The sequence below is a fragment of the Microtus oregoni genome, unplaced genomic scaffold, assembly GCF_018167655.1.
Source record: "Microtus oregoni isolate MIOR12 unplaced genomic scaffold, Mior012 000015F_ref0000493, whole genome shotgun sequence".
Lineage (NCBI taxonomy): Eukaryota > Metazoa > Chordata > Mammalia > Rodentia > Cricetidae > Microtus > Microtus oregoni.
The window spans coordinates 2,805,909-2,871,409 of NW_024543074.1; the positions used below are offsets into that span (position 1 = coordinate 2,805,909).

The 65,501-nt window shown below is 48.6% G+C and overlaps 1 protein-coding gene across 7 annotated transcripts; it reads right to left on the minus strand.

Annotated features, from left to right (window-relative positions):
* Nucleotides 1-14,112: 14,112 nt before the first annotated feature.
* Nucleotides 14,113-46,146, minus strand: Ttll6 (tubulin tyrosine ligase like 6). 7 transcript variants are annotated; one of them, XM_041665435.1, is made up of 16 exons: nucleotides 46,054-46,146; nucleotides 45,648-45,872; nucleotides 44,654-44,691; nucleotides 43,941-44,059; nucleotides 43,690-43,820; nucleotides 40,061-40,217; nucleotides 39,006-39,149; nucleotides 38,373-38,458; nucleotides 34,008-34,233; nucleotides 31,734-31,909; nucleotides 29,109-29,375; nucleotides 28,005-28,179; nucleotides 26,400-26,678; nucleotides 24,874-25,204; nucleotides 22,139-22,529; nucleotides 14,113-15,686 (listed from the first exon to the last, which is right to left on the minus strand). In XM_041665435.1, the coding sequence occupies exons 2-15, from the start codon at nucleotides 45,827-45,829 to the stop codon at nucleotides 22,168-22,170; spliced, it is 2,673 nt and encodes an 890-aa protein (XP_041521369.1). In that variant the 5' UTR covers nucleotides 45,830-45,872; nucleotides 46,054-46,146; the 3' UTR covers nucleotides 14,113-15,686; nucleotides 22,139-22,167. The 7 variants fall into 7 exon arrangements, with proteins under 7 accessions (XP_041521369.1, XP_041521370.1, XP_041521371.1 ...); XM_041665436.1 differs by lacking the exon at nucleotides 14,113-15,686 and having other exon boundaries at nucleotides 20,897-22,256; nucleotides 22,293-22,529; XM_041665437.1 differs by lacking the exon at nucleotides 14,113-15,686 and having other exon boundaries at nucleotides 20,897-22,220; nucleotides 22,257-22,529.
* Nucleotides 46,147-65,501: the final 19,355 nt, after the last annotated feature.

Consider the following 65,501-nt stretch of genomic DNA (forward strand, 5'->3'; position numbering starts at 1 on the left):
CAGTTGCCTGTTCCTCTGGATTAAGTAAAGCAAAGTCAGCTAAAGAAGAGGGGACAGTTTCAACACTGCATCTGGATTTCTGCAGAGCAAAGCAGTTTCCCCCTCCCTGGTTTTCTTTTCTCTTTTGTCTCTTTTAAGACCTGGAAGCTAGACATCTTTCTTTCTTTCTTTCTTTCTTTCTTTTTTGAACTCAGAGAGATCCACCTGCCTCTGCCTCCAAGTGCTGGTATTAAAGATCTGTGTCACCACCGTCCGGCTGGAAGTTAGATTTTTTTTTAAGTTTTATTTTTAAGTTAAAAAGAGACTGGATTCCAATCATCATCCCTCAGTTCCCTCGGAACCCTAGGATTTTGTACTGAATATCGGAAGTTCCCTGGAGGCTTCTAAATAAATGGGTGAAGTCTCTGCTTAGAAGAAGCTTTGTCCTAAAATCCTGACCCCACTCCCTTGCTCATGGCTAGGAATTGTCCCACCCCTGACTCCCTCGTTCATTTGTGAGAAGAAGAAACCCCCAAACGAAGGAAAACAAAATCCTTCCTCTTCCAGCCCCTAGGCTGCTTGAATTTCCAGCTTTAGTGGGAAATAAATTATAAATTTCAAAACGCGCAAGAATTTAATAAATGCAAAGGCTGGAGAGTCTCCCTCCAAGTGTGCCTGCTCCAAAAGTCATTCCAGACTGCGCCAACACCACAAACCCAAAAATGACGGTGGACACACAGATGGGGGGTGAGATGCTTTGGAAGCCTTCTTGAGGCAGATATAAATCGTTGGGCTCAGCATCCAATATCGTGACTGCCAAGATAATCAGCCAGCTCTGCCAAATTCAGGAGACCTCAGCCAGAGCCATTGTTTGGCCTTCCACAAAACAATAGTTGACCAGCTGGAATTTTCTCTGAGCAGTTAGTTCTGGGAGCGGATCAGGGACCTGGAGCCTTATCTAGGATAGATGCCCCTTCAGCTCACAAGTCCCTCTGAGGGAGAATATTGGATATTGACAAGAAGTCTTTTCATTTCTTGTCTATAAACAGCACAACTTAGAGCGACCCTAGAATTTTATCAATTCTGATGTTATCTCTTTTACCAGGTTAAGCCTAGAAGCAATGCCAGAGAGCTATCCACGTTTTTTTCTTTGTTTGGTTTGGGTTTTGCCCTTGCAGTTCTTGGGATGAGCTCAGGACCTCATCCTTGGCACTGAGCTAAATCATTAGCGGTGACCCACAAGCTTAAAGTCCTAAAATTCCATTTTCATTTTTTGTTTTCATGTGGCATGGTGTTGCAAAGCCACAACCAACCACAAAGAAAAACTGGTGCATTTGGGGGAAATAACTGAGATTTTCTCCTTCCCTGTTTACCCACATCAGTACTGTGGGGTGGTTCGGGATGGGTAGAAGGAACTAGATTCCAAGGGTCTGCCTGAGTGACTAGGATCGTCCACCTTTCTTAGTTTGTTTGAGGGGAATCAAAAGGAGGGGAGCAGAACCTCTCGGGAGGGAGTGGGGGAGATGGAGGTCTGCCCTCTGCCCCAAGGAGAAAGGAGAGAAGGGAAGTTGCTCATTAGGAGATAAACTCGTTCTGTCTGCAATCCCCAAAAGTCTGCTCTTTGAGGGAACGAATACCGTGGATCCTGGGGGTAGGTTAGCTGGCTCCTGAATTGAAGCAACAGTACGTCCTTCCAGGGCTCCTTCAGGCCGGATCTCCGCCAAGCCCTCCCCTGGCCCAACGCCTCACGGCACAGCCTAGCCCCCGCCCCACTCCCACCCCACCCCTGCCCCCTGGGATTCATCCCTCAGAGTTTCTGAGGCCCTTGTGTCCACAAAACCGTCTCCAGGATGCCCTTTCCACTGTGTCTCTTCATCTTTCTGTGCCTCAGTTTCCCTGCTCCCCCCACCCTCCAAAAGGGGAACCTTATAGACCGCTGAGACAACAATCCAGTCGGAAAAGGGAAGATTCCAGTAAACTTAAAGGAGAGGGTTAGACTTCAGACTCGTGTTTGATCTGCCTGCAATGGGGGCAGAAAGCGTGTACGGACACGGAGAGCAAGCCGAGTCACGATTCCCAGACTGGACCCACAGCCTGCGTTTATCTGGAGCTCCCAGTTCAGTAAAGGGCTAGAGAATCCCAGGCCTCTGGCTGACTTCTCACCAGACCCTCGGGTGCCCTGGACAAAGGGCCGCCTTGCTTTTGAATAGGGCTCGGGAGCTGTCAAGCCGGGTACTACGCGGGCTGCAGCAGTCAGGGGAGGGAGGGGAGACGAGCAAGGGACTCCCGGCCTTCTACCTCTCCCCAACGACTCTGATTTCTTACTGGGCCCGGCCGTTGGAAGGGAGCTCAGAGTCCCGAAAGGGCAACAATGCATTTTCTTCCCAGTGGGAACTTGGTGAGCATGCATAGCCGCGTCTCCATTCCAGGACATTCCCTGGTGCCAAACCCGTGGCATCCCTAGCGTCCCCTTGAATCTTTGGATAGATCAAGCCCTCCCACACCCAAGTGTCTTCACCAGTGGGCTCTGGAGCCTCAGGACGCAAAGTTCAGAAGAGATGCCCTGTCAAGACATCCTAGAACTAGGGAAGCCCCGCAGGAAGAAACAAATTTAAACCTAAAACATGACTATCAGAACCTGGAGGAATTTTTGGTCTAAACGGTACAAGTAATTTGTGGTTCGTCCCTTCAGTTGTACACACCTGGTCTGGGGTAAACAAGAATTGGTATTTATGCCTCCCGAAAAAATATTTTTACCCAGTCTCTCTGTTCAGGCATTGTTCTCATTGACTTAATCTCGGCAAACTCACTTTCCGAAAAAGAACGTGTTTTTATTTTAAGAAACGACTGATCAGGTCAACGATCAAAGAAAATCAGATTTTCTTCTTATTCTAATTACCCGAGAAAAGATGGTGTAGATGCGCTCTTAACAAACAGGTAGTTAGTTAAACATTTTACGTTTTGAGCTTGTTCACTTTTACCACCTATGTATTAGAAATAAAACCACTGGAAACAACAATTCGCCCATTTTTATCTATCGTTTAAAATAGACAGTGTATGCTAAAGCGCTCCAAAGTTAAAAATGGTTCGTGTATGTGGCTAAGAAAAGATGGGAATGGTTGAGCCTTCTGTGACTGACAGCCAGGATTGTCACAAATTAGAGACCAGCCTGAGCTACACAGCGGTGTGTGTGAGTGTGTGCGTGTGTAAAAGCCACTGTTCTCAGAGTCACCCTTAGCGCAGAGGGCAGTTTATCAGATACAAAGCATTATGCTTTTGTTTCAAAAACCTAATGCGGTTGCAACTTAACGCTTCTTTCCTTTAAAAGGCTGAATTTTATTCTGTGGCTATGCCTTAATTTATTTGACTATCGGGAGGTAATTAGATTGCTTCTGATTTTTTTCCCCCTTACATAACTTTATATTCTTAGGAATTAATAAAATTGAAGGACTTACACAAAAAAATTTTTCGTTGAGGTTGAATATACAGTCTTTTCATAGGCTTCAAGGCATCCTGTAGCTTGCCTTGCTATAATCCTAGCACTGAAGAGACTAAGGAAGAATCACAAATAGGAACTCCACGTGGTGTGTGGACATGTGACAAGACCCTGTCTCAAAGCAAAGCAAAACAAAACCACAAAAACAAAGCGACCTATTTTTATTTTATAAAAAGTACATTATTTGCTGACGCGTATGGCATGCCAAGCGGTGTGAAGGTCAGAAGACAGCTCTCTGAAGTCAGTTCTTCCCTTCCACTGTGGGGACTGGGGTTGAACTCAAGTCTTCAAGACTGACAAAACCATCTTTACTGGCTAAACCATTTCACTAGCCTGGCATGTTCTTTTTAGAAGAATGATCCTATTTTTTTCTATTTTAAAATACAATTTGTTAATAATTTTGTTTGTATAATATTTTGCTGAAATGCGAGGTCTGGTTCGGTCTACAAAGACTGTGTTCATGATAGATTGAAATTTTTCTGACAATTCTTCCTAGGAGGTGGAGGAGAGGCTGGAGGGAGGACAAAGAGCTAACTAGTGCTCATTTGGACACTCCCCCCCAGGAGATGGCTTTTTGGAAAATGAGGAAAGAGGTCTGATTTTTCCTAACAATTTTCTTAACAAATTTCTTAACAATTTTCGCTGTCTCTGACCCTTTAAAATTAAAAGACGCGGGGGGGGGGGGTGGAGTCCCTCAGGGGACTGTGATGGCTAAAGCTTGTGGGGCAGAAACCTTTCCTCGATTCTTCCGAATTCAACTTCAGCTCTTGGGCAAATTATGGGTCACTAGCTCCTCTGAAGGAGCTTCCTGTGGGGAAAAATTATTGGAAGGAGAAGTAGCTAGGGTTCTCAGGATTGTCCTTCCATGTACCAGACAGAAGGTCATTTGAGATCCTTCCATCAAAGTTGTGCGTATCCTCCCAGACTCCAATTCTCAATGAAGGGACAGGCATTCAGCACATTTAGGTTCTCTGAGGATGGGGAATCTGAGGATGGGGCTCATGGGAACGGGACATCAGGAACCAGGCTTGGGGTTCACGAGGTTGAAGTTGGGGTGTAGTAGGAAAAGTGAAGTTTTTCTGCTTTCCCAGGCTCTGTCCCCATAGGCAGCCCTTTCGGATCACACTAGGGGACCTGCCCCTGAGGAGACCAGGGTGGCCAGAATGGGGTGGGGCTTTAGGCTCCAGCTTGGCATTCCCCTTACTTTCAGGGAATCTCTGGAAGATGAAACGCTTTTTGACTTTTCCTCTCTTGGGCAGAAAAAAAGATGGCAGATGTTTAGAGAAAAGACAAAGAGACAATTCTCGCCTTGCAGAACCCCTCAGTTCTGAGCAGGGGTTACCCATACAAGAAGAGGTGCCAGGAGCTCATTGGTTTGGCTAGACAGGCTGGCAAGCCCCAGGGTCCCCCTTACCCAGTGCTGTGGAAACAGTCTCCGTGTGCACACCTAGCTTTTTACAGCATAGGGTGCTAGGGATCTACAGCCAGGTCCCCATCTACCCAGAGCTCACCATTATTACTTTTAAAAAGGTCTCTCCAGGAAGCGGCCCTGAGGGTGAAGGCGCTAATTTATAACCAAAATGATATTCACCTTTCTAGTTAGGTTATTTCAAAAGGGAAAAAAAAAAGTTGCATTCTAGCCAAATAACTGTTTGAATGAAAATAAATTAGTTCAATTGCTAGAACTGATATAAACTTCATATTTGAGACAGCTCAGAGAGTAAAGGGATCCTTGCATAAAACTAGTAAGCTCAATTAGACCCCTAGAACCCATGTGGTTGAAGAAGAGAACACCCCCAAGTTGCCCTTTGGCCACCACATGGGGACTGTAGCATGCAGGAGCCCACATGAATCAATAAGTGTTTTAAAAATGTTATTTATGTATGATTTTTTTTTTCAAAGCAAAATTTCTCTGGGTAACTTTGGGTCTCCTGGAATATTCTCTGTAGACCAGGCTGGCCTCGAGCTCACAGAGATCTGCCTGCCTCTGTCTCCCAAGTGCTGGGATTAAAGATGAGTTCCAACACCACTTAAAAATAAACTTTTGCCGGGCCATGGTGGTGCACAACTTTAATCCCAGCACTTGGGAGGCAGAGGCAGGCAGATCTCTGTGAGTTCAAAAAAAAAAAAAAACAAAACCTTTTAGCTGGGAGTGTGGTTCATGCCTTTAATACCAGCACTCCAGAAGCAGACGGCTTGAGGCCAGCCTGGACTACATAGTGAGTTTCAGGATAACCAGGCTACACAGAGTAACCATGTCTCAAAAAACAAAAACAAAATTACAACAAGAACAACAACAACAAAATCAAACTTTTAAAATGGGACTGGGGAAGCACATACCTGGGCTAAGGCCATCTGCCCTGTCTAGGAAAGGAAGTGGCCTTCCTAAGAGAGAAGAGCTCATCTTCCCCACACTAGGAATTCACCAACTCCGCCTTGTGGGTGCTACCTCCCCATCTCTCTGGGCAGAACCTGTCTTCCAGGGTCTCCCCAGAAGCCTCCTCCCTCTTTGGTGGGAGGCTCAGGGGAAGGGGAGATTGGGAAAGATCTCCCTGAGGGGAGGGCAGTGTACAGGTCTGGCAGGGGCTTGACTGCCAGAAGAGAGCTGAAGGGAAAGGCTGGCTGTCTTTCTTTTTAAAAGACTTGCTTTGATTTTTACTTATTTGATTTGAATGTCCTGTGTGGGTGTGGCCTGTGAGTGCAAGGGCCCTTGAAGACTTGAAGACAGTCAAATCCCTTGGGTGGTCTGCTGCGTGGGCTGACCCGCTGCGTGGGCTGACCCACTGCGTGGGTGCTGAGAATAGAACTCCATCCTCTGGAAAAGCAGCAAGTGTTCTTAACCTCTGAGGCATTTCTCGAGCCCCAAGACTAGTTTTCTAATGGCAGCTCCCTCCATTCTGACTAATGGTCTTTGAACGCGAGGCCTTGACCAAGATGGATTTTGCCTACACTCCAGTATACCATGAGAAATCACGGTCATGTTTCTCAGCGATCAGTTGGCTCAGTGTAGACACTATGTATCCTTTCCGTCAAAGCCCTACTTAGTTGTGCACACGGTCAAAGAACAAAAACAAAGGAAAAAAATTCAGGATATTGAAGATAGAATTTGGTTGTTCATCTTGTGTGGACAGCCCAGTTCCTTGCCGGACTCAGGGATGGGCTGAGATTTTTTTTAAAGTTCATTTCTGAAATCATTGTTGACATTCTCTGACATCAATTTCCCCTTTCTCTCTTTTAGCTTTTACTATTTCCTGGAGCTCTCCTGAGTTTGCACCCACATGGGCAAAGCCGGTTGTGGCGGAGAGGAGGCGAGGGGACGTGGGATGATGACACAGAAGGTTTATTCCGAGACAGGAGCCTGAGGTGCTGTGCTTGAGTCCCGCAGACTAGGGAGGCAGACGCATCCCATTTGGCCCCCTCGGCCCAGGGGTCGGAGAAAGGACAGGCAGTGCAGCCTAGAAAGGCAAAGAAATTAACGATGTTTGGCCGTCTGAGGGCTTATCAGCGTCGCTGGGGTCAGGCGGCGGCCGAGGCGACGCGCGCAGAGGCAGCCGCCTGCCAGGGTTAGGACTGTACAGGTGAGGAGGGGCTGCTCCGTCACCCCCACTGACCCTGTCGGCGACAAGCTTGAGACTTGGGATGTGTCTTTTTGGAGCTCGCAGGTGAAAGGAAAAGGAAGAGGTGGCTGGTGAATGATTAACACTTTCCCGGTCCTGAAGATGGGGGAGGGCCCGCAGAACTACACAGGAAGCAGGGCCGAGCCTCTCCTTGCCGCCACCCGCAGGTTCACTTCTAAATAGCCCAGAAGTACCCAATCTCGGCCTTGGACAGTTAGTTCTCCGGATCGCTTCCGTCTCACGCTCCTCCTTGGAGTGAAGGAAAAGTGGCGCAGGTTGGGAGGGCTGAAGAGATGGGTGAGGGAACTCTCTTCTCTTTGGGCAAGGAATGCTCTCGGTAGTTTCATACAAGCCGGAAAGAAAACTAACTGTGGGGTGGAGTACATTCTGGGACATCTCTCCTATCAAGTCAGTCTGAGCCTCAACCCTGGACACCGGGTGACAGGGACCCAGTGGAGTATGAGGAAAGCTCGGGGTCCCCCTAGAGTCCTCCCACTGTATCGTGGCGGGCGCCTTTGGGAGGAAAGGCGCGTGTCTGTAAGCTGGCTGGAGTGGGGAGAAGGGCCACACAGGACATTTCTTGGCCCAGCAGGGTGGGGTTTCCAGACCTCCATCCCCACCCTCCACCATAGAGCTGGATGCGGGCTAGGCTCGGGAGTCTCCCGGCCCTGAATCAGGATTCTGACCTCAGCCATTCTGGCTTCGTTCTACAGGGTAAACATCCTCTACACTTTGGAAACTGGAGGGACAAGAAAGTCCGGGGGGGGGGGGGGATGACAAGGAGAAGGAGGGAAGGCTTAGAGAAAGAGGGAGGACTGGAAATTCTCTAATATTCTCAGTGGCTTTTCAGGGAGACAATACTGCTGCCACTTGAAGTAGAAGATGGTGGTTGCCTGTCCCCAGCTACAGAAGGGCTCACAGGAACCTCACAAATTAGACAAAGACCGGTCAGGAGGTCGAGTGAATGAGATAAACAGGAAGGTCAGATTCCCAGTCTTATTTGTTGAGAATCACCGCAGGGGCTTCTGTGGAGGGTTAAGGGCAGGAATAGTCAACTTTCCTCAGAACAAGGGTGGAGAGCCTTACTCTTAGAAAGGGACCCAGGAAATTCAAAGACAAGAGTGACTATTGGCTACTCCCGATGTTGGAGATGGTGCGGAGGCCTATATGACTCCTATTTGCTCTCCAGTCTTGGTCCAGGACCTGGGAGACGCTGTGAGGCCAAATAAACCCAGCCTAGGGCAGAGCTGACTTCGTCCCCAGGTCCAGGCCCCACAGCATCCTCCTCTCCCTCAGCATAGCTTCTTTTGTTCACACAATTTCGGTGTCGATGCTGGAACCAGATCAGTTTGGTGATGTTCTTAAGCACAAAGACCAGTCCCAGCACTCACAGGCTCAAAAAAAGAATGTCACTGTGCCTGGGCTTTTTTTTTTTTTTTCCTGACTTTGCCAAGATTAAACTGCACGCGATCCCCAGAAGCCATGGCTGCTTGTTCTCCACCCAATTCCAAACAATTGACAGGAAAGAATGAAAAGGAAGCGGATTAGAGGGTCTGAGGAGTCTCTTTTCCACAGTCCCTAAGCAAAAGAAGGAGCGAAAGGGCTCCATTCCCTTTCCTTTGCCTTTCCCGCTGTAGCTGCCTACAATGGGAGGTTCAGCTGCAGTAGATTGAAGCACAGCGCAATTAAGCCGACAGAAACCCGTCTACAAGCAGCCTGGCTTCACGACCCTCATTTACCCTGTAGATGAACAATTCAAAAGAGCAACGTAGAAGAAAACTTGGGCCTTTTGGGGTTTGGGGCATCAGAAGACTTGGAGCTCTTGGCTGGATTGGTTGGGAAATTATCTACACTGTACAATTGGAGTAACTGTGTCAAGACAACAACGGGAACCGTGGCAGTTGAGGTGACCCGCGCTGGAACGTCCAGCCTGCTCCCTGAACGAAAGCAATTTCGTGCGTGCAGGGCAACTTAAACAACCCATTTGGGGTTGGGGCAGGTCCCACTGGGACCTGGAGTCACCGCCAAATTCATTCTTGCCGCCGCAGACAGACACTGGTTTATTTCAGTGCTGCATCCCAGGTTCAATTAGATGCTTGAAGGGAGCGGGAGATTGGGGGGGGGGGGTAGTGCTTGAAGGCGGCCTATTCGTACTCTGGGTGGCTTTGCCAAGAGTGAATCAGGCAGAGATGGGAGAGAAAAGAGTTTGGAAACCGGCGACTCGGCCCAGCCCTGAGTATTTCCACCCGAATCCAAGCTCTACTCCTTCCCATCTGGGGAGGATTCTCCTCCCACCCCGCTGGGGCGAAGGCCTGGCTTTGCTGGGAGCCTTCAGGCCTGCGCGGCGCTGGGCCGGAAGAGCGGAGTCAGAGGGCCGCCAGGGACTCACCGAGGGACCCTGAGCACAGAGTCCGGGTACAGCTGCTACCCAGATCTAGGCCCTGCGTCGTCGTTAGCAGCAGCAGTCCCGGCTTAGGTGAGGACGAAACGACGTGGACTAAAATTCCAACTGAGCAAATTGGTCTGAAGGAGCCTTCCCTTAGCGATTCTTCTCTACAGGACGTCCAGCCCCTCACAGGCCTCCCTCTCCCTAACAGGGGCCCCGGCAAACTATCTTCTAATCCTCCCGTGCAGAAACGGGGAAAAGGAATCCACCCACATGGTCCTCGGTCCAGAGCTCCTTATGAGAAGGAAATTTTCTGGCCCTTTCTCTGGAAGCAAATAATTAGAAGGTCTACTAAGAGCCGGGCGGCAGTGGTGCACTCCTTAAATCCCAGCACTCCGGAGACAAAAGCTGTCGGATCTCTGTGAGTTCAAGGCCAACTTGGTTTACAGAGCGAGTTCCAGGACAACAGGGTCCAAAGCTACACAGAGAGACCCTGTCTAGGGGGAAAAAAGAAAAGAAAAATAAATAAATAAACAAACAAACAAAGAAAATCTACTAAGAAAATGAAGACCCAGAAGGAGCAATACCTCTTCCTTCTATAGGAAGCAGCCTTTCACTGGATATGAATATAGCTACTATATAAAAATTTCCAACCAACAGCTTATCATGGGCACATTGGACTCTAGAGATGTCGAAGGGGCTGCAGGCCATAAGGGACCCATTCAGACTCTGCCCAAACCGAAACAAATGATGCTCAGGCTCCAATGGTCCTGAGATCTTTCACATTTAAATGCAGGAAAACACTGAAGAAATATCCAAATAAATAAATATACATACGAAAGCATATTTTTCCTCCCCGGGATTCCATTTGTGTTGATGGGTGTGGGAGACAAAATGGGGGGATTATCAATTGGCTGTTTGCTGTAGAAAGCTAAGTAACTGCCCCTGTTCTGTGCTTTTGCTTCTGAGCTACTAAATGGGAAGAGAGAAAAAAAAAAAGAATGCGACTTGCCTCTTAGAATGTGGGGGGCTCTGCCTGTGAAGGGACTCTGGGATACGGAATTTGGGGTAGGGGAGAAAGGAAAAGCGGTGCACACTGGGTCAGAACCTGACTGAAGACTCTGCTCTTGCTGTCCCCAGCCTCAGTTTCCACCTCTGTAGCATGGGAAGAATACTAAGCTCCTAGGACTGCTGGGAAGAGCACACCAAGACAATCTGAACCACTTTCATCTTCAGTAGCCTTTCTTCCATCTGGGGCTGAGCCGAAAGGAGGGTGTGGGAACCTAGCCTGGATGCCAGGGCCTGGGGAATGGATGCCAGCAAGCACCCTATGGCTACTGGATGTTCTGACACGTGAGCTTAGCTGGCTCATCCTCTCCCTCTGCCACATCCAAGGGGAAATGAGAGTCCGTTGCAGCAAGCCTGTCTCAGCCTCTGTTTGCTTTGGCCGCATTGTAATGGTCTTACTGGCTCTGCCAACAGGATTTTGGTGTTTGCTGTCCCCCTGGCATGGCTGCTGAGGCAGCTGGTGCTCTGCTTCTGATAACCGTGCTGGCTAACATTGCTCCAGGCAAGTGAAATCTGTCTCCAGACCGCTGCCCATTTTCTCAAGCATCTGCCCCTTTCTCAGATGGATGGGTCCCACTGGGTCATCACCACCGCAAGGCTGCTGGGTTTTTCGAAAGAAGGGTGTGTGCTGTGCCCACAGCCCTTCGAAACAGCTGGCCCTGAGGTACAAACCCGAGGACTAAAAGGAAATAAACTCGGAAAAGGAATGAGCCAAAAAGATGTGGGGAGGCTTTGCTTCTCAATGTGCTTTTATGTTTTCTGGGAGCAGCAGTCAATGCTGGAGGCATAGCGAGGGGCAAGGAAGCAAGAAAGACTTGCACTGAAGGCTGTGCTGGACCAGTCCAGATGCATGGTTTTGTGGCAGGGTGGAGGGAGCGTGATTAGCAGGTGCCTGACCAGATGGGAAGAACTTTTACTCACGACAATCTCATCCCCTCCCAGTCCAAGGCCACTGCTAGAGCCTCCAGCCACCTCGGGAGCACATGGTGGGTGGGTGTGCTCACTGGAGAGATGAAGTGCCTGCCACATGACAATGCTGCCTCTGGCTTCCCCAGGCTGCTTGGTAGTGACTTGAAAGTCATGGCGGGAGAAGGCAAAATAATTGAAAGCAATGCTTAGTGGATTGCAGTTTCAAGGTCGTCATTGCCTTCCCAACAATCTGCAAAACTCACTTTATTGCTTTTTTCGATTCCTCGGGTTGAAATGCCACTGGGTGCTGTAATTTAGTTAAGTGACGTGCCAGCTGTACGGACAAGGGTTGTGAATGATTGCATTTGGCTCATGTGATCACCCAGTTTGGCTGGGAGGGGGGCCTGGAACAGCTGCCTATCTGCCTGACTTACACTCCCTACCCGGGTGGAGGGAAGAGGGAGTCATCAGCCAGCCTTTTAAGGTCAGCAAGGGCCACCCAGCCTGCAGCGAATAGGGCCATCCAGGGCTGGGGCGGACCAAATCATTCCTAAAACTGGTCATGCATTTATCCAAACGATGGTCATGTATCAGAACCTTCGGGGAAGGTTTATTATTGATGGGCTTGGGAATGAGCCCAGGGCTCCACTCACACCAAGCACCCATTACTACCAGAGAGCAATGTTTAGTATATGTGAGTGTCTGTGGATCTCTCTTTCGTGTGTGTGGTGTGTATGTATGTGTGTGTGTGTGTGTGTGTGATACATGTGAGCTCATGATCGGTCAGGTCTTGGGATCTGTACAACTCTACCCTCTGAGAGTTGGGATTACAGATACGAACAGCCATGCCTGGTTTCTTGTGTGGGTTTGGGGAATCTTCATTCTTGAACAGCAGGCACTTTTACCCTCCGTCTCCCCAGCTCCTAGTTCAGACAAACATCTCTCTCAGCCAAAGGGACTCATTCAGTCTAGGGAGAAGCACATATACATGAACTGTCCAGGTCCTTTCCATGTGAGACGCTCAGGACTGAACCCAGGGCCTCAGCATGCTAAGGAGGCGCTCTAACTCGGAGTCAAGACAACGCCAGCCTGATCCAGAGAATGTTTGGCTTTTATTAGTGTTTTGCCTATGTTGTGCCTGAGGAGGACAGAAGAGGGCGCTGAATATCCTGGAACCGGATTCATAGATGGTTGTGAACTGTGCTGGGGACCTAATCCAGGTGTTCTCCAGGACCGGTAAGGGCTCTCAACCATTGGGCCATCTCTCAAGACTCTTATCTGCATTGTGTCTGTGTGAAGATGTGTGTGGGCATGCAAGCTACAGCATCAGAGGACGTGACCATCAGAGGACGTGACCATCAGAGGACGTGACCATCAGAGGACGATTTACAGGCGTGAGTTGTCTCTTTCTACCATATGGATTCAGGGGCTTGAACTCCGATTGTCAGCTTGTTGGTAAGTGCCCTTTCCCACTGAGCCATCCCTCTAGTCCCCAAGATGGATTTATATATATACACACACACAACTTAGCTGTTAGGGACATCACGTCTGTGCTTGGACCTTCTCTATGGGGGTTGCTCTTTGAGGTCTGCCAGAAGGCAGAGATGCATTTAGATGCCTTCTGAAGCAGATGAGGTGATCTATGTCCTCCCACGTCACCCTAGCTTTTTTCAGGGGACTCGCAATTCCTTTCTTTTTGCTTCCATGCCCCCAGCCGCTGTGTGCCTGCTCTCTGGTGTGTCTGTCATTTGCTACTTTCTTTTTTGTCTACTTCTCTGAGGTACAACTGTCCTTTCCCTACTTCCCCACAATCTCTCATCTTTTTAGGTGTTGTGAAGGTTTGAAGGCAGGAGCACCCTATGAGGCTTCCAGCTTCCTTCCTCTGTGGGCCTCTTCCTTCTAATCCATCATTCCACCGTCACTACAGAGACATCTTCTAACACTGAATAAAATCTCTCTCCCATCCAAACCCTTCGAAGGTCTCCACTACACTCTGGCTTAAACAGTTCCCAGGATAACATTTTAGATCCTCTTCATAATCCATTGAACAAACATTTATTGAATTCCTCCATGAAGTCCTTGTTACTTTGGTTTAAGCTCAAGGAGTAAGGGGCTGGAGAGATGGGTCAGTGGCTAAAAGCACTGGCTTTTCTTCCAGAGAACCTCAGTTAGAGTCCTACTACCCACGTGGTGGTTCACAACCATCTGTAAATCCAATTCCAGGGGATCACAGCCCTCTTTTGGCTGCAACAGGCACTAAGAACACAGATAGACATACATGCAGGTAAAACATGTAAAAACATACAATTCAGTCACAGACAACTCACTATCATGAGGGAAGCAGTTAGGTAGAAGGAGCAAAGGGCCCCTGGGGTCCGCAGTGCGGTCTCTCAAGCTGTCTCCATCTTCATCTCCCAACATCCCTTGCTAATGCAGCCGAATGGCACCAGACCTTCCATAGTTATCATCTCCTAGGCTTCTATACTGCAATCTACATCCCATACAGGTTTAAAATTTTCTTTATCCTTTTCTGACCCCTTGGCTAGAAGTGGACTTGGCCACCAGGTGGACATGTTTCCTTCTCATCCACAGATACTGGCGTTTAACTCGGGCTCCATCTGTGAACTTGCGTTGTTCTACTGCACACTCCACAGAGCAAGGCCTCCTCTGCCCCCATTCCCCCCGCCCCCATATCCTCCCTTGACCCATTAGCATTCAGCAGATAACCACCCTCCACAGCCTATGGATGGGCAGAGTCAGGAAGACAGCCTGCTGTTTCCCCTTCTCACTGGAGAACCCAGAGGTTTTTAGCACTTTAGGCAGAACAGCACATGCTAAATAACAAGGACGGCCAAGCGCAAGATGCCAGCACAAGACTCGCTGTCCAGAATTCACTGCACATTTCAAGATGGAGCCCGCAGAGAGCTGCACCACGGGCAGAGTCCCTCTGTGCACGGGGCGCTGAGTGACTACACCGATTCCAGACAGCAGCCGTGAAGCTGGCCGTGGCTCCGGAAGCAAGAAGCAAGGGTACTGGAACCAAAATGTCTGTTAGGGAAAACAAACCTGGCTTTACCTTATTAACAGACTTCAATACCTTGGATAATTCAGGTCCTTTCCTTGGAGAGGACTGTGGGGTTAAATGCCTCAGACCTTGCTGAGGTGGGAAATCCATTCCCACAAACATCCAACACAGTGAGGTGGTGCTCACTCTTAGACTCCCCATACTTCCCTACAAAACCCTTCCCCCCACCCCTAAATCCAACCCCAGAAGGAGCAAAGGAGACAAAGGCCTCATGCCACATTCTAGAGAACACAGCGAGAGCTGGCAGGTAGAACGAGCTGTTACACCTGGAAACTAGCTTTCTCTGCTTGATGAAAGGAAAGGGGGGGGGGGGCTCCATTCTGCGGCAGACAAGGTCATTCCAGGCTCTTGGATCCTAACAAAAGGACAGGGCTTCCCGTGGATCATCCATCCCAAAGTCTTCCAAAGCACCTGGCATATTTCAGTAGATCAGTGAGCGGTGCCCAGGGGAACTACCATCCCGCCTCCCATTCTGGACCAGGCTCCTTCCTAGTATCGAGCATGGCAATTTATTTTATTAATGTAAACATGAGGGAAGATATATAATTTCTGCAGGTCAATGGAAGCATCCCCTGCAGGCTAGGTACTCTCACGCTACCGTCTTTGCCAGCAAGACTGAAGGGGAAGTGGCAGCAAGTGGCAGCCTGGGGCCCGAGGTGGCAGGCCTTTGGGCCGGCTGGAAGGAAATGACCGCTTTTGCTGGTGAATTTGCAACTGTCCTGATTCTTTCCATCAAGACTCAGAATTCCACCACACTCGGTCCTAGTTCTGCCTTCTTTTCTTTAGAGGGAAGGGCAGACTAACACAGGCCAGCAGGTAGAATGAGGGCTCCGGACTCCTGGAGACTGGGAGTCCTCCCCTCACTCCTCCCTCGAGCTGCTTAGCCTGGGGGAATGTTCTGGATGACGGTGGCCATCATGTGAGGGACCCAGAGGCGCTCCACAGCTGAGGCAACCGTTCTAGGGGAGCAGCACTCGATCCCTAGAAGTCCTGGTCCCATAGGCAGCACTGTGAACTAAGGGACAGCACGAAAGGCCGCTGTCCTCAAAGGTGCCAATGAGACCTAGTTATCAGACCAGAATTTCTAGATGAGGGAATGAATCTTCCAGTCCATTCTGAAGATACTGGCTGGAGACAAATCATTTCCTGGAGTAAGAGGTAGGAAAGGAAAAACAGCAAAGACTCACTCTGATTCTAGAAAGGAGAAAAAAAAAACAAAGATTTTTCTTAGGTTATCTTTTACAAAGGCCTCTGGAATGGTAAAGCTAATTAGTCCTCCCTTTTCCCTCTTTGTGAAGTTGAGGATGAAGCAGGGCAAGTGCTCTGCCACTTAGGCCATATTCAGCCCTAAAGTCATTGTCATCACTTCTACCTAGTGAATCAGGAAGTGCTCAGGAGTCACATCCCAGTGCACCAGGAGCTACCACCCGCGTCACCTACAGCCTGACCACCTGGACATTTGATACGGATCGTCAAAAGTGGTAAGACGGCCGACTGCAGACAGCGTACAGTACTGGTTAAAAGCTGCACACCTAATAGGGACAAGGGCACACAGGGCCCCTCCCTAACCAAGAAGCTGCCTGCAGTTTGTGCCTGCTGGAAAAGGGGAAATCGGTTTTCTCCAATGCAGTCTCACTGGATTTATCAGCCATATGCCAGGGCAGGCCCAATGCTCAGAGGCAGTTTGGTCAATATAAAACAAACTCAGTGGTGTTTTTTGGATTTTTTGTTTCATTTTGTTTTGTTTTGGCACTCTTGTCTTATTGGTCTTTTCCCTGTTTTGATTTTCATTTTTGTAGGGTTTGTTTGTTTGTTTGTTTGTTTTGGTGCTTTTTGTTGTTGTTGGTTTGGTTTGGTTTTTTGAGACAGGGTTTCTCTGTAGCTTTGGAGCCTGTCCTGGAACTCACTCTGTAAACCAGGCTGACCTCGAACTCACAGAGATTCCCCCCTGCCTCTGCCTCCTGAGTGCTGGGATTAAAGGAATGCACCACTACCACCTGGCTGGTTGGTTTTTTGGGTTTTTTTGGGGGGGCGGTGAGAAAGAGAAAGAACAAAATTGGGTGGCAAGAGAGGTTCAGAAGATGAGGAAGGAGTTGAGGGAGGAGAAACATGATCAAAATATATTGTATGAAAAAATGTTTTAATAAAAAAACATGGCAGGGTGGTAGTAACTCACACCTTTAATCCCAGCACTCGGGAGGCAGAGGCATGCAGATCTCTGTGAGTTTGAGGCCAGCCTGGTTTACAGAGGTAGTTCTAGAACAACCGGAACTATACAAAGAAATCCTGTCTTGAAAACCCGAAAAGAAGGGGTTGGAGAGATAGCTCAGTGGCTAAGAGTACTAGTTGGTCTTTCAGAGGATCCGGATCCAATTCCCAGCACCCACATGCCAGCTCACAACTGTCTGTAACCCCAAGATCTGACACCTTCTCACAAACATACATACAAACAAAACACCAATGCACATAAAGTAAAAAGAAATAAATTTAAAAAGAAAAACCAAAAAGAAAAGAAAACTAAAAACAAAGAAGCTGTGTGCCAAGAACTGGATGTCAGGGCACAGATTTGTAACCCCAGCATTTGAAGAACAGAGATAGGAGGACGGGGAGCTTGAAACTAGTGTGACTTTGTCCCAAACAATTTCTTGAAATAATAATGCTTTTTTTAAAAGGGGAGGAAAAAGGAGGCAGTGGCAGCATGCTTTCGGACAGTAGTTACTTAGCCTCTCTGCCTCAGTCTCCCCATTTGACAAAGACACATCTGAGAGGACTGAGCGCAGCGTTTCCAACAGCAAAAATAACGCCTTTGTCCAAGCCGAGCAAGAGCAGATAACCACAGTCACGATGATCACCACCGCCGAGGCCACCTCAATCATCCTTGCGACCTTATTAACTGGGCTCTCTAACCCCGTGATCATAATCTCTACCCAGATCCACATCTGGCTCAGTGACCAACCCATTCCTTCTATCTGTGCATCCAGGGAAGGACGATGGGCCTGTGGTGACGTCTGCAGACAGGCTTTAAGCTCACAGCGGCACAGTAAAGGGGAAGAGATGCTGTCTATCTGTCCTGAGTCCATTGCTCGAGTAAAGTTGGGCAAACCTTGACTTTCTTTACCTACAAACTCTGGCTCAAATAACACCTGCCTTGCCAACCTCAGTACTGCCATGGGGATTCCAGGAGCTATAGTTTGCGAATCTGCTATTTGGAAAGTAAACTGTTATTACATTTACGGAACAAAGCCCTGATCCACCACGTGGCCCCCTGCGCTGCTCCTCCCCTCACCCAACCACCGTTTATCACACGAAAGCCCTTTTCTTACAGGGCTCTCGGGTTTCTTAGTCCACACCTGAGAGTTAGGCATTCTGCTGAATACAGCTCATCTTTTGTGAGCTTGCTTACTTATCTATCAGTTGTCGTGGTCTGCTGACTTCAGGGACAATTGTTAGAATCCATTATTTGTCCTGAAAGCAGAGGGCCAGATCTGCCATCTGGTCACCCCTAATATTCTCAGAGCCCTCTCAACCTGTGCTCTCCCAGCCTCCTGCAGAAATGCCTTCACTGGAGAGCCATTGGTTACACCCTCAGTTCTGACTCAAGAATAATAACGGAACAGATATTTGAAAGGTGGGTGGTAGAGATCTTGGGACTTGGGCATCAGAAATATTTGACTCAAAGCAGGAAGTGTGGCTCACACGATAATCCAGGCACGTGAAAGGCTGAGGCAGGAGGCTCCCAAGAACTAGGCTAGACTGAGGAGAGGAGGAGGAGAGAAGAAAAAGAGGAAAGGAAGGAATAGGGAATAGATGGGTTGTTCAGCAGCCAGCAGCCAAGACCAAGTGCTGCTCTTTGGGAGGCCGTGAGTTTGGTTCCCAGCACCCACACTGTACCTGTAACGCTAGCTACAGGGCACCGGAAATGGTCCCCGGGGCCCTGAGAGTACTGCCCTCACGTGCGCAGACCCCACCCAGATACATACATACATACATAGGTAAAAATAAAGACAGGGGGCTGAAGAGATGCTCAGAGGTTGCGAGCGCTCACCTCTGTTGTTCTTGTTCCATTCCCAGCATCAGGGCAGCTCACAACCATCTGTAACTCCAGTTCCAGGGGATCTGATGCCTCCATGAGTACCAGACATCCACATGGTACACATACATAAATGCAGGCAAAACACTCATACACATTAAAAGAATACATAAATCTTTACATAGCCCTAGGTAGCCTGGAACTCACAGCGATCCACCGGCCTCCGCCTTTCCGAGGGCTGGGATTAAAGGAGCACACCACCACATCTGGCTTAAATACATAAATCTTTAAAGAGAATCAGAATAAAATCTTTAGATAGGCAGAAAGAAGAGCTGACGAAAGGACCACTCTGGTCAAATGTGGAGACAGTTTGTGCTCTGAGGGGATCAACAGTCTGGTTAGGGGAAGAAAGAGCAAAGCTATGTTTAGCCTTTTCTGTGGGTTCAGTTCTATCCAAGAGTCAGTGCAGGAAGTACTCTGCCACACCCTCTCTCCATGATTTTTCTTGTATTGTTCTTAATTGTCTTGTTTGTTTGAGAAAAAGCTTCACTCTGTATCCTAGACCATCTTACCCCGGAGATGATTTGTCTGCCCCAGCCTCCACACCACACCTCAGGCTGTCCCTATACAAACCCTCTCTTTCTCTCTGTCTATGTGTGTGTTCTGATTTTTACTATTGTTTTTGTCATTATTTTCTGTGGCACTGGGGACAGAACTTGAGTCGTTGTGCATTCTAGGCAAGTATTCTACATCAGAGCTACATCTCCAACCCCTATTAATTCACATTGACAGACTTATTAAATAAAACTTTTCTTTGGCTAGAAAGATAACTTAGTGGTTAAGAGTACTCATTGCTTTTCCAGAGGACTGAAGCTTGGTTTCCAGTACCCACATAACTTTAGCTCCAACCCAGGGGATGCAATGCCGCTGGCCATTCTGGGCACAAGTACTCACATGTACAAATCCACATGCCGACACATACACATAATTAAAATTAATAAAAAGGGACTGCAAGAGATGGTTTACCAGTTAAGAGCCCTGGCTATTCTTTCTGCAGACCCGAGTTCAGTTCCCAGCATCCACACAGTGACTCAAGGGTGCTGCATGAACATGGTGTATAGACATATATGCAGGCAAAACACACCCACACATAAAATAAAAATAAAGACTAGAAGATTTTTTTTAAAGATTTATTTATTCATTCAGTTTTTAAATTTATTATGTATGTGTGTATCCCTGCTCACCAGAAGAGGACACCAGATCTTATTATCAATGGTTGTGAGCCACCACCATGTGGTTGCGGGGAGTTGAACTCAGGGCCTCTGGAAGAGCAGCAGCCAGGGTTCTTAACCTTCCACTCAATGCTCTTTTCTCTTTCTTTCTTTCTTTTCTCTCTTTCTTTCTTTCTTTCTTTCTTCCTTTCTCCTTTGGTTTTTCAAGACAGGGTTTTTCTGTGTAGCTTTGAAGCCTGTCATGGAATTTGCTCTGTAAAACAGGCTGTCCTCAAACTTACAAGAGATCCTCCTGCCTCTGCCACCTGAGTGCTGGGATTAAAGGCGTGTGCCACCACCAACTGGCCTAGCCAGTGCTCTTAACCACTGAGCTATCTCTCTAGCCCTAAAAGTTGTAAATAACAAAAATAAACTTTTAAAAAAAATTTTGGGGGGCCAGGTAGTGGTGGCACACGTCTTTAATCCCAGCACTCAGGAGGCGGAGGCAGGTGGATCTCTGTGAGTTTGAGGCGAGCCTGGTCTACAGAATAAGTTCAAGACATCCAGGGTTGTCTCAAAACACCAATTTTTTTTAAACTTGTATTTATTTTGTGCGTGTGTTTATGTGTGTTCATGCCATGGCACATATGTAGAGGTCAAAGGACAGCTTCCTGAAGCCATTCTCCTGTCAGCTTGTGGGATCTGGTGATTCAACTGGAGCCTCAGGCCTGTGGGCAAGAACCTGTACCCAGAGGCCCCCTTCCTGGGCCTGAATATGGATAAAAGCTTTTAGTGGAGCCGGGCGGTGGTGGCGCATGCCTTTAATCCCAGCACTTGGGAGGCAGAGGCAGGCGGATCTCTGTGAGTTCGAGACCAGCCTGGTCTACAGAGCTAGTTCCAGGACAGGCTCCAAAGCCACAGAGAAACCCTGTCTTGAAAAACCAAAAAAAAAAAAAAAAAAAAAAGAGCTTTTAGTGGAATCTGTGACTTCCCGTTTTCCTCTTCTTCTTCTTCTTTTTTTTTTTTTGTTTTTTTTTTGTTTGTTTGTTTGTTTTTTTTTTTTTGTTTTTCGAGACAGGGTTTCTCTGTGGCTTTGGAGCCTTGCTGGAATCTTCTTTTTTTTTTTTTTTGAGTCAGGGTCTACCACAGCCTAGACTGGTCTTAATATCCTTAGATTTCTTTTTTTTTTTTTAATTTATTTATTATGTACACTGTGTTCAGCCTCTATGCCTGCAGGCCAGAAGAGGGCACCAGATCTCATTATAGATGGCTGTGAGCCACCATGTGGTTGCTGGGAATTGAACTCAGGACCCCTGGAAGAGCAGTCAGTGCTCTTAACCTCTGAGCCATCTCTCCAGCCCCTGTCCTTGGATTTCTTTAACTCCCCATCTTCGGTGCTTCCCTGGAGCGTGGATCACACTGTGAACCACTAGGCCTGGTTTTCTTTGGAACAGGGTCTCACTCTGTAGCCCTGGCTGGTCTGAAATTTGTTCTGTAAACCAAGCTAGCTTTGAACTTGTGGTGATCCTCCTGCCTCTTGCTTTCCAAGTGCTGGGATTACAAGCCTATACACTCAACTCCTGGTTCCCTCGCTGCGTTTTAAAATTCATTTTACGGGGTCTTGTGGCGTCTATCCCTTGCTTGCTCATAGAGCTGCTGCTCCCCATGCCTCAGCACCACGAGGCAGGGAGCACAGGCACAAGCCGTTATCTGAGCTGAAATATGCACTAAAAATTTCATTACATCACTGTGGGGGGGGTCACATTTGTGGAGGGCAGAGGATAACTGGCAGGAACCAGTGCTCGCCTTCTGCTATGTGAGTACCAGGGATCGAACTCGGGCCTTCAGACTTGGCAGCAGATGCTTTATGGGCTGAGCCAGCTCATTGGCTCTAGAACATGTGTTTTCACAAACACCCAGGCGACGCCCAGGGGGTCAGGGCAGCATATCTGGTAACAATTTCATTTCCGCGGCAGGAATGAGGGTGACTGAGCAGTGCTAGCCTCTTCTCATGGATTTTTGTATATGACGTTCCTTCAGAGACACCTAGGCTTTGAAAGAGCACTCCTTACGGTCTCCCTGACCCTTCCACACAGTGGAAACACCAGGTTCCTGTCATTCTGTCCCTTCCCTTCTCATTATGGGGCCAGCCTTATCTGACAACAGCGATCTAAAGTGCACTTCGTGGTGGGGGCGGTCAGCACTATAGAAATAGGCCAAGCCAGGGTCATCTTTTGAGGAGAATCTACAGGTCTCCATCAATCCATCCACCCTCCTGCATACTCAACACTCCAGAAAGATCAAGAGAAGAGCGGACAGCGTGCCAACCTATCCAGGGAAGAAGGGGAGGCACCTACCTGAGCTCTCACATCCTTTCTGACCAGAGTCAGGCAGTGGCAGTGTGCTGCGGGCCCTGTGTGCGCGGGTCCCTTGTAGTACCTGGGTCCCTTGTAGTACCTGGGTCCCTTGTCGTACCTGGGTCCCTTGTAGTACCTGGGTCCCTTGTCGTACCTGGGTCCCTTGTCGTACCTGGGTCCCTTGTCGTACCTGGGTCCCTTGTAGTACCTGAATGGCTTCTGCTAGGCCGAGGGTCCAGCCGGGCCTGAGTGGCAACTACCAGAAGGTCATTCAGAGATTTGGCATGGCTGTGAGAACCCTGCAGGAGGAGGACGGAGGGCACATCCATCTCTCTCTTCCTGCCAGAGCTGTGGCTGTGGGAGCACCACTCCTTGGGCAAGGACAGGTTTTCTGGAAAGGTAAAGTCATTGGCATCATCAGCTTGTGCTGCTATAGTTAGCACAATCTCCTGGCGAAGGCTCCCAATGGAATCATAGTCAGCCATTGCTCCTTCCTTCACATAGTTTCTGTGGCCCAAGATTGGCACAGACCATGGGTCTCATGTGAACAAGAGCTGGGAATATTGACTATCAGCCAGCACTCTATTAACTCTTTGGTTCAATGGGGATAGAGACTCTTTAATAAAGTGAATGGGTCAGGGGCTGGAGGGATGGCTCAGTGGTTAAGAGCACTGGCTGCTCTTCCAGGGGACCCATATGGCAATTCAGAATTGTCTATAACTCCAGTTCCAGAGGATCTGACACCCTCACCCAGACATATATGCAGGCAAAACACCAGTGCACATTAAATAAATAATTTTAAAAAATATTTATTTATTATATATACAATATTCTGTCTGTGTGTATGTCTGCAGGCCAGAAGAGGGCACCAGACCTCATTACAGATGGTTGTGAGCCACCATGTGGTTGCCGGGAACTGAACTCAGGACCTTTGGAAGGGTGGGCAATGCTCTTAACCACTGAGCCATCTCTCCAGCCCCCAATAAATAATTTTTTAAAATATTTATTTATTTATTATGTATACAATATTCTGTCTGTGTGTATGCCTGAAGGCCAGAAGAGGGCACCAGACCTCTTTACAGATGGTTGTGAACCACCATGTGGTTGCTGGGAATTGAACTCAGGACCTTTGGAAGAGCAGGCAATGCTCTTAACCACTGAGCCATCTCTCCAGCCCCCCAATAAATAATTTTTAAAAAATTATAAAAGAAAGAGTATGGGCCATGTCTCCATCATCAGGAAGGATCTAACCCTTCTCTTGCTCCGGGAATCCCCAAACCTGGGGCTTCTTTCAACAGGTTCCTTTCTCTCTAATGTTGCACTAGTTTGAATTTGCCATTGCTAGTTTTGTGATTGTTTTTAGTAATTTTTTTATATTTTATGTATATGGGTGTTTTGCCTGTATGTCTGTCTGTGCACCTGATGTGTGCCTGATGCCCACAGAGGCCAAAAGAGGGCATCAGATGCCCTAGGATGGAGTTATAGACAGTTGTGAGCAGCCTTGTGGGTGTGTCAAAAATAGCCAGTGATCTTCACTGTTAAGCCATTTCTCTAACCTTTAGTTTTATAATTGAAAATACTTTATTATTGTTGTGTATGTGGACATATGCACGGGTTAGCATGCTACAATATACAAGTGGGGGTCAGAGAATAATTTTGTGGAACCAGTTCTTCCCACCCACCTTTATGTAGGTTCCAGTGATCAAATTCGGGTCACCAGGGTGGTGTGGCAAGCACCCTTTCATCTGCTGAGCCATCTCACCAATCCTGCTAATTTTTATTTATTTTTCTAAAAATTTTAATGTCAGGCAGTGGTAGCACAGGCCTTTAATCCCAGCACTAGAGAGGCAGAGGCAGGAGGATCTCTGTGAGTTTGAAGTCAACCTGTTCTACAGACAGGACAGCCAAGGCTACACAGAAAAACCCTGTCATCCCCGCCAAAAAAAAAAAAATTAAAAAATTAAAAATTGTTGAGGCTAGAGCTATAGCCTAACAGGTGAGACACTGGCTACTCTTCCAGAGAACCCAGGTTCAAATCCTAGCACCCATAGAGTGGCTTGTAATTGTCTGTCAGGCCAATCCCAGGGAATCCAACTCCCTCTTCTGGTCCCCACTGGCCCCCAAAGGCATCTGGTACAAACGTGGTATGCAGATATATATGTAGACAAAACACCCATACACATAAAACCAAAGAATAAAATTAATTAAAATAAATTTTATTTGTTTTTATGATGTGTATATACCCACACGTCTATATGAGAACCACTTGGGTACAGGTACTCAAGGAGGCCAGAAGAGGGCTTTGGCTATCCTGGCGCTGGAGCTACACAGACAGTTCTAAGCCGTCCAGCACGGGTGCTGGCCATTATTTATCTCTTTGAGAAAGTGTCTTGTGTAGCTCAGGCTGGCTGCAGACTCATGGTCCTCTTGTCTCAACCCCGATTCTGATTCTGATATTTCAGGCATGCCCCACCAGACCTGGCCCTGATGCTAGAGTTAAGGTTTAGTCACCCGATGTTCCTAAGGGAAAACGGAACCTACAGTGGCTAGCCATAGGTGAGCTTCATTCCCCTTCCGCTCCCCACCATTGCTGTCCAAACACTCTCACATCCAAGACCCTAAAGCAATGTCTGCCCCATCACCAACGCAGACCTCAAAAGCCATGAGCCTACAAACTATATTCTCTCCAGAAGCTAATGACAGGAGTCGTTTTGTCAGCACGCTCCAGCACTCACGTGACTTGGGGGCCGGGAACAAGGAGCGCCTCTTCTTCATCTGAACCTTCTGCAGAATCTCCGACATCAGGTGCTGCCGCCTCACTTCGTTCTTGATCAGGGTCAAACTCATGTCCAAACTCCTGAGTTTGGAAGACATGGGAGGTTTGGATTTTTTCTCCTGGACCAGCTTCTGGGGGGCCCTCTGCTGCTTGCCCTTCCAGGAGACCGTTTGGACACTCTCCGAACTGCTGCACTCAGGGCTGGAGGTCAAGCTCAGGCTGGCCAGGGATTCCAGAGAGGTTGAGAGCTGGGCTGTGGGTTCTGGGGAAGTTTCTACAGGTGTTAAAGGCTGAAAGAGAAAACAGCCTGGAATGAGATTACAGGAGGCGGAGGACTCCCTTCTAGCTCCTCTAGAAAGAAAGGGCGGAAATGGTCCCGGGTGGTGACAGGAGAGGAGGCCCAGTGGTTAAGAGCACTGGCTGCTCCAGTTCCACAAGATCTGATAACCTCTTCTGGTCACTGTGAACACCTGGCACACATGTGGTGGCACACATGATGCACATGCAAACACACACATACACATATCCACACAATTTTTAAAAATTAATCCTAAAGTTGGCTCTGGGCAGGGTATGGTGGCACATGCCTTTAATCCCAACACTCAGGAGGCAGAGGCAGCCAGATCTCTATAAATTCAAGCTGGTCTGCATAGTGAGTTCCAGGACAGCAAGAGCTATATAGAGTGTCTCAAAAAAAAAAAAAAGTTGGTTCTAGGATAACCCAAGCATTGTTCCATTAGCATACAATAACTTTATCATTTATTTTTATTTTGTGTCCATTGGTGTTTTGCCTGCTTGTGTTGTCTGTGTGAGGGCATCAGACCCCCTGAAACTGGAGCTACAGACAGTTGTGAGCTGCCATGTGCTCTTAACCACTGAGCCATCTCTCCAGCCCTGTAGGTCAACTTTTTACTCTCTTTATTGTTGTTTTGCTGCTATCCTCAACAATTTCTGCCAAACCCAAGGTCATGGAACCCCAAGGCACATTCTTTGTTTAAGTGATTTGAGTCTAAATTTTTGATTTTTGTTGTTGCTTTTGAGATAGGGCTCTTTCTTTCTTTTTTTGGTTTTCCGAGACAGGGTTTCTCTGTAGCTTTGGAACATATCCTGGAACCAGCTCTTGTAGACCAGGCTGGCCTGGAACTCACAGAGATTCACCTGCCTCTGCCTCCTGAGTGCTGGGATTAAAAGCGTGTGCCACCACCGCCCGGCACACAGTGCTGACAGCACCTAGATTTTTGACACCCCCACCCTACCCCCATGAAGAAAAGGAGCATGAAGGGGGAACCTGCCTTTAGAAAGCAGGTGGGGAAAAGTCTTCCTCAAAGCCATTCCAGGCTTACCCTCCAGCAGGCAATGCCGTCCTACTGTGTCAGTTCCACAACCAGGGAAACTGTGACTCCAGTAGACACAGTGGGTACTCAAAGAGCTCCAAGTGAGGGACAGGGAAAGCCCCTCTACCCCTCAGCGCGGCCCTTGACTTACCAGGCCACTGCTGACTATATTCACTGAATTGGCCGACTTCACTTCCTTGATTGTGGAATTGCATTTACGGAGCTCTGTCCCAGAGCTGGTGGGATTTGAACTCCTCAGGTCAGGGACAGAACTGTAATGCCTCGCTGACATGGGCTTGCAGGGAGTGAGGGTGGCCTCCTTCTTGGAGTCCGTCTGGTGGAGGCTACCGGCAGTTTCAGTTTTCCTTATGCCTCTGATGTTCAAGAACAGGCCAGGTGTGCAGGATACTAAAGCCACTGGGTGGTAGCTCTGGGAAGGAGGAAACCAGACACACAGCCCGTGGGGACCACCATCAGACTCATCTGCACCCCAGGGAAGGTGCAAAAGAGGTGAAGAGAAAGGAAACAGGATGCACCAGAGACTTTCTAGTCTGGAACTCTTAGCCCGGGGTTCCGGAACCCTTACAAAAGCCTGTGGCTGGATTGGGGAGCGAGTCATTAGCAACTTGAAACTGAGATTTCAAACAGTACAGTGTGTACTTGATGGAAGGTACTCCACAGCTTTCACCAGATTCCTAAAGAGTCTGTGACCCAACAAAGTTGAAAACCCCAAGCCAGCTCTAGTCCTGTCCTTCCAGGCAAGTCTTCAAGACTAAGGAGACAGTTAGGGATGGTGGCACACTCCTGTAATCCCAGCGCTCCACTAGCGGGAGCAGGAGGATCACCACAAGTTATAGCATGGTCTACTGAGTGAGTTCCAGGCCAGCCAGTGAGACTGAGACATTTTGAAAAAAAAAAAAAAAAAAAAAACCAAAAGATTAGACAGAGGGGGCTGGCATTCTAGTGCTCAGTTAGCAGCCCAGGGTATGTGAGGCCCTGGTTTGGTCTCCAGCACTTTACTAACCAGGCCTTGTGCCTCACGCCTGTAATCCCAGCACTTAGGAGGTGGAGGCCGGAGAATCAGTTCTACATTATTTTGTGCAACAGAACAAGTTTGGGGTCAGCCTGTGCTACATGAGACCCCCACCTTAAACAAGCAAACAAACAAACAAACAAAACCCCACAAAAAACAAAACCCAAGAATGATACGGAGATGTATAGAAAGTCATTCACGTCTTTTCACTAAGAACCGGAGGTGGAGGAAATAGAAGCCACAGACTTAGCTCCCAGGACAATGAGGCAGCTCACCAAGGGCTGGGCCACCTTGTGCAGAGAGCAAGCAGGCAGGAAGCCCCTTTTCAGGCATCCCCAGGAAGTATTCTGAGGACTACGTCTCCCAGCAGCCCTCCTCAGGAGCCTGCCCGAGGGCCATTCCCAGCCAGGTTGGAGATGAGGGCAGTGGAGCACACTCCCTACGGGGCTCAGGTCAGGTCCCAGCACAGCGAGGCTGCTCTTACTTCCAGAGGCAGAAAGGACAGACAGACCTGTGAGCATTCTCTACTGTCAGGATGGAGGGATCCTCTAACAGACGCCAGGTCTGTGTGCCTTCTAGATCCCTTCTTTGTAGTTCAGCCCTTAGGGCAGCCCGTCAGTGAGTCTGTGCTCGGAGCAGAGGTCTCCGTGGTACCCTCCCACGGATCGGCCCAAGCTGGGGCAGGGTGCTGGTTAGACACACACCCCCCTCATCTGAGTTTACTTGTTTGGGGGGATGGATGGCTGTCTTGCACTTCTGCTGCTGTCTCTGTTGCCCGGTTTTCAGGATCCTGTCTCTTGCCTGCTCACCCACAGACTCGCCCGGCATCTCTGTCTTCTTTTCTTTCTTTAGGAATGATTTTTTTTCCTGTTTCTGCTTCAGCTCCTGGATCAGTTGCCTGTTGATTGAAGAGCAGGTGAGTATCATGGACAGAGTGGAGAGGGGCTAAAGAGATGGCTCAGTGGTTAAGAGCACCTGTTGTTCTTCTATAGGACCCTGGTTCAAATCCTAGCACCCACATGGCAGCTCACTACTATCTGTAACTCCAGCTCCAGGGGATTCTGCAAACACTGAATGCACATACCGCACAGACGTACATGCACAAAACACCCACAGACACAAAGTAAAATGAAATAGATGGGAGGGAGAAACAGGTTCCTGCACAAGTGACTGAAGGCCAAGAATGGCGTTGGGTAAGAAGGAGCCATCCTTCTGATTTTCTCCTGACTAGGGAATAAAGAACCATCCTTCCAACCACCCCCAGACTAGGGAATAGCACCCTTTCAAGGAAGATCGCACAGAAAGGGGGACATTTACTTCCCCCTTCCCTGGAAAGAGGATTTGGGTAGGAGGACTAAGGCCCAGGGGCTCCCATGTTGAGCCACTTCATATGCTGGGCTCTCTGGCCAGTGAATCCTGGGACTGGACGAAAGATGGTACACCAGGGCACATCACCTGGTCTCAGGAGTCAGGAAACAGGGTAATCCTCCGCTGTCATCTTGTTCTGTGACCTACTCTCTGCTCTGGCATCCCCTCTCATCAATGGGGAACTTGGTGGGAAGTGGACCTAATCAGATGGTTCCCTTCGAGCTCTCGGATTTCATAAAGCCTGAACACATAACACACTTCTGAGCAGTGGGGCGGAGCATCTGTCCACTCACTGCACTGTGGAATCTTCCAGTTCCTGGTCTTTATGAGACCCGGACCGAATGCTCTTCTGTCACTGCAAGGTTGGGAACTGAGACCCAGAAGTTCTCCCTACCACCTGGGCCACAGGTGGTCGCTACAATCCCCAGCCCACCTCAGCCTGAGCGGAAGTCTTCCTACCGGGCATACAGCTCTCGGGCTCGGGAAGCAACAGTATTCTGGAAGAGGGAGCTATTGTCCTGGAAGAACTTCTCATACTTCTCCAAATTCACACCCGGGTAGATGAGCCGGAACCCGCCACAGTTTTTCTTTTCGTATTCCTCGGTTTTCTGTAACCGCACTGCCTGGAAACCCTTGACCTCTTCCATCCTGTTGGGAAAGTGAATGCAGGGCTGCCCTTGTGTCTTCTTGGAAGGGTCATGTCCAAGCTGGGTGCCATCTAGGGCCCTGCATGTAACAGTGGTCGATCAGGATTTGCCAAATAAAAGCAAGAATGTTTGGGACCAGGGGTTCTAGGACTCCCGGGACAGCCGGTGTCACACTGCTCCAGGGAGGCGCATGCAAGGCCTGACAATTCCACCCAAGTCTCATCCACCTCCCCCTTGGCACAATCAGACCAGGCAGACTGTGACCACCTTCCCATTCCCGGCCCCCATTGCCCTTCTCTGGAGAACAGCAGCTTGTGTTTTGCTAAATGGGAGGACTTCTGAGATGGACTTAATGAGCCTTTGTGAGCCAGGATGCTCTGAAGCATCCTCACCCCACCCCCAGGAGGAGCTCAGGTAGAGAAGCTTCCTACACTGCAGCGATGTCAAAAACCACTGAGCTTTCCAGCCAAGTAACACAAAGGAGGACTTCGGTGTGCCAGCTGACACCTTCTTCCTGAGGGCATCAGAGACAGCAGCACAGTACAAGGCCTTCTGGGGTCCCCCGCAGCAGGGACCCTGGACTCTGGATCTAATTAGAGCTGTCACCAGCCAGTCGAATCTCCCCATGACAGTCTCCTGATGGGAATCGTGGTGTCCTTGGTTCCTTGGACAGAACCACACAGCACTACACTCTACCTCCTTTCCACCCGGCACGTAGAGCAGGAATCACATGATAAAGTGGCCATGAGCAGACACACGATGTACCGTCCTAGGCTCTGAGAAGGGGTGGTGCAAACTGAAAAGCAATCAGGCACCACCTTGCGCGGGCTCGGGGCCTTCTGGGGGCAGAATCTCTCTGAAGGAAGAAGACCCTGCTTCTAGTGCAAATGTTGCCCAGGAGAGGCCAAAGCAACTCCTGTCAGCACACGACAGGCCGAGTTGACAAAGCTTGCTTTCCAACAAAAACAAGAATTCTTTGGTTTCTTATACTGGTAATGTCTAACTCCACACATGATACTAATCAATTTATTTCATATAATTATATGTGTTCATTTTAACCTCCAGTTTCCAGGAACAAAGACACACAGTCTTAACAGAACTGTCCAGGTTGCTAAATTCTCCACCTTAAAGCAGCTTTCCATACAGGATTCCCATTTGTTAGCAATGATCCACTCTATTGGGCATGGTGATACACATCTGTAATCCCTTTTGAAGGGATTACAGTCAGCACTTTTGAAGCTGGGGCAGGAGGATTGCAAATTCTGTGGGAGCCTGAAGTACCTTTGATGCTACCTCAAAAAACAAAACAAGAACACATGAAGAATGCATCAAAAGAGTAAACAAAACTCCAAAAGATAAAAACCAAGGACTGGCTGAAGAGATGGTTTGCTAGCTTGAGGATCCTTGGTCAGAGCCCAACAGTCTCATAAAAAGCTGGGCGTGGCTGAGCATGCGTGGCTGAGCGGACATAAGCATGCGCATGCGCACAACCAGCCTAAAACCCTGATGCAGAAGTAGGTGGAGAGAGGAGGATCTCTGGGCTTGCTGAACAGCAGTCTAGCTCCAGAGTCAGGAAGGGAGCCTGTCTCAAAGGAATGAGATAGAGATACACAGAATAAGATACCTGATGGCCTTCTGTGGCCTCTGCACATGTGCATACCACACACACAAACACACGCATACACACGTGCATGTGTTAAAGACTACAGCAGAGACCCTGTCTCAAAAATAAAACAAGAAGACCGTCACAACAGCAAGGCCAGAGAATGTAGCTCAATGATTGAGGGTTTGCTGTTTGCCTACTATAGGTAATGCCATGAGCTTGAGACCGGTACCTTAGGCTTACTATTCAAGTGCTTCCACAATAGGATACAATTAGGGCTCTTTTAAAAATATGTATTTATTTAGTACATACGTATGCATATATGTATACATGCCACAGAGGGCACACGGAGGTCAAAGGACAACTTGGGGGAGCTGGTCCTCTCCTTCCGTCACATGGACTCTAGGGCTGGAATTCAGGTCATCCAGCTGACAGCATCTCACTGCCCCAACAGTCTAGAACCTTAACTTCTAACAAACTGTGGTGCTAGGCACTGTGGTAAAGCTTCATATCATGATGGCATTAAGTCCCCTACTAGCTCATGTAAATGCAGTCCCACTTCACTGAAAGAGCCCCAAAGCTTAAGGAAGAGACAGGAAGGCCACAGAATTGGTAGACCTTAGTTACAGCTGGGAACAGCACAGCCAGCCTCACTGAGGGCAGGGCAGAAAGAGAAGCCAGCCTCACTGAGGCAGGGCAGAAAGAGAAGCCAGCCTCACTGAGGCAGGGCAGAAAGAGAAGCCAGCCTCACTGAGGCAGGGCAGAAAGAGAAGTCAGCCTCACTGAGGGTAGGGCAGAAAGAGAAGGCTGCCTGGGGATGGGGCACTGCCATACCTGATCTCCCGAGACGGGCACTGCTGCAGGAACCGTCCCCGCTGTCTCTCTTCCTCCAAGACTTTCTTTTTGTCACAGTTCCCCAGGTTGATGAGGACCAATGCATCATAGAGGAGACTGTCTTTCACCTCTTTATCCAGCTTGGAGTCAGTGGAGAAGCTTGGAGAATGGTTGACCTGTGACGACAAAACAGCATTTGGGGATGAGGCAGACTAGTGTGAAAGCGGAGGTGAGGCCAAGATGCCACCTTCAGGGCCTGCCTCATGGTCCTAGCTGTGATTGTCAGGGAGCTGAGAGAGGTCTACACTGGAGCCCTTGGGAAGAGAGCAGGGAGAGCAGGAAGTAGAATTTCCTCTAGTGTAAGCAGGTGGGATTTTGTTTGTTTGTTTTTGAAACAGAGTCTCTCTCTATTGCCTTAGCTGGCCTGGAACTCAGTATGTAGGCCAGGCCGACCTGGAACAGAGATGCGCCTGCCTCAGCTGCCTGAGGACTGGGATTAAAGGCCGCACTACTGTAGTCACCTGCTCTTTATTCAGTGCCGTCTCCTCTGGAAGCAGAGTTCCCGCTCGGCAGGTCCTCGGCCACACGAGTGTGTGTCCTCCCGCTTGTGCTCTCCACAGCCCAGGATGGGAGGAAGAGGCCTGCAGTGACGGGATTAACCAGGCAGGACTGAGACAATAAGTGGCTGATGCCTGTAAGCCCCCTCAGGAGGCTGAGGCAAGAGAACTGTCACCAGTTTGGGGCCAAACTAGGCAATGCATTAAGTTCCAGAATAACTTGTGCTCTGAAACGGCACCCTATTTCAAATAAACAAGCAAATACAAACAAAAGGTAGGAGAGAAGAAAGGTCGGGAGGAATAAGGAAGGGAAGGAAGGAATGGGGAAGGGAAGAAGAGAGAAGTGAGCCCAGCAGTGGTTGTGCACACCATAATCCCAGCACTTGGGAAACAGAGGTGGATGGATCTCTGAGTTTGAGACCAGCCTGATCTACAGAGCTAGTTCTAGAACAGACAGGGCTACATAGAGAAACTCTGTCTCAAAAAGCAAAAAGAAAAGGGGGTTGTGGAAGAGGAGGGGAGAGGAAAAGAAAAAGAGGAAAGAACACCAGAGGAAGTGGCACATGCTTTATTTAATCCCTGCACTAGGAAGGCAGAGGCAGGTGGATCTCTGAGACCAGTCTGGCCTACAAAGTGAGTTCCAGGTCAAACAAGGCTACATGATGAGGAAGGAAGGAAGGAAGGAAGGAAGGAAGGAAGGAAGGGAGGAAGGAAGGGAGGGAGGCTGGAGAGATGGCTCAGTGGTTAAGAGCATGGGCTGCTCTTCCAGAAGACCCAGATTCAATTCCCAGCACCCACATGGCAGCTCACGCCTGTCTGTAACTCTAATTCTAAGGGATCCAGCATCCTCAGACATATATGCAGGCAAAACACTAGTGCACATAAATTAAAAATAAATACAATTTTAAAAAAACTGTAAAGAGAGAGAGGGAGGGAGAGAGCATGAGAAATACAGAGGCCTACTCTCAGTTTGGAAGCAGAGTGATTCACTCTAGAAAAAAAGAGACAGCGGAAGAAAGCCAGAAGTCTAGTTCCCGCCCACAAATAGTCAATATTGCTCATTTACATTTGTGTTACATTTGTGGGTTTCCAGCAGCTTCTGGAGGCTCGCTGCTGCCGCTTGTTCTCTCTCTAGGGTGGGAGCTCCAAACAGTGCCCCCTTCATGAACCTGAGAATAAGGGTTTAGTGTAAGGGAGGTCATAGCCCCTGGTATTCCAGCTACAACTCCGTATCCTTGTTCCTCATGCATGTTGAATGGCTGCTTAAGGTTCCAGCAGACCAATCTAGTCAGGAAGTGAAGCTGCTCAGAAATCTCTGCCTCTTTCCACTCTTGCATGGGGTCGAATCCCCTGGACCGGTGTCTGGAACTGGGTTGCTCAGGTCCGCGAGAGCCAGGAGGCAACGCTGAGAAGGAACAGCCTCTTTGTGGGGAACACAGGAAGCAGAGTGGTCGTTGCAGTCACTCTGGGCCTGAGACTGGAGGCAGTTGTAAAGCTGGCTGGACCTCAAGAAGGCACAGGGAATCCTCTAATTTCCAGCCGTCTACCCCCCTCTGGTGGCCACTTCTCAAGCTACGCGTCACACCCCAGGAATAGCGAGCACCAGGGAAAGGAAGGGTAGGATTGATCGAAACAAGACAAGTGAGCCTGGAAGACAGAGTCCCCAGAGCTGAGGTACCCCAGGAACGGGGACAGCTCACACCCCTAACTTCCTTACCTCCAGCAGCCAGGGTTTGAGTTTGCGGTCCAACAAGATGTCAAAGCCCAGGATTTCAAAGCAGGCACTGTTGAGCGTGTGGCTAGGGAAGCAGGTGTGGTAGTTGTGCTTGATGACGGGGTAAGCTGCGATGAGTGTTTTGATGATGACATCCTCAATGGCCCTCCATATCTGCTCGACGTCATAGCCGTGGGTCTTCATGTACAAGTTGAAGGTGGAGAGTTTCCTGAGAAGGACGTACAGGGCATCAGGCAGGCAGGAGAGTTACTCCCGGTCAGCGACACCATGCATAGCATGGTGAAATCCAGAAACTTCTGGAGATGAAGGCTCCAGGTGCAGGGCTGAAGACCACCCAGAATCCAGAGCAATACTGAGGCTGGATCCAAATGGGAGGGGCCCTGGAGGAGTCACAGCGGCAGACTCCTCGGGTATCCAGAACCTCAGGGCAGGCAGATACACAGCCTGGGACCATTCTTTAAAAAAAAAAAAAAAGCCGGGCGATGGTGGCGCACGCCTTTAATCCCAGCACTCGGGAGGCAGAGGCAGGCGGATCTCTGAGTTCAAGGCCAGCCTGGTCTACAGAGCGAGTTCCAGGACAGCTAGGGTTACACAGAGAAACCCTGTTTAGAAAAGAAGAAAGAAAGAAACACGTGGGGGCCTTTGAAGGACACTGACCACCTTGGTCACACTTCCGTCCTCTGAGGAGATTATGGGATCACTGAAAACAAAATCCCGCTTTAGGACTGCCTACAGACAAGAGCAGCCCCAAGGCGTTTCCATACCTAGAGTCACTACCTGTCCCAGGCAATCTGTACTGTCCCCAATTTAAACACAAAGTCCAGGTCCCGGAAACCTCTCCATCTCTGGTGGCCTGCGGTGCCTGGTCACCCGGCCATAGAGAGAGGCAGCTGCCAAGGCTCACAGCCAGAGTTTGGTCTCAGCATCCACATGGTGGAAGGAGAGAGCTGATTCCTATAGACTGTCCTCTGTCCTCACACTGTGGCACCATGGCATTCTCCCCATCATAGCACCCCCCCAATAAATAAATGTAATTAAAAATTTGTTTCTTTGTTTTTCAAGACAGGGTTTTTCTAAGTAGTGTTGGCCATCCTACATCTCACTCTGTAGACCAGGCTAGCCTCAAACCCAGAGATTCACCTGCCTCCGCCTCATAAATACTGGGATTAAAAATGTGAGTCATCAGACCCAGCTAAAAGTTTTGGGTTTCAGTGTTGGTTTTTTAAATGACACAGGGTTTCGCTGTGAAACAGCTCTGGCTGTCCTGGAACTCGCTTTGTAGACCAGGCTTGCCTAGAACTCAGACATTCACTTGCCTCTGCCTCCTAAGGGCTGGGATTAAAGGTGTGCATCACCACTGCCTGGCAAAAAAATATATATATATTTTTAAAAGTCATCTCACTGGACTGCAGTGAGGGCCAGTTAAGGCCAGAAAGGAAGGAGCAGGCCTGCCAGCCACGGAGCTGATGTTAAGGGACCGTGCAAGTGAAGGTCTGTGCAACTGCCACTTCTGTCCTAGGAAACCTGAGGACCACAAGTCAACACACGGGAAACACCCAAGATTTATTTGTGTAAGGACAGATAAGCAAAGGCTCTCAACACAAAGGCCATTTCCCTCCCCTCCTTTGTCAGGTAGAAGCATTGTGCTTAAACGGAATTTCTATATTGTTGGAAAAGCCAAGACGTTCTAGTAAGAAAAAAACATTCAATTTGCCTAATTGGCAAATAAACTTCCCTGGAATAGACTACGTGGGTTACAAAGCGCAACACAACCTTTTCTTGATGACTCAGGGCCCATCACCATGAATATTCTCTGCCTGGCAATTTCCTGACGCCCAGCGGTGACTCAGTTCACTTTAACACCAGGTCTGTGCCAGGCACGCCAAAAGATGACAATATCTGGTGTCTGGCCGGAGTCCCTCCATGCTCACAGGTTTTCTCTTTTCCTCTCCAACCGACTGGAGTCCTGCTCCCACTGACCTAGAACCCCATGAAGAAGGGGGGGGGGGGCTGGAGTGCCTCAGTTTGCGTCAGTTACTAACTCTGAGGAGGCAAGAGAGCATGAGGGAGGAGGCCTTTCAAGAAGAGAAAGAGAAAGGAGGAAGAAGGGATGGGAAAAAGAGAAAGGAAGGGGGGAGGAGTAAGGGGCAAAAGAGAAGCGCACTGAAGAGCAGGGCGCATTACGGGGTGAATATGCCCCTCCAAGTTCAGGCGTTAGAAACGGGGCCTCCAGTGCCGTACTGTTGGGAGATCTGACCTTTGGAAGGCCTCTGCCCTCTTAAGTGGATTAATCTGTGTGTGGTTGAAAGGGTTGTGGGTGTGGCTCTATTATAAAATCAGGCTCTCTGGCACACTGGCTGAGCTGAGGAGAGATGGGCCTCTAGGGGAGAGAGAGAAACTGAGCCAGAAGAAGCCAGGGTGGAAGCCCTGGGGGCAGGTGACTGCTCCAAAGGAGAGCTGACCCAGAGAAGAGCAGAGTCAGAGGGGGAGAGAGGAGAAGCTGGGCGGTATGAGAGGCTCCATACGAGAACACTTGTGTAGCATGTGAGAGGCCCTGGGTTAAATGTGTGTGTTTCTATCTCTAGCTCCAGGGTCTTACTATATAGCCCATATAAGCTAGCCTGAAACTTATAATCCTCCTGCCTCAGTCTAGAAAGCCCGTGAGTCCTAGGACCCAGCACCACCATATGCCAACCACACCACAACACCTGGAAATAATATTAAAAGAAGGCTAATAAAGTCTCTTCGACTACAAAAATTAGTAGTGCCAGAATTCTAGGCTGCAGCGCAGGTCACTTGAGTCTCACAGGGACACCATGAGGAGGGCAGGACAGGGCAGGTTATCTCATTGGTTGTATCTTAAAACCCAGGGATGGGGGCTCGGAGACAAAGAAACTTGTCTAGGCTAACTCTGCAGATAAAGATCAAAGTGGGGGTGACTGGCAGGTCTGCCTCACCAGGGATGCTGAACACACATCAGTACAGGAGGCTCCATGGCACCCACACTGGGTGGGAAGAAGTGGTGACAGAGTTTCAGACATGGCACTGGCACCCTCTAAAAGAGGACATGGCTGAAGTTGCACCTGCAGTCTCAGCCCTCGAGGCAGGAGGATTGGGAATTTGAGGCTACCCTGGGCTACAGAATGCCTTCTAACCAGCCTTAGTTACTACATATCAAGACTTGTCTCAAAAATACTAGGGGACCAGGCGGTGGTGGTGGCGCACACCTTTAATCCCAGCACTCGGGAGGCAGAGGCAGGGGGATCTCTCTGAGTTCGAGGCCAGCCTGGTCCAGGACAGGCTGAAAAGCTGCACAGAGAAACCCTGTCTCGAAAAATAAACAAACAAACAAAACCACTTGGGGAAGTGAAGGCAAGACGATCAGGAGGTAAAAATCATCACCTTCAACCAGAAGCAACACACATGTGCGCACGTACACACACACATCCTCCTCCCAAGAAGGCTCTACCAGTCATAGCCCATACACTAAGATGCCCTATGCCTCCCTGCCGGCACCATGACGTTGGCATAGTGAACAGAGCTGCAATTGTAGCACTCAGAGCTGAGTGGCGTGACCTTGGGCCGCTTAACCTCTCTGTGACTCAGTTCCCTCATCTGGGAATTGGAGATGGGACCTAACACCTCCCTACCCAAGTTCCTGAGCGCTCTGGTGTCGCCCTGGCCAGCGTGGTGGTGAAAACCCAACAACGAACACACAGGCCCCTGCACCGGCACCCTGATGCTCCCTTGGCCTCCCCATCTCAGCCCAGCCAAGCTCATACAACTCGGTCTACCTTCCTCTCAAACGCAAGCTGCTAAGGCAATACCATGAGCAGAAAAGCTGCTTATGGGGGGAAGAAACCCAAACCCGCAGGAATCCCTTAATTTCCCCAACCTGAAGGCTGGCTAGCCACGGGTCAGGTGACTCCAGGGCATCATGACACATGGGTTGAGAATCTCTAATGGACCAACACCCCAGGGAACTACAGAGCGAGGAATCACAGTTGCCAAGTCCTTCTCACTTGGCAGCCTAGCAATCCCTAAAGGCTGTTGGTCTGGAAACATCAAGAGGGCAACCGTCACAAGGTATGTTTCGGTGTGTGTATGTTTTCTGCCGGGGAAACCGTTCGGTTTATCTCCCTCCTCCCAGCCTCCCAGGGTTTACAGCATGGCCTTCTTTTAATGATTAACAGCCCAGAGCTCTGACATGAGATGAACTGTCTGTTCTGAGCTGAGAGGCAAAGCCGGCTTTGCCAGATCGTGTGACCCGAGGCGGAAATCCTGGCAGGGACTGAGTGGGTTTGGGAAGAACCCTGGAAAGCCGAGTGAAGCATCCATCCCTCCTACCTCTTGCTGCCAGAATGAGAGTCTTGAACAAAGTTGGAACTGTGCTTGTTGATGGAATAGTTCGTCAGGTGCATGCAAATCTCATCCTGGGGAAAGAGACACAAGACTGGGGGTCAGGCTGAAGCACGGGCCTCCTGTGTCCTCTCCATGCACTGTCCCCCACCCCACTCCCATCGTCCCTGAAGCCTAAAGGGATGGGGGAAGGGATTTATAGGCATATGTAAAGGGGTGGACAGGAGGTAAAAAGGGATATCCCATAGCCTGGAGTACAAGAGATTCCAGCTCTTTCTGAGATTGAGGGAGCCAGAGGAAGGTTGGAAACCACCCATGACCTTCTCTCCTTGAGCACCTCTACACTGTAGTTCTGGTGCTGATGTCAGGAAGGCCTGGCCATGCGTCCCACTTTCTAGCTGAGTGACCCCAGACAAGTCCCCTATACCCTGCAGGTTTGAACCTCGTCTGTAAAACAGGGCTAATAACCCCTATCTTGGAGGGCTCCTGAGAGGACTAAATGAGAAACCTATGGAACTTGGAACACAACAAGTGTTCATGGGGTGTCTGCCAGCTCCGTGGTATCTGAGGATGCCCTCGTGCCAAGGGAAAAGGGAAGGCAGAGTGTCCCCTTCAGCTCACCAGGTTGTCTGTGCTGGGGTGGGAGTAAGAGGTAGTGGCAAAGCGAGCCAGTCCTTCATTGTACACAAAAACCCTGAGAGGGTCACAGGAGGTCACCAGCACGTAGACCCGCAAGTCAAACTTGAACCCGTCGATGATGAAGGGCTGGGGGAGAGGAGAGAAGTCACGCAAGCATCTGGAGGTGACAGTCACAGGTAAAGGCGGCTAGCTCCCACCTCTGCCCAGTGTGGGAGCAGGATAAAGAGGTTTAGTCTCTCTGGGTCCTGACATTGGGGAGGTTACCAAACCACACTGTGCAAGCAGCCCCCCTCTAAGAGATGGAGATGGCTGAACAACTGAACAGAGCAGTTCAGAAATCCTTCCAAGACAGGACCTGTGGTTTCCAGGGCAACATCACAGGTGCCTTCTCCAAGAGCTCTAGAGCTCTTCTCTTTTTCTTTTTTTAATTAATTATTATGTATACAATATTCTGTCTGTGTGTATGTCTGCAGGCCAGAAGAGGGCACCAGACCTCATTACAGATGGTTGTGAGCCACCATGTGGTTGCCAGGAATTGAACTCAGAACCTTTGGAAGAGCAGGCAATGCTCTTAACCTCTGAGCCATCTCTCCAGATGCTCTTCTATCAAGGGGCTCCTGGACATTTTGTCTTGGGGAAGCCAGCGCTTCCTCCTCTCACCCACACTTCTAGAAGGACCCCTGTCTGCAGTGGCTATATCACTGTGGTCCGTGACTCCCTCTGCCCCAAGCAGGGGGGAAAGCTGGTGACTATGAGCTCTTTCAGATGACTCCCCTCTCTCAAGTGAGGCGGAGACATCCCCCCCACTCCATGCTTTCATCCACTCGAGGGGGAGGTCATCCTGGGGAGGCTACATCAGTGGTAGAGACTGCCAGGGCGAGCGAGGGACATGGTGACCCCAGAAGGCTTGGCTCTGAGCAAATCCAAGGCACGAGGCAGACTCAGTTCCATCTCCGCCTCTGCCTTCCACTGCTTTCTGTCCCACAGAGCCTGAAGCTGCTGTGGGCAATAAATCCATAACGGCGGCAAGGAAGTACCTTTGAAATATAAAGCTGACAGATCATATCCTCCCCGGGCTTGATCTCTTTCACCGTCCGGGTGATGAATATGCCTCTCCCTTGGCAGCCCGAGTCCGGTTTGCAAATATATGTCTTATTTTTTCTTGACCTGCTGTAAGTCTGCAAATCTCCCCAGCTGCCATAGCAGGGAGGGGACAAGACACACGGTTAGCTCAGGAGCAAGGCGAAGGAAAACTATTTATATTCATTCTTTTTATGTGTATGGGTGTTTTGTCTACATGTCTGTCTGGGCCCTGTGTCTGTGTGTCCGGTGCCTGAGGGGGCCAGAAGAGTGTGTTAGGTCCCCTGGGACTGGAGTCCCAGGCAACTGTGAGGCACCATACCTGTGGATACTGGGAATCGAACCTTGGTCCTCTGGAAGACCAGTAAGTGCTCTTAACTGCTGAGCCCTTTTTCTAGCCCCAGGAGACTATAAAAACAGAAGAGAGAAGCTACGGATGGGACAAAGCCCTGGTGTTGACAGACAGACACACAGTAGTCCAGCAGTGGGAGACACCGAGCTTTAAGGAAAACTGACACTGGATTCGAACCCAGCCTACACCACATCCCAGCTGTGTAATCCTTTACTGGTTTCGTTTCTTCATCTCCATCATCTCCACCTTGTGAATGTGGACCTGTCTCATGTGTTCCTTAGTTACATGACAGAAATTGGCCTGGGTGATGTGAGGTACTCCAGGTAGCTTGACTTGGGCTTATGCATAGGAGATTTGGAGTTTTGCATCCGGCTTACAAAAGTGTGACTTGGACAAATGTCGCTTCCTCCTGTCTGGACTTCAGTGTCTCACTGTGATGCCTCCACTGAAGCCAGGAGGCCAGGAAGGCAAATCACACCCTTGAATGTAGTCTGAAGAAAGTATGTTTAAGGCTGGCGGTGGAGGTCAGCGGATAGAGTGCTCGCCTAGCATGCACGAAGCTCCGTGTTCAGCCTCCACAACCATACAGACTGGGTAGAATAGCACACAGCTGTGATACCAGCACTCAGGCGGTGGAGGCAAAGGATTAGCAAGCAGCTCCAGAACCTCCTTATTTACATAGCAAATTCAAAGCCAGCCTGGGTTACATGATGCCATGTCTCAAAAAAGAAAAAAAAAAGTGTACTCAGAAGAAAGAAAGAAACTAAATTAAAGGTGACATGGTCAGCCAGGTTGTGGTGGCGCTCACCTTTAATCCTAGCACATGGGAGGCAGAGGCAGGAGGATCTCTGTGAGTTTGAGGCTAGCCTGGTCTACAGAGCAAGTTCCAGGACAGCCAGGACTACACAGAGAAAACCAGTCTCAAAACAAAACAAAACCAAGGTCTGTGAGGGGTGGGGGGGGGCGGTGCTGGAGAGATGGCTCAGAGGTTAAGAGCACTGGCTGCTCTTCCAAAGGTCCTGAGTTCAATTCCCAGCAACCACATGGTGGCCCACAGCCATCTGTAATGAGATCTGGTGCCCTCTTCTGGTGTGCAGGCATACATGGAGGCTGAACAGAAAGAAAGAAAGGAAGGAAGAAGGGAGGAAGGAAAGAGAGAAAGGAAGGAAGGAAGCAAGCAAGCAAGCAAGCAAGTGATATGGTGATATGTGGGTTGGAGAGATGACTCAGTGGTTAAGAGCACTGACTGTTTTTCCATGGGTCCCAGGTTCAATTTTCAGCGCCCATATGGCAGCTCACAACTGTCTGTAACTTCAAGATCTGACACCCTCACACAGACATACATGCAGGCAAAACACCAATGTATATCAAATAAAAATAATGTGTTTTTTTTAAAAGTGATATGGTGGTATGTACCTGTACTTTTGACCTTTAGGAGGCGAAACAGGCAGGCTGAGATTGGGCTAGCCTCGGCTATATACTGAGGTCTTTTCTCAAAAAATAAAGGTGGGCCGGGTGATGGTGTTACATGCCTTTCATCTCAGCACTTAGGAGACAGAGGCAGGCAGATCTCTGAGTTCAAAGCCAGCCTGGTCTATTGAGTTCCAGGACAGGACAACAGCGGAACTCTTACATAGAGAAAGCCTGTCTCAAAAAACCAAAAGAAATAAAAAATGAAATTTAATAAACAAAGATGGATGAAAAGGAAAGAAACTGAATTAACGGATTATATGGGTCTCAGTCTTGCTATGCACATGTTTTGTGCTTTATCTCAAAGGAATTATCTGTCCATTTTTGTTGTTGTTTTTTTTGTTTGTTTGTTTTGTTTTTCGAGACAGGGTTTCTCTGTGGCTTTGAAGCCTGTCCTGGAACTAGCTCTTGTAGACCTGGCTGGTCTCAAACTCACAGAGATCCGCCTGCCTCTGCCTCCCGAGTGCTGGGATTACAGGCGTGCGCCACCACTGCCAGGCTCATCTGTCCATTGAGGAAGTCAGCGAACTACAGTGTCCACAATGGCTGTGAAATCTGGAGGCTCCTGCAGTCAGAATGGTAAACACACTTCCTTTGAAGTGGATGCTGAGCCCAGAAGACTGTTCAGATGCGTTCTAAAGAGTCTTCAAGCCCCAGGGCTCTTAGCTTAGGAAAGACTGGTGGCTAGGAGAGGATGGGATCCTGTGCTCTGTGAATGCAATTCTTTTTAAAACATCTTCTTATAATCCCAGCACTCGGGAGGCAGAGGCAGGCGGATCTCTGTGAGTTCGAGACCAGCCTGGTCTACAAGAGCTAGTTCCAGGACAGGCTCCAAAACCATAGAGAAACCCTGTCTCGAAAAACCAAAAAAAAAAAAAAAAAAAAAAACCAAAAACAAAACATCTTCTTAGATTTTACGTGTGAGTTTTGCCTAGAAGTATGTATATGCACCGTGTGGATGCTGGGGCCGAAACCTGGGTCCTCTGCAAGAGCCAACAAGTGCTCTTGGTTGCCGACTCAACTCTCCAGTCCGTTTGAATGTAATTCTGAAGGTGACATTTCTTTACCACCACCACCCTTTCACGAGGCCTCATTGTACCCCAGGTTTTTTTTTTTCTTGTTACTTAGGGAAGGATCTAGAGCAGGGTTCTCAACCTGTGGATTGCATGACCCTTTCTCGGGGGTTACCTAAGACCAGCGGAAAACACAGGTATTTACAATCTGATTCATAACCGCAGCAAAATTACAGTTATGAAGTAGCAACAAAAACAAGTTTATGGTTGAGGTCACTACAACATGAGAAATTGTATTAAAGGGTCGTAGCATTAGGAAGGTTGAGAACCACTGATCTAGAGAACTGCACATTCTGGTGGAAGGAAGGGTTGGTGGTTGTTCATACCGTCAAATGGGTCAGGCTAGGCTCCTGTTCTAGGACCCAACCACAACCTCACTTTCTCCTTAGAAATTCAGAAACTGCACAAGGAAGTGGTTGGAATAAGTTCAAATCCAACAGCTTTCAAGGTCAGAACAAACTTTCATCCTAACTGTGGGTCCAACCTCCAGGGCACTCAGCCGCTAATCGTATTTTATTTTACAGGCAGAGCCTGTGTTTTCTCAGCCTTGGACACACCCTTTACCTTTTTCTCTCAGTAGGAAGAAATATAGAAGGTAATATGGGAAGAGAGAGTGGCAGCCAGGGAATCAGGGCAAAGAGAACAAAGGGAAGCGGAGAAGAGACAGAAGTAACAAGTAGTGGGGACTTACTCAGCAGGAAGACACCAGGTCCTAGGGAAGAAGTGGAAGTCCTTAGGAAATAGCTTTAGCATACGACTCATATTCCGGGCCAGCAAGTCCTTGCGACAGATCTCACTCATGCCAGGAAAATGATTGATTTTCTGCAAAGGAAGCCGGAATTTACGAGCAGTTCTGGTTGCGTGGAAGCGGGGTTGCAGGAGGGCTGTGATCAAAATGGGGTGAGCTTTGGCTAGACGCCACCCATCCAGGGAGGAACGCACCTGGTAACTCTTCATTTCCATCACGCGCTCGAGCGACACCGAGTAGTCGGTCCAGTAGAGAGTCCAGTCCTCACTGTCACGGGCCTCTCGAAGGCCATACTGCTGGGCAGCCCTGCGCACTGTGAAGGTGTTAAAGGAAGAAAGGGCTGCGGGTCACAGAAGCAGGCATGGGCTCCATGGGCTCCCAGACCGAGTACAGCAACAAGAGAGCTGGCTCCTGGGGACCGGAAGCCATCTTGCCTCGTGGGCAGGGCAGGGAAAGGGTGTAACAGTGGTAATATCCTGGGCTGTATGGGATGGATGTCAGGCCTAGCCTGGCTTCCCTTTCCCAGGAAGCAGGCCTCTGGCTTGCCTCCAAACACTAAACCCTGAATGTAGAGCTACCCTTAGCCATAATCTAGAGCCAGGCTTAATCAGTGAGATAAACTAGTGGGGGAGAAAACACGATGAGTCTCGGGCTAGCCTGAGCTACCTAGTGAAACCCTGTCACAAATACATCCATCCATCCATAAATTACGACTATAGGTGATGCACGCCACTGTGGCCCAAACCTGCGACCCTTAGAATGAGATTTCCCAGTTTCCTCTAACAGTCTGTGGAGCCAGGAGAACCAAGGATTTGAGGCCCAGTTCTTCACCCTCGGGGAACACACAGGGGTGACCCATTCCCACCCTTCGGTCCCCAGCCTGGATCACGTGAACACAGATGCTCACCACTGTCATACCGGCAGTTGGATAGATTGATCACCAATCATCTGGAAAAGAGAAAAAAGCAAACAGCAAGACAGAGACAGATCCCCTGACCAGAACACAGGGCTGGAACCAGACACACATGTCCCAGCTGCCACAGGGAGCCCGCAGGGCCTACCCATCCCATCACTGAGGATGGGGGTACAAAGGGGTGCAGAGTGGCAGGAACCGTGGACTTGTGGTTCCGTTATCACTTATCTATTCTGTTATTATTTGTATATACTTATCATTCTGTTACTGTCTATGAATTACAATTAGGGTTAATTTTGCTTTCGGCTTCATGTTAGCATCACTGCCCCCACCCCCTTTTTAATTTTGTCAGCAGTGGAATTTGAACCCAGGCCCTCCCAGCCAAAAGGTAAACAGTCTTTGACTCCAAGCTACATTCCCAGGGTCCCTCTGCTTTTACACCATCAGCTCAACAGGGACAGGGATTTTAAAAATCACACATTTTGGCTAAAATATTGTCTCCTTCTTCTCTCCCCACTAAGGGAAGCTATTTAAAAAGGAGAGAAGCACAGCCGAGTGTGAACCCAGAACCAGAGTGGACAAGCTGCAGCCGGGGCTGGAAGTCACCGTGCTCCTGTTTCCCTGGAAGTATGTCAAATTCCCAGGACCTGCGCTCGCGCTGTGCTTACACTCCTTCAGCAAGGAGCTCCCTCCCCACCCAGTCTTTAAAAAGCACTTCCACACAAATAGCGCGAACACTAGAACAAGTTGTGACTCCAGGTTATACACGCTATTATGAGATTCCATAAAACAGAGCACACTGAGTGTGGCTTCTTTATGTCAACTGAAAGCAGTGTGATCTTGACAAGCCAAGCCCGTGGAGTCTCCTTCTCCTCTCGGCCACCAAGGCCCTCTTCCCTCTGGTCCTTCCTGTTCTTATCAACGCTGACCCCGTCCCCCTCCCCCTCCCCCCGCGCCCCACCCTGCCTCCTCGTTTTCTGATACTAACCTTTTTCTCTTCCTCTTCTTCTTGCCATGCTGCTGGGCATTCTGAAGCCTCTTTTGTGTGTTCTCTCTCACAAAAGCCAGGGTGACGAGTTCTTTTAGCTCTTCTAGATCTTCTGTAGAACTACTACTTTCCTCCCTCTCTTCGCCCCCTTCCTCACTTTCCGAAGTCAGGCACTGTGGCATCTTCCTAGCCCTGGAGGAGGCTCTGGGGAAACACCAGCCCTCCCTGGAGAGAGGGCAGAGCGAACAGAAGTTGCGTGGTTCCACCTGCAGGGGGCCCTCCTCCCCTGCTCATCAGGGTTCCCAGACAACGGACAGTAGTTTATAAAAGCTGCAGCCCTCTCCTGCTAAGCTCTTGGTGCACGCCAATCCCACCTTTGCCAAGGGCTCTGACCTTGGGGACTCACTTAGCTAACTGCGGCCTTGGTTTTGGCCATCTGGGGTTTTCGGAGAGAGGCTGAGCCGCTCTGCACGGTACCAGCTGGTAAACAATCTTATTATTAAAGCGTGTGTCTGGAGACAGCCTCAGAACTAAGCCTCAAGTTTTCCTAGCTAAGGGTATTGAGTCCCGAGGGTGCACTGGAGGCGGGCTGAGTCTGTTGACCGTTGCCAGGCTACGTTCAGTCTTCCACACAGCAGGACGCAGGCATGAATTAGGTAGGGCACATAGGTGGCTGTAAATCCATGGATGTGGGTACGGAGCTGGAACGGAACTCAGGGCTTCTGGAAAACTAGTACCTGCTCTGAACTGCTGAGACATCTCTCCAGCCCCCGAATATATATTAAAATATATCCAGTGTTCAGCCTCCACAGCTCTTTAGGAACGCACTTAGTCCACCCTCTACCTAAGCCAGGTCTTTGGGCCCCATTCAGATTACACCCTCATAGGTAAGACTCCTATGGCCATTAACTACTCCCACTTTCTCTCTTCCTCCCCCCACCACCCTCATCACCCCAGCCCTCCTCCTTTGATGGCCACAGGCCTTTTGCTCCTTGCTACCTGTTCTGTTCACACACACTTGCTACCTGTTCTATTATTTGGATTAAAAAGGGAAAAAAGATTATTATCATTCAGATTATTAGTGCAATCATGTTAAAGACGACCTTAAAAATGAGAGGGCAGCCGGGCAGTGGTGGTGCACGCCTTTAATCCCAGCACTCGGGAGGCAGAGGCAGGCGGATCTCTGGGAGTTCGAGGCCAGCCTGGTCTACAAGAGCTAGTTCCAGGACAGGAACCAAAAGCTACGGAGAAACCCTGTCTCGAAAAATCAAAAAAAAAAAAAAAAAAAAAAAAAAAGAGGGCAGCTGGGTGATGGTGGCACACGTCCTTAATCCCAGAACTCGGGAGGAGGTAGGCAGGTGTCTGTGAGTTCAAGGGCAGCCTGGTCTACGGAGTAAGTTTCAGGACAGTCAGGGCTACACAGAGAAACCCTGTTTTAGAAAACAAACAAACAAACAAACAAAAACAACCAACAAAAAAAGGAGGGTAGACATCACCTGCGGCTTGCCTATTCTAACAAAGCAACTTTGCCTTGGCTATGAATTCTCTTTAATTCTTAAATTGTAATTATTCTGACATTATATTAGCTATTTTTATGGTTTCTTTCTGCCCATTTAATGTCACACCATAAAGGCAAAGGCCCATTTATGTTGGCAAAATTTGCATGTCTCTAGACATGAGTTTGGATTCAAACTCAGGTAGGTAGTCAGGCTTTTGGTGACACACACTTAACCTGCTGAGTCATCTTAATGGCCAGCATATTCCTGGCTTTTAATGGCTATGAAGCATTCTATAGAAGGAATGTGCCTAAAGTAAACCAACCCTTCCCTTACTATTGGACAAATAAATAAGTTGCTTCCAATTTTGATGTTATCTAAATATCTTTTTTTTTTTTTGGTTTTTCGAGACAGGGTTTCTCTGTGATTTTGGAGCCTGTCCTGGAACTAGCTCTATCTTAAAACACATTGTGTCAAACTGGGAGTGGTGGCTAGGGTCTAGGCTACTACAGAATCTGAGGCAGGAGGATCCTTGAGCCCCATCTCCTAAAGAAGAAAAACAAAAAACACAATTTCATGTACAGAGGGTCTTTTACTTCTTTGAGGATTATTTTGTCTCTTGTTTGTCTGTTTGTTTGAGACAGAATCTCACTATGTAGCCCAGGCTGGCCTGCAACTCATGGCAATTCTTCTTTCTCATTTCCCCAAAGGCTGGAGTTACAGGTGTGTACCCCCACACCCAGCTTTTTTTTTTGTTTTGTTTTGTTTTTGTTTGTTTGTTTTTTTTTTTGTTTTTTTGGTTTTTCGAGACAGGGTTTCTCTGTAGCTTTGGAGCCTATCCTGGAACTAGCTCTGTAGACCAGACTGGTCTCGAACTCACAAAGATCCGCCTGCCTCTGCCTCCCGAGTGCTGGGATTAAAGGCGTGCACCACCACCGCCAGGCTTACACCCAGCTTTTGAAGTTGATTCTTGAGCCTGCAATTCCTAGCACTTGGCAGGTGGCTGCAGGAGGGTCAGGAGTTCAAGATCATCCTCAGTGAAGTTAGTAGAGGCCAGCCTGGACAACGAGACTCTGTCTTCAAAACAAAAGGCATTATTCAGGGATGAAATGGCTCAGAAGGTTATGTAGCTCCTGGTTTTGTATGTGTGCGTGTGTGTGTGTGTGTGTGTGTGTGTGTGTTCACCATGTTACATCCCAAGGGAATTTTAACAATTTCAGCTAACTATCTTCAGCAATAGGCAATTATAGCAGTCTCACCAGGGCCCCTGGATCTCCTAGGAATCATCTCTCCCTTTTCCATCCAAACTCGCTAGTTCTAGGCAACACTTGTAAGCCCACAACCATGTCTTTGACACCACAGCACCCTTTCACTTTGCCTGACCCTAACCTGGCGGTGACAGGTAAAACTCTGACTATGAAGGCCACCTATGAATAATTTCACCATGACCTGCTGTGCGACATATTGCTGTGACTTTGCCAAGGATTTTCAAATACATCTCCTGAGTAAATGCCCACCACCATCCCTGGGGAGGACAGAACTGGCCCAAGGGTTGTGCTTATTCCTTCACTCTTGGAAAACACGGTTACCCTCAGGACAAACGACCGAGAAAACCTCGGCTGGTCATATGAGTCAACGTCCCCAGTGAACTTGGCACCGTTCAAGAGAACAGGGGAACATCAAGTCTTGGCCTTGGGCTGCTCCCTTCCTCACAAGAACGACCAGTTCCACTCCCCAGGCCTTCAACAATGCGCCTCTTTACCAAGCCCTTGTACAGGAGTGGCTCCGTTTACCTAAAGGTTAATGTTAACTTGGGGAAAAACTGACCCCAAATTTGAACTCTGGAGTTGTGGGTTGTTGTTGCCTTTTTTTAGGACCTTGCCCCAAGTGGTAAGAGTACATCACATCTGCCTCAAAGAACAGAACATGAGGGTATTAAGAAAAAAAAAAAAGCAGTTGTGGGGCTGCAAACCATGAATTCTAGGCTAGAGTGGCTTAAGTGATGGGGCCCCATGACAAACACACACAGTCAAACTCTGTTTGCTCTTGTGTGGCAGAGCCCCAGCACACAGAACAGGAGACCAAACCCATGCACTCCTGCCTCCATCGGGCCTGGCCACCTAGGGGGAACCTGAGACAGGTGCAACATGGCAAACAACAGTCCTTGCTACATGCAAATGCTCTTTCTTTCTTCATGTAAACTAGCTTGGTCCCTTTCTTCAGGTGTATCTATTTATTTATTTACATATTTATACATTATGTATGCAGTGTTCTGGTTTTTCGAGACAGGGTTTCTCTGTGGCTTTGGAGGCTGTCCTGGAACTAGCTCTGTAGACCAGAGCTGGTCTCGAACTCACAGAGATCCGCCTGCCTCTGCCTCCCGAGTGCTGGGATTAAAGGCGTGCGTCACCACCGCCCGGTGTATGCAGTGTTCTGCCTGCACGTCAGAAGAGGGCACCAGATCTCATTACAGGTGGTTGTGAGCCACCATGTGGTTGCTGGGAATTGAACTCAGGACCTCTGGAAGAGCAGCCAGTGCTTTTAACCTCTGAGCTATCTCTCCAGCCCTCATTTATTTCATTTCATGTGTATGGGTGTTTTGCTTGCATCTGTTTTGGGCAGCACATCTGTGCAGTGCCTGTGGAGGCCAGAGGAGGGCAGCAGATCCTCTGGAACTGAAGTTACAAATAAATGCTAGCTGCCACGTGGATGCTGGGAACCAAACCCGGATCCGGTATGCCCAGCCCCTGGTGGTTGCTGTTTCTTGGCTCAGATGCCCAAGAGTTAGAATTACAGATGTGAGCCACCATGCCCCCCCTTGCTTTCTCTCCCCTTAGACTCTGCAACCTGTTTCATGTCCAAGACTGAATCCTTCTGCCTTCTCTCCAAACGCTCCTAAAACAACGTCTTTTGCGGACTTGCACCCCAAATCTAGCCTGCAGAAGCATCCCCCTGACTCATAGGAGTTTGGCTATTGCTACAGTTGCTCAGTAGGAGTACTTTCCAAGTAGAAAATACACATTTTTATTAAAAACACAGATTCCTATTTCTCTTGTCAAAGTAGGTCTACATTCCTTCGTGCCAACAGTTACGAGCAGCCGAGTGACTCTCTCCTTAATATTTCTTTCACATTTTTGTAGTGTCTATGACACAGAAACCGCGTGGCAAGTAGCTCTGTTTACAGCAGCACTCAAAGAATTGACTTTTTTGTTCTGTGCATATGTGGTGTGTGTGTGTGTGCACATTTGTGCAGGTGCACCTGCCCATGTGTGCATGTGTAGAGGTCAAAGATCAATGTCTTCCATTGCTCACCACTTCATTTTTTGAGGCAGGGTTTCTCACTGAAGCTGCAGCCTGCCATTTTGGTTCACCTGGCTGGCCAGTGAGCCCGAGATCTGCCTGTCGCTGCCCCACCCATGCTGGGATCACAGATGCACTGGGGACTCAGGTCCTCATGGTCACCCGGCCTCCAAGTGCTGGGATTACAAGCTTGCACTACCATACTTAGATTCAACCCCCCCCCCCCGTTATCTTTTTTAAAAGATTTTTTTTTAAAAAAAAAACCCTTTTTGTTTATTTTATGTATGTACAGGTGTGTGTGTGTGCATGCGCGCGTGCACACTGTGGAGGTCAAAGAACAACTTTATTGAAAACAGTTCTTTCCTTCGACCATGTGGATCTCAGGGATTAAACTTGGATCACCAGGTCCTTTTGCCTTCCAAGCCACCACCCACCCACTCCTCTCTTTCTTGACCATGGTGAGTGTATCCATTTTCTCCTAAGGCCTGGAACTCTATGTAGCAGTAGGTGGCCTTCAATTCAAAGCCCCTGCCTCAGCCTCCTGAGTGCTGGGATCATAGACTGAGCCACCGTGCCTGACCTGATTTTCTCACTGTCACTACAGGCCTGACCACATCACAGATGAATTTACTGGTTTTGTTCCTGCCTGTTATTAGCCCGTCAGCAGGCATCCATTCACTTTGTTTCCTTTTGTAGGACTGGGGAGGATTGAGCCCAGACCTCACACAGGATGGTGGGTGAGCACTCTGCTCCTGAACCCTACTTTTTTTTTTTTTCAGGCAGCTCTGACTTAGAATAAAAGCTGCTTCACCCAGGACTGAATAAAAAAAAAAAATCATCTTTGTTATATGGGGATTGAACCAGGGTCCTTAAAAAGCTAGGTGCATGGTCTACCATTAATCCATACCTCACTAGCCCCCTAAATCATTTTAATTTTCTGATATCAGAAAAATAAATTAGAATTGACCCAGCTAAACCCAGGCTAGACTCAAGCTCACTAAGCAACCAAGCATGATCTTTAACTTTTTCCTTTTTCTTTTTTTTCAAGACAGGGTTTCTGTGTAGTCCTAGCTGTCCTGGAACTTAATCTGTAGACCAAACTGGCCTTGAACTCACTGAAATCCACCTGCCTCTTCCTCCCAAGCTCTGGAATTAAAGCGGGAGCCTTCACACCCAGTTTATGGAATGCCGAGGGTCACCCAAGAATGGTTTCAACTTTACCGGAGGGAGAGACCTTGAAGAAAGTCTAATCAACCACCCACTTACTCTTGGAACAGCTTTCTCTCAGGCAAAAGCCTGCACACACCGACACGTGCCTGGATGGGGTGGGGGGAACTGACCATAGCTAAGAGACCAAGTCATAGAAACCAGAACCAAAATTCAATCTCCCGTCCCATCGTCTTTCTTTTAGCGAAGACAGCAGCAGACAAAATAAACCAAGACCCATGGAGAGCTCGGAAGAGAAGGTTAAAGTCAGGCACGGTGGTGTGTGCCTACAACCCAAGCGCGTGGGAGGCTGATAGAGGAGCACCAGGAGTTCCAGGCCAGCCTGGGTTACGAGCAAAAAGTATGTTTATATACACACATTAAGCAAGATGATACACAGCTTTAATGGCAACACTTGGGAAGCAGAAGCAGTCAGATTTCTGTGAGTTCAAGGCCAGCCTGGTCTAATTGTAAAGTTGCAGGCCAGCCAGAAATACATAGTGAGACACTACCTCAAAAACATAACAAGTGGGGTGGTGGGGGTGCACGCCTTTAATCCCAGCACTTAGGAGGCAGAGGCAGGCTGATCTCTGTGAGTTCTAGGCCAGCCTGGTCTACAGAGTGCCAGTACAGGCTCCAAAGCTACAGAAAAACCCTGTCTCTAAAACCCAAAATACAAAAGCAAACAATCCCCCACAAACAGAAGACCAAAAGACACTGATGACTCCTCCCGCGGGTTTGATTTTGACACCTTCCAAGCCAAGACTAACAAACCAAATCTAGACGGAGAGCATGGCAGTGCCATGTGCTGGCCACCAGGGGGAAGCAATGAGTACTGCCATGGCCAGAGCAAACGTTCTGCAGGTTGTCTGGGAGAACAGTTGGTAACTAGGCTCTTTTTTATTTACTTTTTTTTTTTTTGAGGGAAAGTTTGTGTTTGTTTTTTGCCTTTTGTTTTTGTTTTTGCTTTGTGCCTTAAGGTTTTGTGTAACCCAGGCTGGCTGGCCTTGATCTCCCACTACCAGGCTTTTGTGTTCACTTCTGAGGGACTGTCTTCTACTCTTCGTCCCCTGGCACTGGTCCAATAGGAGGAAAACTTTTTAGGGCTTTCTTTTGCAAGACTGAACGAATACCAGAGTCCCCTCCACAGCAGGAAAGGATGGTTGGAGGGTTAACATGAACGATGGGGGGCACTATCTCAACAGTCAGCCAAGCTCTTTTCATCTCTGGGTCTCACAGGCCACACTTTTGAGTCCTCAGGAACACATATAGAGTCAAAGGCTTTCCTGTATTGTCTGCCCATGACTTCCTTCTCCTTCCTCAACAATAGACTTTCCTTCATCAACCCCTTTCCGTCATTTCCCTACTGGCAGCATCCTTATGAAGGTCTCCAGCGGACAACTGTGGGAAAATATTCAGTGGCAGTGAGCTCTCCGGATCTAGTTTTGGCTTAGCCTTCTGAATAAACAGAGCACAAACAGCTGTGAAATTTGTGATATTAGAAGATGCAATTTTCTTTCTTTCATACATTTGTTTGTTTTTAAGATGCAGTTTTCAGGGCTGGAGAGGCGGCTCAACAGTTAAGAACACTGGCTGCTCTTCCAGAGGACCCAGGTTCAATTCCCAGCACCCACATGGCAGCTCACAACTGTCTGCAACTCCAGTTCCAAGGGATCTGACACCCTCACACTAATGCACATAAAATAAAACTAAGTTATTATTATTATTATTATTTTTTTTTTTTGGTTTTTTCGAGACAGGGTTTCTCTGTGGTTTTGGAGCCTGTCCTGGAGCTAGCTCTTGTAGACCAGGCTGGTCTCGAACTCACAGCGATCCGCCTGCCTCTGCCTCCCAAGTGCTGGGATTAAAGGCGTGCGCCACCACTGACCGGCTAAATTAATTATTTTTTAAAATGCAGTTTTCGCCGGGCAATGGTGGCGCACGCCTTTAATCCCAGCACTCGGGAGGCAGAGGCAGGCGGATCTCTGTGAGTTCGAGACCAGCCTGGTCTACAGAGCGAGTTCCAGGACAGGCTCCAAAGCCACAGAGAAACCCTGTCTCGAAAATAAAATAAAATGCAGTTTTCAGGTCAGGGTCATGGCCAAGCCATTTCCTCCATGACACTCAGGAGAATATTAGCCAAGACAAACCTGGGTCCACATCCCATCTCTCCTTGATTTTCCTTTTCACAGGGTCTCCCTATGCAGCATAGGCTGACCCCAGTTTGAAGTTCTCTCGCCTCGGCCTCCCACAGGCTGGGATGGCAGATGAGTGACAGTTATGCCTTCCATTCTCTTGCTTTCTACAGTGGGGACCCTGGGTAATGGCCTCTCTATACCTCGCTGTCCTCCTAAATAAAAGGACACTACTCATCTCATTCTAAAGACCCAGCTGGTATTTCTACTGCTCTTCAAGCTGTGCAACGCTCAAAAGAAGTACCGTATTGTCAAGTGAGGATATGGGGGAAGGGGTTCAGTGTTGAACCGCCCGTCCAAGTCCCTGGGTTCAATCCCCAGCACCCCAAAAAGATGACGACGACGACGATGGTAAAACTGGTACAAACTAGCCGGGCGATGGTGGCGCACGCCTTTAATCCCAGCACTCGGGAGGCAGAGGCAGGCGGATCTCTGTGAGTTCGAGACCAGCCTGGTCTACAGAGCTAGTTCCAGGACAGGCTCCAAAGCCACAGAGAAACCCTGTCTCGAAAAACCAAAAAAAAAAAAAAAAAACTGGTACAAACTCTAAGTAAAATTGTTGGAGCTCCTGGCACATAACAGTAATTGATGAACATTTAGTTCCCTTTCATTCTCAAATGTAAAGGATGCATTTCCTTGGGGCTCAAATTCTAGATAACTTTCTCGAGGGTATTAGATTATTCAGGCATAGGGTTATTCCAGGCATGAAAAATAAACAAACAAAACTGTCTTTCTGGAAGGACTCTTCGGACAAAGGAAGAAAAATGATGACGGACCCGGGGTAAGGGGGAGGGATGATGTCCCAGAGATGATTGGTATCTAAGGGCCTGCCCCCAGGCTGCCTTAGGTATGAAAAATCGGGAAGAGCGAGAAGTGAGTACTAGCACCAGGGACAGAGAAGTGATGAACTACTCAGGAGGGTGAGAGGCTGACATCGTGGAACGCCACCGAGAAAGCCAGAGGGGTGGTCCTGGGTAGAGCCAGTATTTAGGGAGACGGCACCAGGAGGCGGCGATTTAGGGCCAGCACCCGATTTCCGAGCTTCCTTATCCGCGATTGCTACTGCCCCGGCTCTCCCGGCTGGACGACTCTGATCCACCCTATCTGGCCCACACCTCATCGGTGCAAGGAACCAGGTTCCCTCTGGCTGCCTCACGACCGGTACGGCGACCCCAACCCGCGCCCCTCCTAACCTCCGGTCCGCCCGGCCCCCATATTTGCATATAGGGCCTCCCAGAGTTTCGATTGGCCCCTGCAGCAGGCGGCCATGCCCCCTCCGTCGGGAATCTGATTAACCGTCGCAGCGCCCGCAGAGGGTAGCGCCTAGGTTGTCCCTGGAGACGCGGAGGACGCTCTGACTGGCCCCGCCCCGTCCGCGCCCCCTGCAGGCGTGCCGCTGGGTTCGGGCGTTGTGGGGACCCCTGCGCAGCTGCTCTTTAGGTCGGCTGGGAGAGCGGCTTGCTCTGCTTTTAGATTCTCTAGAGACGGTACTTACTCCAGATTAGAAGCTGGATGCTCTGCGAGAGAGCCGTGGATTGAGGGAGCGAACTCAGTAGTTTATCAGACATATTTGTAACTGTGGAGGCCTTAGGCTCTCCGAGGGTTAACTTCTTTCACAGTAAAATGAGTATTGTAAAGCTATAATGAGCCGCTCGGACATTTTGAATCATGACGTCCCCTCCAGAATTTGGATGGGTCGTGGTTTGCCCTGAACTGACCAGTAAAAGATCTGCCCACACCCAACTGAAGAGTCAGTGAGACTTAAGAAGGCAGAAGGGCAGGGGTCTCATATGATTGTATTTATAGTGGGAAACCTCGGTAGTGACTGGATTCCTCCTGTTTTGACCTGTACTGCCCACCTGCCAAACTGCCTGCAAAGACAGACAGGCATAAAAACAAAACAAAACCAAAAACAAACCCTGCTGTTCCTGCAAGTGTTGATTCAGAATTTGCTAAAAGAAGCTACTGTGTGTGGTTTTTTTTTTTTAGTTTTTCGAGACAGGGTTTCTCTGTAGCTTTGGAGCCTGTCCTGGCCTCGAACTCACAGAGATCCGCCTGTGTCTGCCTCCTGAGTGCTGGGATTAAAGGCAGGCGCCACCACCGCCCAGCTCTACTGTGTACCGCCCGGCGCTACTGTGTTTTTAAATAGTGGGGTTTTGTTTTAGCCAAGGCTTTTCAGCCTGGACAGCCTGATCCTTTTGTCTCTACATCTGGGACCACAGGTGTGCCTTGTTACACCTAGGTTAGTCTTGCTGCTGGGGGTTGATCCATAGCTTTGAAGAGGCAGGGCAAACCCTCTGCCAATCAACCGAGCTACAGTTTCACCTTCTTCTTCCTCATCCTCCTTCTTCTTTTGGTGCTTGACTTGATGTCACTGAAATGTGCCCATTCCTTTGGTAAAGTTTTAGTCTCAAGAAGTAAGACAGGTGGTGGTGCATGCCTTTAATCCCAGCACTTGGGAGGCAGAGGCAGGCAGATCTCCATGAGTTCAAGGCCAGCCTGGTCTCCAAGAGCTAGTTCCAGGACAGAAACCAAAAGCTACAGAGAAACCCTGTCTCGAAAAATCAAAAAAAAAAAAAAAGAAGAAGAAGAAGAAGAAGAAGAAGAAGAAGAAGAAGTAAGACAGTGAACAATCCTTACTGCTGAGAACTTTTGTGAACCACTTGAGAGGAAACACAGGCAAGAGAAGCACCAGAAACATTATCTTCAAGCACCAAGGGAAGTGGCAGGAGCGACATATCTGATGGAGAGACTGTCCAAATTAATCCAGGGTTGTTGCAGAATATTCCTTTACCCTGTGTGAGGATGCGTCACAGTGATTGGTTTAATAAAGAGCTGAATGGCCAATAGCTAGGCAGGAAGAAATTAGGCCAGACTTCTGGGGCCAAAGAGGCTCAGAGGAAGAAGAGAGGCGCAGTCACCGGCCAATAATAAGTCTCCGTGAGCTGGTAGTACAGCGAAAGACTTCCTACATGCTACAGGTCTCAGCAGCTTTACTGAGAATAGTGTGCCCTGGAGTTATGCAGTAATGGGCAAATGCAGGTGAACCAGGAAAGGGGACAGCACCAAGGTAGGAGTGGTGGCACGAATCTGTAATCTGTCATCCCAGGCTACAAATAAACCCCTGTCTTAAAGTCAAAAACAAAACAAAACAAAAAACCTCACCAATGAGGGCTGGAGAGATGGCTCAGTGGTTAAGAGCACTGACTGCTCTTCTAGAGGTCCTGAGTTCAATTCCCAGCAACTACATGGTGGCTCATAGCCATCTATAATGAGTTGGCATCCCCTTCTGGCATGTGGGCACATGGAAGGAATGCTGTACACATAATAAATAAATTAAAAAAAAACAACTTACCAATGAAACCTGAGGCCAAGAGGCACTAAAGGCTCACCTCCCTGTCCCATGTTGACCTCATCTGCTTTGCACTGACTCTGGCCTTACCCATGAGTATCATGTGTTGATCACTGAGAGGCCCAGCTTCCTTCTCCTAACTCTCTTCCATAACCACACACAGGACAATTACCAAATGTGACTGTAGTTCTGTCCCCAAGAGCTTCTTTCTCATTGCCCAGAGGAGAAAGGTTCGGAGCACTTAAGTTAGTAAGTCAGGAACAGCAACAAAACCCCCACCAACATAGTCTAAAAACCATTTCAGAGTGAAAGCAGTCCAGAGGCACTACAGGCACAGTGACTGGATAGGAATTTCTTTTGTTTTTGGTTTTCAAGATAGAGGTTATCTGTAGCTTTGGATTCTGTCCAGCAACTCATTCTGTAGACCAGGCTGGCCTCAAATTTACAGAGATCCACCTGCCTCTGCCACCCAAGTGCTGGGATTAAAGGCGTGCACTGCCACCGCCTCAGAATTTCTCATTATCTGAATAAAGCATTCATCATAAAGATAGTTTAGCCCTGAGGACAATGGCAGCCTGCGTTCTGTTTACATTTATGCTGGAGTGAATAGAGGAATCAAGGTAGAATCAAGAGCCATCTGCTACTCTTCCATAAACCTCCATACCATCCACACCCCGCCCCCACCTGCCTTCTCTCTTCCCAGCCTCCTCTCTGGTGCCCTAAGGGCCCAAGTGACCGCCACCAACTAGCCAGCCACCCGGCAGCTGCTTCAGCTAGGTCACCCTCCCGACCCCTCCCCCACCACCTTTTTACTTTCCCAGTATTTCACCAATCTGTTCTACAGGGGCTGAGGTTTCAGCTTCCCTGCATCCCACCCCCACCCCGTCCCTCTGGAGCCATATTGTGATGGAAATGAAAGAGAGGAACAGGACCGAACAGCAAAGATTTAAGGTTTGCAGAGGATCTCCATAAACCCCCCCCCCCCCCGACGGCCAGTTATTTATGAAAGAATAGGCTGCAATGGGAACTAATAGGCTGAGGTCTTGCGAGGCTGTCCTTTCAGGGGTGGTGATAGGAACAAGCAAGGTGAGCCTTAGAGCCGCCCCAACAGTAGGCCAAAGCAGGCTCTAACATTCAGGCACACCCGCAGGCCCAAGACCAGCAGTTGAGAAGTCCTTTGTGCTACCTGTGTTTTCCAGAGACTGGGAAACCAGCTGGGTGGAGTGTGTCACTGATTCGTAAGGCTAGAAGCAACCTGGAGACAGCTGAAGCAGAATTGGGAACCCGATAGCCTGGATTACAAGAAAATTCTATCTCAGCATAGGTGACAAAGGGAGACCCTGACTCAAAAACAAAAACAAAAATGTAAAAACCCAAACAGAGCCCATGTGATTTTTATATACCTCTATTCCCAGCATTCAGAAGTATCTCAGCACAGGAGAAGTGTTGGAAGTTTGAGGCCACACCTTGGGCTGCATAGCGAGTTCTAGGCCAGCCTGAATCACAGAGTGAGACTTTGCTCAAAGAATAGGTTTATCCATTGCACTCCCAGATGGGCTGTTCCCCGTGATTTCCCCTAACGTGGGAAATTTGACAGCATGGAGGGGGAGGTGGTGTGGCATACACCCTTTCCCCCAAGAACAAAGTAAAACTACATTAGTGAATAAATAAATAAAGCAGGGAAGAGGAACTGAAAGAAGAGAGGGGAGTGGAAAGGGATATAAAGGAGGGAAGGAAAGGAGCGCTGGAGACACAGCTCAATTGGCAGAGTGCTTCCCTAGCAAGCTCGAAGTCCTGGGTTCGATTCCCCGGCACCTCTTAAACAGGGTGTTGTGGTACATGCACTCAGTAAGTAGAGGCATCAGTAAGTAGGGGAATCAGAAATTCAACATCATCTTCAGCTATATCATTAGTTCAAGGCCTGCCTGGATACTGAGACTCTGTCTCGGGACAAAGAGACAAAGAAGAAATGCCTCTTTGAGTTAGGAGCGCTTTTTAGGCCTAGGTGTGAGAAATTGAAGCAGAGTGTTGAGAGTCTTCCCAGCTGTCAAAATATTTGAACTGTGTCCCCACCTGAACATTCCAAATAAGCAACAAGTGTGTGTGTATGTGTGTGTGTATGAGAGAGAGAGACAGACAGACAGAGACAGAGACAGACAGAGACAGACAGAGACAGAGACAGAGAGAGAACAGCCTGTTATTTTCACTGTTGCTCTCGTTCCTAAGGCACCCACCTGACTCTGACTCAGTAAATAGCGAGGCAACAAAGAACCTCAGAAGTTTCATTTGCCCAGCAACCGACATGCGGTCTCTTTTCCAGGATCAGGGTTTTAAGTTTTTAATTACAAAAAAAATCTTTATTCTGATCTCCAAATCAGAGTCCATCCCAACAATGCTTTCTTCCTGGGATGGTCCAAATAAAGCCAAAGACAGACTGAGGGTAGAGCATGGGGAAGAAGCAGGGGTACTGAGGTGGTGAAACTTTGCATATCACCAATGTATTTTTCTTCAAGTCTATAGTTCCCTTGGGGATGTTGTAGAAACGTATACAACTGGGCGGGGACAATATCTCGGTCCATTAAGTCCCTGTAGCACAAACATAAATTCCGACCCCTATTAGAAAGTCAGGCGAGATAGTGTGTATGTGCCTATAATTCTAATATGGGAGAGGTAGAGTCAGGAGGATTGCTGGAACTTGCTGGGTGGTTAGTTAGTCTTGCCTGATTGCTGAGCTTCAGATTCAGTAACAGACCCTACCTCAGCCAGTAAGGTGGAAATCATGGAAAGCCATGATGACGTGGGTTGCCTCCTCACAGAGAGATTTGCCCCATTTGGTCCTGAGCTCTTACATATTTGTTGTTTCTGTTGCTGAGAAAAAACATCATGACTGAGGAAATTAGAAGGAGAAAGGGTTTATTTGATCTCACAGTTATCGAAAGAGGACCCATGATGGCAGAGTGGAGGCAGTAGGCGTGGCTGCTGGAGGAACAGCTAAGAGAGCACATCGTGTACCGCAGCAAGAAGCAGAGGGAACAAACTAGCAATGGTGTGAGTTTTTAAACTCTCAAAGCCTGACTTTATGGCCGTCAGTTCACAAATACAGAGACTTAATATAATTTAGAAATGCTTGCCAGGTAGTGTTGGCAGCACACACCTTTAATTCAACACCTGGGAGGCAGAGGTAGGCAGATCTCTATGAGTTCGAGGCCAACCTAACTACAGAGCAAGTTCCAGGAGAGGTTCCAAAGCTACAGAGAAAATCTATCTCGAAAAACCAAAAAGTAAAAAAAAAGAAAAAAATTATAAATGCTTGCCCGGAAGCTCAGGCTTATTACTAACCAGCTCTTACAACTTAAATTAACCTGTTTCTATTAATCTATGTATTGCCAAGAGGCTCGTGGCTTTACCTGTCCTCCAGCATGTCTTACTCCCTCTGTTTCTCCTGGTGAGCTCTCAGACTTTGCCCTTTTTCTTCCCAGTGTTCTTAGTCTGTTTTTTTCTGCCTAACCTTATCCTGTCCAGCTATTGACCAGTCAGCTTCTTTATTAAATTAATCACAGCATAATTTTCACAATGTACAGAAGGATTATTCCTTAGCAGCCTGCTTCCAGTAACAGATTTCCTCCACTAAGACCACATCTCCTAAACCTTTCAAATAGTGCTGTCAACTGGGAGTCAGGCGTTTAAATGCCTGAGACTATGGGGGGGGGGGATCTCATTCTAGCCATCGCCATGGAAACGCTAATGGCTATAAGGCAGCCCAATATGGTCTCCTTTGCTACCAGTATGTGCCTTGAATTGTCTTAGACACTGTGTCTAATCTGGAGACTAGACTGCATCCCTTTGGCAGTAAGTAACGATTACAAAATAATAATGAAGGCCAGGCGGTGGTGGCGCACGCCTTTAATCCCAGCACTCGGGAGGCAGAGGCAGGCGGATCTCTGTGAGTTCGAGACCAGCCTGGTCTACAAGAGCTAGTTCCAGGACAGGCTCCAAAACCACAGAGAAACCTTGTCTCGAAAAACCAAAAAAAAACAAAAAACAAAAAAAAAAAAACAAAAAAAAAATAATAATGAAGTAGAGATGGGCTGGGGAGATTAAAGTGCTTGCTGGACAAACATGAAGACCAGAGTTCTGATCCCCAGTAACCCACTTAAATAATATGTAAGTATGGGTGTTGTCTGTAATTCCTGCCCCAGAGGGTGTTCACAGGATTACCCAGAACAAATTGACTAGCAAGGCTAAGCATAAACTCTGGGATTGACTGAGAGGCCTTGCCTAGGTGAAAAGGGTGGGAAAGCATTCTTGAATATTTCCTTGCTGGCCTTGAACTCACAGAGATCCTCCCGCCTCTGGCTCCCGAGTGCTGGGATTAAAGGGGTGTGCCACCACCGCCCAGCTATGAGTGATTGTTAAAATGTAATATGTGTCTTTTTAAAAAAGATTTATTTATTATGTATACAGTGTTCTGCCTACACGTATTCCTGTATTCCCGCGGGCCAGAAGAGGGCACCTGATCTCATTATGGATTGTTGTGAGTCACCATGTGGTTGCTGGGAATTGAACCTAGGTCCTGCGGAAGAGCAGCCCACGTTCTTAACTGCTGAGACATCTCTCCAGCCCAGTGAATAATTCTTGATACCAGCTTTGAACCTCCACATGTGTTCGCACACACATCCACACAAGTGTGCCTACACACACACACACACACACACACACACAAAACATTTTTACATAAAACCCACACACACTTACAAAAATGACAAGGAAAAATAGGACAAGAAAATATGATGGGGTGTGATGGGGAAGGCACCCACCTCACCTCTGTCTTGCACATGTCCACATTCAAGTGTGCACACAGATGGCATGCATACAACATGCACATACCTAAAAAGAAATGTATGCGGCCGGGCGGTGGTGGCACATGCCTTTAATCCCAGCACTTGGGAGGCAGAGGCAGGTGGATCCCTGTGAGTTCGAGGCCACCCTGGTCTACAAGAGCTAGTTCCAGGACAGCTAGGACTGTTACACAGGGAAACAAACCAAAAGTAAAAGAAAAAGAAAGAAAAAGAAAAAAGGAAATGTGTGCAATCACACAATTAGGATTTTAGGATTCTTGCTAAGTCATAAGAATTCTTTTTGTTTGTTTGTTTGTTTTTATTTTCGAGACAGGGTTTCTCTGTAGCTTTGGAGCCTGTCCTGGAACTAGCTCTTGTAGTAGCCTGGAAGCTGGCCTGGAACTCACAGAGATCCACCTGCCTCTGCTTCCTGAGTGCTGGGATTAAAGGTATGTGCTACCATCACCCGGCCTGGCATGAGTTCTTAAAGATACATCCCCTACCCTCAACTTATTTTATGATGAGGAAGAGAAGGCCTAGAAAGTGAGATGACCATTGGCGGCCTTAGTCCTCCCTAGAGCCCTCTCTTCCACTCATTCTCACTTAGAATGCAGAGAAGCAGAAACAGAAACTGCGGTCTCTCCTCAGTTCCCGAGTTTCACCGTGTCTGGGGGCTGAAAGACAGAGGCCCTGGAATGGGTCTGCACAATGAGCTCCCGGCCTTCATCTTCTTGTCTTCCTCCTCTTATACCTTCCAGGGAAAGAGCACTTCATGACTGCTTTTCAGGCATCCTTCCTTGGTGTGGAAGTCTCCCTGAAACCAAGAAACGTGTTCTATAAAAGCACCTGCACCACAAGGGAGATCGTTGGCAGATTCCTTTATTTTTCTTTGGCTTTCCTGATTCAGGGCCTTGCTGTCTCGTCCATGATGACCTCACACTGAGGGCAGTCCTAGGCCTCCAAGTGCTGCTGTTATAAGCATGAGCTACAAGCCCAGCATCCCCTTTATTCCCCGAGCCCTGGGGACAGAACCCAAAGCCTCAGGAATGCTAGGAAACCACTGTACTGAAGGAGCAGAACAAACTCCATTTTGAGAAAGAACTCCATTTTAGACAGGACCTAACTGGGGGTAGGGGTGGGGGTTGGGATGGTGAGTGCAGCCCAGCAAAGTCATAAACATTCCCAAGGAACTGTTCCTGCCCTGATCAAAGTGACTACTGTTTTGAAATTCCCTTATACCCCAATCAATGAATTCAAAAAATGTATACTTTTACCCAACCCCAAAACGCACCAAGGCTGATACTACCCCACCTTGCTGGTTTTCCTTTTAAAATCAGTCCCCTTATCCTGAAGCCTCGGGGTTGATCTCCCCCACCCTCTGTGGTGATGTGTTGGATTGAGGTCAATCCAGCTTGTAATCAATAAACCCCAGTGTGTTTGCCTGGGACACTGACACTGTGGTGGTCTTGTTTGGGTGTCCCGCGATGTGGACACAACAGATCACTGATCATATCCCCAGGCCAGAGATAGTCCATGAGCCCTTCTGTGTGCCAGGAGAAACATACAACCATCTACTACAGGGGCTAAAACACCTCTGTGAAGCTGTCTTGGTTTTTGTTTGTTTGTTTGTTTGTTTGTTTTGGATTTTCGAGACAGGGTTTCTTGGTAGCTTTTGGTTCCTGTCCTGGAACTAGCTTTTCTAGGCCAGGCTGGCCTCGAACTCACAGAGATCCGCCTGCCTCTGCCTCCTGAGTGCTGGGATTAAAGGCGTGCGCCACCATTTCTCAATAATACTTACGGGTGATGGAATAAGGGAGAGTGTAGGATATCATATAGCCCAGGCTGGCCTCAAACTTGCTATGTAGATGAGGGTTACCTCTTTTAATCCTCTTCCCTCAAACTTCTGTGTCCTGGGGTAACTGGCATGACCCATAACATCTCAGGTTTTTTTTTAATGAAATTTTTACTTAGCCCAAGTTTTAAAGCTAGCAGTTTATAAAATACCATGTTTGGCCCATGTGTAGAAACCAGTGATATCAGCTGGGCGTGGTGGCATATGCCTGCAGTCCCAGCACTCAGAGGCAAAGGCAGGTGAATCTCTGTGAGTTCGAGGCCAGCCTGGTCTACCAAGAGGGTTCCAGGACAACCAGGGCTACACAGAGAAACCCTGTCTCGAAAAACCAAACCAAGCAAGCAAGCAAAACCCCAGCGATATCTCAGTGGAATCCGCAGACTCTTCTTCCCTCTGATCATTCATTCAGTGCTGTCTTCCTCACACCCAGGCTCGGAAACAATCTACACCCTGGGAACCCGTGTAATTCCAGAGACAGGCATCTAAATGTTGGAGAAAAGTCCCTCTGCACCCTCTTGTCCCAAGGAACTGAAAGTCCAAAAGCCCGGGTTATTTCAGATGGGATGGGCCTGGCTGGGCAGGACTAAAGGTAGAGAGAAGGTAGCGATTGCTACCAAACAGCTAGTATTAGCAAGGATGTTCTCACACTGGCCTCTTGCTCCTCCTTCTTCCAGTTGTCCACACTGATTCACCCAGAGGCAGTCATCTGTACTAGCCAAGACAATGGCCACTCACCTCTATTTTAATTTAAAATACATAAAAATGTATTTTCTCTGGGCTAGCAGGATGGCTCCTCAGGTAAAGGCACTGGCACCATAAGCCTGATGACCTGGTTTTGAACCCCAGAACCCACAATAAAGGGAAAAAAAAGAAGCAGTTCCACAAAGTTATCTAAGGCTTCTTTAGGAAAACACACTGGATGGTGGTGAACCACGCCTTTAGTCCCAGCAGAAGCAGGTGGATTTCTGTGAGTTCAAGGCCACCCTGGTCTACAAGAGCTACTTTCTATGACTACAAAGAAACCTTGTCTGGAAAAACCAAATAAATAAATAAATAATTTTAAAAAGGGAAACCACCAAATAGAAATAGTAGGTAACCCTAGTGCTGCTGGAGAGCCACCATGACCGGGGCCCCAGTTTTGGGCTGAGGTGGGGGGCATCCTTGAAGGCATCCACTTCACCAAGCTGGGCCTCCTGTCAAGGACATACAGAACAAGTCCCCAGGAGAGAGATAGATCTCTGTTCTCCTTGCCAGCAAGCAGTCTGAGTTCATGAATTTTTTTTCTGGGTTGCATACCTTAAGGTTGAAGTTTTGAAAAATCATGGCAGTAGAGAAGAAACAAACCAGGTTCAATGTTTGTTTGTTTTGGTTTTTGTCACTGCTGGGGACTAAAATGGTCACCTTGGTTTGGGCATTGCGTCCTCTAAGGAGGTAGCCACTGGCCATCCCAGAGCCCACCATCTTGCCAAAGCTTTCCAATGTTTTTATGTGGAGAGACTATCAGGGGAACGAGAGTGGAAAGTCCCATGCTGTCCCATGCAAAGTGACAGACCACCGCCCAGACTGCACTGCCACCCTGGGCAACTTCACCAAGACAACCGTTGGTGCTATCTCC

What these genes read in the sequence shown, in the direction of transcription:
- Ttll6 (XM_041665435.1), bottom strand. Translation starts at nt 45,829, where the DNA reads ATGCCACAGTGCCTGACTTCGGAAAGTGAGGAAGGGGGCGAAGAGAGG. An exon ending in CAACTGCCGGTATGACAGTG is followed by an intron (nt 44,060 to 44,653) that starts GTGAGCATCTGT and finishes ACACCTTCACAG; the next exon opens with TGCGCAGGGCTGCCCAGCAG. An exon ending in CCATCCATCCCCCCAAACAA is followed by an intron (nt 26,679 to 28,004) that starts GTAAACTCAGAT and finishes CCTCCTTCCCAG; the next exon opens with AGCTACCACCCAGTGGCTTT.